A 72,089-nucleotide genomic window follows, 5' to 3' on the forward strand; every position below is an offset into this window, starting at 1 on the left:
GATGGAACGGATGGAATGGATGGAACAGATGGATCCGATGGAGTTGATGGAACCGATGGAGTGGACGGAACGAATGAGTGGATGCAATGGATGAGTGGATGGAACGGATAGAGTGGATGGAACAGATGTAGTGGATCGAACAGACGAAATGTATGGAATGGATGGAACAGATGGTGCGGATAGATCGGATGGTGTAGGTAGATGGAATGGTGTGGATGGAACGAATGAGGTGGATGGAGTGGATGCAACGGATGGAGTGGATGGAGTGGATAGAACGGAAGGAGTGATGGAACGGATGGAGTGGATGGAACAGATAGAGTGGATGGAATGGATTGAGTGGATGGAACGGATGGAGTGGATAGAACGGATGGATTGGATGGAACAGATGGAGTGGATGGAACGGACGGAGTGTACGGAACAAATGGAATGGATGGTGCGTATAAATCGGATACTGTGGATCGATCGGATGGTGTGGATGGAACATATGGAGTGGATGGAAATAATGATATGCATAGAGCAAATGGAACTGATAAAGTGGATGGAACAGATGGAATGGATGGAGTGGACGAACGGATGAGTGGACGGAATGGATGAATGGACGGAATGGATAGAATGGATGGAATGGATGGAGTGTGTGGAACGGATGGAGTTGATGGAATGGATAGAGTGGATGGAATGGATAGTAAGGATGAAGTAGATGGAACGCATGGAACTGATGGAATGCATGCAAGGATGAAAATGAATGGGTGGATGGAACACATCAAGTGGATGGAAATAATGGAACGCATGGAACAGATGGAATGGACGGAGTGGATGGAACAGATAGAGTACATGGAACAGATAGAGTGGATGAAACAAATAGAGTGGATGGAACAGACAGATTGGTGGAATGGATGGAATGGATGGTGAGGATGGAACGGATGAGAGGGATGCAACGGATGAGAGGGATGCAACAGATGAGAGGAAGTGAACGAATGGAGTAGATGGAATGGATGGAGTGAATGGAACAGATGGAGTGGATAGAACAGATGGAGGGGATAGGACAGAGGGAGTGGATGGAACAGATGGAGTGGATGGAACGGATGGAATTGATGGAGTCCATGAACGGATGGAATTGATGGAACGTGTGGATTTGATAGGACCAATGGAGTGGATGGAACAGATGGAATGGATGGAACGCATGGAGTCAATGAATGGATGGAATGGATGGAACATATGGGACGCATGGAGCAGATGGAACAAACTGAATGGATGGAACAAATAGAGTGGATTGAACAGATTGAATAGTTGGAAAGGATAGAGTGATACAACAGATGAACGAGCTGGAACGGACAAAATGGATATAACGGATGTAAAAGATAGAATGGATGAAATAGATGGAACGGATGGAGTGGATGGAGTGGATGGAACGGATGGAGTGATGGAACGGATGGAGTGGATGGAACAGATAGAATGGATGGAATGGATTGAGTGGATGGAACGGATGGAGTGGATAGAACGGATGGATTGGATGGAACAGATGGAGTGGATGGAACGGACGGAGTGTACGGAACAAATGGAATGGATGGTGCGTATAAATCGGATACTGTGGATTGAGCGGATGGTGTGGATGGAACATATGGAGTGGATGGAAATAATTATATGCATAGAGCAAATGGAACTGATAAAGTGGATGGAACAGATGGAATGGATGGAGTGGATGGAACGGATGAGTGGACGGAATGGATGAATGGACGGAATGGATAGAATGGATGGAATGGATGGAGTATGTGGAACGGATGGAGTTGACGGAATGGATAGAGTGGATGGAATGGATAGTAAGGATGAAGTAGATGGAACGCATGGAACTGATGGAATGCATGCAAGGATGAAAATGAATGGGTGGATGGAACACATCAAGTGGATGGAAATAATGGAACGCGTGGAACAGATGGAATGGACGGAGTGGATGGAACAGATAGAGTACATGGAACAGATAGAGTGGATGAAACAAATAGAGTGGATGGAACAGACAGATTGGTGGAATGGATGGAATGGATGGTGAGGATGGAACGGATGAGAGGGATGCAACAGATGAGAGGGATGCAACAGATGAGAGGAAGTGAACGGATGGAGTAGATGGAATGGATGGAGTGAATGGAACAGATGGGGTGGATAGAACAGATGGAGGGGATAGGACAGAGGGAGTAGATGGAACAGATGGAGTGGATGGAACGGATGGAATGCATGGAGTCCATGAACGGATGGAATTGATGGAACGTGTGGATTTGATAGGACCAATGGAGTGGATGGAACAGATGGAATGGATGGAACGCATGGAGTCGATGAATGGATGGAATGGATGGAACATATGGAACGCATGGAGCAGATGGAACAAACTGAATGGATGGAACAAATAGAGTGGATTGAACAAATTGAATAGTTGGAAAGGATAGAGTGATACAACAGATGAAAGAGCTGGAACGGACAAAATGGATGGAACGGATGTAACAGATAGAATGGATGAAATAGGTGGAACGGATGGAGTGGATGGAACGGATGAAATGGATGGAATGGATGTGATAGAAAGATGGATGTAATAGAAAGAACTGATGAAATAGATGGAACGGATGGAGTGGATGGAACAAATGAGTCAATGGAACAGACGAGTCGATGGAACGGATGGAGTTGGTGGAACGGTTGGAGTGGATGGAGTGATGGAGTGGTTAGAACGGATGGAGTTGATGGAGTAGATGGAGTGAATGGAACAGATGAAGTGGATGGAATGGATGAAATGGATGGAACGAACGGAGTGAATGGAACGGACGGAGTGGATGGAACTGACGGAGTGGATGGCACGGATGAAGTGATGGAGAGGATGGAGTGATGGAACGGATGTAGTGATAGAACGGATGAGTGATGGAACGGATGAAACGCATGGAACAGATCAATCGCATGGAACGAATCGAACGCATGGAACAGATCGAACGCATGGAACTGATGGAACACATGGAACTGATAGAATGCATGGAACTGATGAAACGCATGGAACTGATGGAACGCATGGACCGGATGCAGATGGAACAAACAGAATGAACAGAACAAATGGATTTGATAGGACCAATGGAGTGGATGGAACGGATGGAATGGATGGAACCCATGGAGTCAATGAATGGATGGAACGAATGGAATGCATGGAGCAGATTGAACAAACTGAATGGATGGAACAAATAGAGTGGATTGAACAGATTGAATAGTTGGAACAGATAGAATGATACAACAGATGAAAGAGATGGAATGAACAAAATGGATGGAACGGATGGAACAAATAGAATGGATGAAATAGATGGAACAGATGGAGTGGATGGAATGGATGAAATGGATGGAATGGATGTAATATAAAGAACTGATGAAACAGATGGAACGGATGGAGTGGATGGAACAAATGAGTCGATGGAACAGACGAGTCAATGGAACGGATGGAGTTGATGGAATGGTTGGAGTGGATGGAGTGATGGAGTGGTTAGAATGGATGGAGTTGATGGAGTAGATGGAGTGAATGGAACAGATGAAGTGGATGTAATGGATGAAGTGGATGGAACGGACGGAGTGGATGGAACTGACGGAGTGGATGGCACGGATGGAGTGATGGAACGGATGGAGTGATGGAACGGATGAGTGATGGAATAGAGTGCATGCATGGAACAGATCGATCGCATGGAACGGATCGAACGCATGGAACATATCGAATGGATTGAACACATGGAACTGATGGAACACATGGACCTGATGGAACACATGGAACTGATGGAACGCATGGACTGGATGGAATGGATAGACCGGATGGAATGTATAGACCGGATTGAATGGACGGAGTGGATGGACCAGATCGAGTGAATGGACCAGATCGAGTGGATGAACTGACGGAACGGATGGATGGGATGGAGGGGATGGAACGGATGAGAGGATGGAGAGGATGGAGCAGATGGAACGGATGGAGCAAATGGAACGGATGGAACAGATGGAGTACATGGTACGGATGGGATGCATGGTAGGATGGAGTGCATGGAACGGATGGAGTGCATGTAACAGACGGAGTGCATGTAACGGAGGGAGTGCATGTAACAGATGGTGCAGACGCTACGAATGGTGCGGACGCTATGGTCAGTGCGGACGCTATGGTTGGTGCTGACGCCTCGGGTGGTGCAGATGCTTCGGGTGGTGCGGACGCTGCAGATGGTGTGGACGCTGCAAATGCTATGGATGCTACAGATGCTTGGACGCTGCGGATGCTGCAGACGCTGTGGACGCTATGGATGGTGCGGATGCTACGGATGGCACAGATGCTACGGATGGTACGGACGATGCGGATGCCGCAGACGGTACGGATGCTGCGGCAGATGGTACATATATGTATCTCCTATATATGCTATGTACCTGTATCCTCATGTTATTTGTATCAAATGTTTACCCTATCCATCCTGTCGCTGTATATACGTATGCCGCAATGTACGCCCCTCTATCCTGTTCTCATACCTGGTTGCAGGCGCTTTACTGAAAACCACCATATCACACTACTTCATTTACTCTCTCCTATACACCATCACCCAACTAGAACACAGCTAAACCATGGTAAATTCGGGCTAGCTGTTCTCATACTAACATGACCCCATGATCACCTCATCATCCTAATAAAACACAGCTAGCTAAGCACATTCCGGCTATCTTAGGCATCTCCTCGGGCCTAACCCAGCCAGAACTCAGTCTGGTTGTCCACCCTCGAGACTGAACACATCTCAACACAGACTGAAGACAACTGATTCCCTCAGCACCACACCTCCCACTATCATGCAACAACCACACCACCTGCACACATACCTGGTGCGCCCACGCACCATACAACAACCTCTCTCTCTCTACTGACTTGAACTACGGTTCCCGAGGGCATACCAATATATATAAGGCGCTATATAAATGCCAAGTAACATAACATAACATAATATAACATAACATAATGTATCTGTGTCACACAGAAGGAGCATACACTGAGCATTATAATAGCTGGTTTCCATTATTACAATTGTCCCTCCTTTGTCTGCTGGTTTTATTGTTAGTGTTTTATCATCTGTGTTGTCTCTAATTAATATACGCTGATGTTTTTTTAATTTTGTGGTGTGTAGTCTTTTGGAAATTAATCTTCTCAAGATCCATAGTCATCTGTTTTTCGAAGAGATTGAGAGACATGTTATTGATCTGTGGATTAAATGTATTCTTGGGTTTTAATTCCAAATAGTCAAATGTGACAGATAGTTCCTCACGCGGGGGTTGAAGATGAAAAAATACCTTTAACCTAATTTTTCTGATTAGTCTATATAAATTAGTTTTCTCTTCTAGGAGGGTAGAGCTTTGGGTAGGTATAAAGGACAATCTTACGTTCTTCAACGCGTCAATTTGATTTTGGGTCAGGTGCTTGGAAGAGTTGTTGACTACTAACTGTTGGTTAGTTTGCTTCTTGACTGCAGGCTTCTTGACACCTCGTCTTGCTGCCTTCTTTTATTCTAAAAAAAGAGACAACAGGGGCAGTGGAAGAGGTGGAGGCAGTTTGTGAGGAGTGGAGGCCTGTTGTGGGTACTATATTAGATACTAAATTCTGACCTGACGGCCTTCCTTTTACATCAATGGGCTATAGGGATTCCATGTACTTCTTTGCCACTTAATGGTGTATCGCTACTTATGTCACTTCCCTCCTGTCTGGGGGCCCTGGGTTGTGGTTTATTTGTACATGTTGGTCTAATATGCTGATAGTGCTCTTGCCACGTGTAAACAATATCCTGTGTATAATCCAATGTGTCCCTAGGCAATTTCCGCACCTTATGTTGTTCAATGTCTTTCTTGTACCCTTCGAAAGAGGAATTGATATCTGCAAGGATGGTCTGTATTTCTTCTCTGCTCTTGAGGGTCGATAGTTGTTCAGTAAGGTCTTCTATCTCTGCATCTAGATGTGTCACTGATTTAGACAATTCCTCTATTGTTAACAAAATAAGATCTAATGAACATTTATTTAGGATCTGTTCCCATCTTTTTTACAAAATGAGGACTATCCTTACGCAGGGTTGGTCTAAGATAGACTCTCAGACCCATCGGTATCCTTTTGGCCCAATAGTATTGGGCCAGTGTTGTTGCATGTAGTTTTTGGGAAGAGTCCCTATGTATCACCCTTTCTAATTGAACTATAATGCAACTCCACGTGCGCGCTTCACGCAACACCGGCGGCAGCATTGGTTTTAATGGACAAAGAAAGGGTACAAAAAGTCAGTGGTGCACGCTGCATCCAGCATATTTTCCATTGGTCTAACAAAAAAGAGACTGTATGCAACCGACTCCCAAATTCCAGGATGGGGTTTTTAAACTAGCAAAAAGTATCAGGACACCCAGGCAGAAGGGTAAATACCAGGACAGTCCCAGCAAACCAGGACATCTGGTCACCATAATGATAAAGCAAACATGGTAAGTGTTATTATGTGTCTAGACTGTCCCACATTGGTGTAGCCAGTTTGGAAATGTTTTCTTATTGTGGCATAGAATTTTTTATGTCAAACCCAACAGGTGTATGTTCTTAAATTGGGTTACTGGCATATATTGGCAGAGCCAGCTTGGACTTGTTTTCTGATAGTATTATTTCTGACATTATGTGCAAAGCAAATATAAGTATGTTCTTATATGCGACTGCTGGCACATATAGGTGCAGCCAGCATGGAAACGTATGGGCACAGCCAGCAAGAGCATCTTATTACACTGGCATATATTAAGGCAAAGGAATCATGAAAATGTGTTGGGAGATGCGTCTGTACACTCCTGTTGACTTGCATCACTGGCGTAATGGGGGCCCGGACCTCCCTGCCACCTCCCTGCACCCCCCCCCAACACCAAATATCCTGGGAGGGGGCCCTCTTGGACTAATACAATTGTATTTTTTTTTAGTCACTCTGCCTTCATAAAGAAATTATTTCTCCTACAGCGCAACAGAAATGATTTTTTTATGAAGGCAGGGTGACTACAAAAATAAATTATTTCTTTTTTAAATCCGAGGGCTCAAACCTATAACATGGAAACCTCTAGGTTGGAGGCCTCCATGTCACGGGACGGGGAGCTCTATGACTTCAAAAAGAAATAGTTATTTTTGAAGTCACTCTCCCTTCATAAAGGAAGTATTTACATTGTGGTTTGGTCCTTAACGGAAATAATTTCTTTATGAAGTTGGGGTGACTTAAGAAAGAAACCATTTCTTTTTGAAGTGATAGGGCTCCCCTCAACCCCATGATGCGTGCGTGTGTGAGTGTATGGTGAAAGGGTGCACACTTAAAGGTATATATGGTGGCCTGCGTGAGTGTATGGTGAAAGGGTGCACAATTAAATGTATGGGTGGCTGGGTGTGCATGTCAAGTGTATGGTGAAAGGGTGCACACTTAATTGCATGCGTGGCTGCCTGGGTGTGTCTGTATGGTGAAAGGCTGCACACTTAAATGTATAGGTGGTTGCCTGTGTGAGTGTATGGTGCACTTAAATGTATAGGTAGCTGCCTGTGTGAGTGTATGGTGGAAGGCTGCACAATTAAATGTATGGGTGGCTGGGTGTGCATGTCAAGTGTATGGTGAAAGGGTGCACCCTTAAATGTATGGGTGGCTGCCTGGGTGTGCCTGAATGTGGAATGGGAGCACACCTAAATGTATAGGTGGCTGCCTATGTGTCGGTATGGTGAAAGGGTGCACACTTAAATGTGTGAGTGGCTGTCTGGGTGTGTGTGTATGGTGAAAGGGTGCACACTTCAATGTGTGAGTGGCTGCCTGGGTATGCCTGCATGGTGAAAGAGTACACACGTAAATATATGGGTGGCTGGGTGTGCATGTGTGTGTCTGGTGAATGGTGTGCGTGCTTGTGTTCAGGGGCACAACAAAACCTTAATTTCAGGGGGGTGGGAGGTGCTAACATTTCAAATGTTGGGAGAGGGGCTAACTTCACGGGTGGTCGGGAGGGGCACACTTGTTTTTGTGGAGCATCTAACTTCTTTATGCATTCTAAGGAGACTGTTCTAGTGCATCTTCAATGTTACAAGCAGTTAACTCTCCCCTTTAAGGTTGAAAGCACCCATGTATCGACTGTTGTGAGAATACGCGGTCTCCTGTCCCCTCTCTACCCTTCCAATCACTTCCTTGGCAAGCAAGTACTAAACCCACATCAATATTTCAATCACCTAAAGAATTATACATTTGAATGCAAGTACTAGCAGAGAAATGCTTTGCGTTAGTAATGGCTGGGGCTTTGTTAACAGCGAAACCCAGGTGCCATTTGACATCTGTGTCCTGTTATGTCCGGCAGCGGCTCTGTAGGTCAGCCAGGTTGAGTCAACATAGCCCAAAATTTCAATGGGGGTTTGTGGGAGGGCTGAAGTCCAGTCAGATCAATGGGGTTGCACCACTACTTGTGTTTAATCCCTTGGTTACTTATTGTAATCTTCATTACTCATAGTCCTATTCTTCCTTGTCCCCGTACCTGTGTATGAGGCACTTTGACTCATACACAAGTAATGGAATGAGGTAGAGGGACATGGAGGTAATGCCTGGATTAGGTACCTGTAATCTTCATTACTCCTAGTCCCAATCTTCCTCATCCCATTACTTACCTATGAGGCAAGTAGCCTCCTGCGCAAGCTCTGGGACAAGGAAAATGGATGTGGAGGTAATTCTGGGCCGAGAAGGTGATTTTGGGGGTTGTAGCAGGAATGGGAATGGGAGGGGATGTGTGGGGGAATGGTGTGGGACAGGATTGAGTGATAAATCGTAACAGTCATCCATGTCCAGGCTAAGAAGGCATGATATGTGGTATTAGTGGCTAGAGAGACATTTTGGTGCAGCCAGTCTAGTAATTTCTTAGTTTCCCTGGACTTTTTTTACCTGGGCATCTCTGATAAAGCAGGCCTGCTAATTGTACTTACCTGGCTACACTGGAATTTGGGTGCTGCCAGTCTAGCCGTTTCCTACTGCAGCATGAATATTTTTCTGGGCATCTGTGATAAAATAACCATTATACGTGTTATTGCTTTGACTGGCCTTTTGGTGCAACCAGTCTAGGTATGTCTAAATGTGGCCTGGCATGCTTTACTGGAATATGTTATTACGTATGTAGACTGGTCTACATTGTGCAGCCAGTTGGACATGTTTTCTTTGTGGTATGGCATTTTCAATAGCAAAGCATTATATTAATTAAAGAATGAATGTTCCTGTGCACTGTTGGTGACTTGCATGTATTGGATTTTTGGATTGGTGTTACCCTACAAAACAATTGCAAAAGCTCTGGCCTTTCAGACAATTTTTCTCAGAAAGTGTGCTGTATATTGTATTAAAACACATATTTATATATTTCTCCTACTGCAGAAATGGCGTACCACTGCAGCAGCACGTTTGTGCATATTGTGCTAGTGTGGTAATCTACGCCGGCCCAGAGTGTGGCAAGACCCGTGAATTGCTGCCAAGTTGGAGCGGGGGGCCTCAGCATGGCTCGCAGGGGGGGGCCAACATTCTGTGTTACACCACTGACTTGCAACTAAGGATTTTTTGGATTGAAGTTACTCTACAAAACCAATTGCAAACTGCCTGGCTTTTTACCCAATTTTTCACATAAAGTGTGCTGTGGTGCGCCATTTAAACCAATGATTAAAAAAATGTTCTTGGGGAGAACCCCCTTACGAGCTCCCATTGGTTGATTCAGACTCTCTCGCATATTTATGGCAAATACGTACGCCCCTACAATTAACAAATACTCCAGCTGCCACTTAGGGGACACTGACTGTTGCTGCCAGTGGCAAAGACAAACAGCAGAACACGTTTCAGACAGGCCTCTTAACTTGATGCTAGGATGTGCTTCATTACATGAAGAGAGTAACGACTAAAATGAGTTATTATCAGGCTCATACTGACCTATAGGGCATTAGGCCCCTGGCCGAACCAAAAACACAACATTTTGGTGTGGGCCAGTTTTTTGGGTCAAGTGGGCCACTTTTTCGGCCAATTTGGGACAGTTTGATGAGTTAATTCAATCTGCGGATAGTAGTTTTTACCAGTGTTGCTGAATAAGTATTGTTTAAAATACACAATTTGCACCACACTTTATCAAAAACTTCCTATTGGGTACTAGTCAGTGTTAATGTTAAATGTTAAAGGTATTTGTACCGCGCACCATCACCAACGGAGTTGGTCCACAGGCACTCTGGCGTATCTGCAAACGAGAAGGTGGGATGGGTTAGTGAGGTGAAGAGGGAGTAGGATAGTGAGAGGAGTGGTGTTCTGTTGGCAGCTTCAACTCGGTATACATCGGGTGCTGAACTTTGGTGCGAGTATCGGATTGATGTCAGTCCTTGTGTGCTGTTGGTGCGGCTTATGTGTTGTTGCAGTGTTGTGAAGTGCATGCAAGTTGTGCGAGAGATTATTGTGTGAGTTTTTTGAATGAGATAAGCATGCAGAGATGTTAAGCATTTTTGGTTAGGTGGTTATATGATATTTAACATGCTAACATTCACAGTTCTGTCCAAGTGTGGCACATGCTAACATTCACAATTCCGTCTAGATGCGGCGCAGGCCAGTGTTCACAGTTCCATCTAAGTGTGGGACGTGCTAACATTGAAGATCCATCTAAGTGTGGCACTTGCTAACCTTCACAATTCCATAATTCCACCTATATGTGGCACATGCTAACATTCACATTCACAATCCTGTCTAGATGCAGCGCAGCGCAGGCTAATGTTCACGATTCTAAGTGTGTCACAAAAGGAATTAATTGCCATTTGCAACTGTGGGCCACTTTTTCATTGGCGCCGAGACAATTTGATGGCTCATTCCCACACTGGTTTTTATTAAGGTGCAGCAGGTTTGGGACTATTTCCATTGTGCACTTTACTGAAAGCCCTATGAACCGTACTCCGTGTCAGCAATGGCGGCGGGTTGACGTCTTCTACGCTGCGTCTTTGAAAGCGCACTGTAGAAGAACGTCCCTGCAAAGGACGGCACCGCTTTGTGCGCATCGGAGCGTGACGAGGTCAAGGGAAAATTAACTGACTGGAACAACAAATACCAGTTATTAAGAGCAATTATGTCTTCTGAGAAGCTATAGGCAGCACTTATCCAGTTACTGGAACCCCACCTCCTGATACCAATATGAGGGTTTCAGGTGCGCCGGCAGCCAGGAGGAGTTTCAATCTGTAAAGCGGCACACAGCTTTGTTGTGCCTGTACGTGTGTGTCAGGTCCTCATGCGTCCGTCTATTTAGGAAACTCTGCAACGCTGCGAATCAACCAGCAAATCTCACGGAAAAGGGGACATTTCTCGTCAAATAAAATACTCGAAGCATTACTCCTCTGTGTCTGCTGCAGGCGTTTTGAATTAATTGGGTGTTCCGTTCCCGCGAATTCTGGCGGAAGGCATTGATTTGTAACCCGTTCCTGATTTCTTTTGCACTCCTGAACCCCACTCCAGTCACACTGTAACCCCCTAGGCCTGAGATGCACTCATCTGCCGGAGCGAGCTCTTCTCTATCTGTCAGCTTGAAGGCCTCATTGCTTCTTCGGGGGTATCCCCTACAGTAAATCAGCCGTGGGCAAACAAAAACAGAAATACCAGCGATGGTATAACAGAAAATCCACTTTGTCTTTTGTTTACGATTTGTTTAAACACCCTGCTATTCAGAGTGGAAAAGGTGTACAGTAGTTGCTCATCCAGTACATTTTTTACAAAGCTCAATGACCCTCTTATGTTAACCACTTTTTCACCTCTTCCAATGCCCCGGCTCAAAAAAGTGTTTTACCTGCATTGAAGGCAATCGCCCGTGCATCCCTCTTGTACAAGATAAAAAGGTTAAACTTTCTGGCACTTTTAACAGTTTTTACCTCACCTCTGCCTTTGCGGTGCAAATGCAGGATTTTTAATGTGTACTCGCACCTTGAAAGACAGTGGTCTTTACCTCCGGTGGTATTCATTAAGAATACCACCGGAGGTAAATAAGTTTGCCAACAGTGCCAGAATAGGGCCTCTTTATAGCCTTGGTGATAAGGATAAAAGAGGTAATATTTGTACATAGCTCCTGCTTTCCCCTTACCTGGCACTCTTGAAAGTCCTGAAATACTGAATGAAGACAATGCAATGTATGATTCCTAGAGCAGAAATGACAAAGTAAAGAATCAAGCGAACCTTAGAAGTGCAAAAGAAGAAGATTACACGTTAGAAAGTGCTGCAGAAATCAGAAGTATAATTAATGTACATACGCTGAAATGCAAAATAGTTCAAGTCATCTTATAGGCTAGCTCATAGAATGGAAGTAGTTCATAGAATGCAGGCGGAGCCGCCATTGTACAGAAACTGGACATTCGTATCATGAAATAAGAAAGTCAAAGAACCATAAAGAGAAAATGAAAGGCTGTGTCGCAGTAGAATAGGTTTTTGGAGCTGTGTTGGGAGGCTGTCTGGCCTGAAGTCAAGAACTGAGAAGTCGAGGTCAGCTACCTACGCTGAAGAGGAACATGTGTGCAGAGGATGAATCCTCTCACGTTAAGGTGCAAGAAAGAACATAGAAGATGCCAAGACTTAATTCATTAAAACATTTAAAAGCTTGCAGAATTAACAGAATCGCAGTCTCTTGTGAGTCGTGGCTGAAAATATGGCTTGAACTTGGAGTTCCAGACACAATAGTGAGTGCCCTCCCTCCTGTTGCATTCCTAGGTCAAGAATACTCTGCAAGGCCAAGTACAAAGAGAATTTCATGGCTGAGGCATGGGTGATGAGCGATGTTGGGCTAATTGGGTGGTAGGGCAGCTCCATGTCCTATCTACTTGCACCTGGGTCTTGGCTTATGTGCTGTTAATTGAATCGAATGTTCCAGACATGGCACAAGCATGCCAAACCCATTGTATTAGTCCATATAACGAAGGCCCTTATAGCTTGAGAAACCAATGAAATACTGTAACTGATTTTTCTTAAATGAACGTATGAAGAGGTGGTCATAAGTTGTCCACCTGATATCTGACAGCCAATAACAATCCTAGCTCCTATATGATTGTATATCTAGATGTGTCTCTTAACCAATCCCAAATCTTGATAGTTTTTTCACTATTGCCACGTAGCATGACATCATTCTGATGCACAAAGAAAGTATATAATTGTATTGCATGTGGAAATCGCTGAGAGAATGAATGTACGTCCATTGATGTTCGTTGTAAACTCCCTGTTTTAGACAATTGCTAATAAAACAGCAAGTTGCCATCTTCTTGAGTTTGTCCGGTTATTTGGACTCAGAATTATTCTGGTGTAATCACAACCAGTAACAGATGCACGTTTCCAAAGGCCATGAACTCACATGGTAGCGGTGCAGATGGTTTCAAACTGAACTAGTGTGACTTCAGAGTTTCAGACGATCGGGCATCCTCCGCCATTAGCTGGAAGATCGTGGAGTTTCCTGTGGAGAGCAGCCGATAGAAATAAACTTGTAAGAAAAACTGAGACAGGTGGGCAAGTCCATCGTTCAAGAAACCCTGCTGGGTTTCCATGGGTGCTCCGCGGATGGAAGGCGAAGTGGTTGGATTGGAGGAGGAGTCGATACCGCAGGCCTCAAGTTGATTAAACGGATGTAAGTAGGCTAATGGAAATGGCAATACAAAGGGGCGAGATTGTGATATTTTATGAAAATAAGTTGGGTAACAGGAATTTTGTATAGCTAAAGGAATGCCTAGGTGATCCTATTTCAAGGGAGATAGAAGAAGACATCTAAAATTCCATTCAGAATATTAAGAGAGACGATACCCACTGTCAGGATCGTGGAAGGTGATGTCTTAAACTCTGTACGGTGTAATATAATTGGAGGCGTACGAAGAATACCTCTTACTATAAATGTTATAGGGAAAAGAGAAGGTGATCATGTTTTCTTTTAAATGTGCACTGTTTTATTATTTTGATTATTATTTGATGTATGAAGTTTTGAAAAGTGATAAATTGTGAAATTTGGAATTGAATTTGTTTTGAGTTAAGTGTAGTAAATGATTGGCAAAGTCAGAAGACAGATAGGTTAAAAGTGGTGAGCAATAAAATTTGAGATAAGCAGGGATGTCATTTCACCAAAATGGCAGGGGTAGCGGAAGTGACATCACACCACCCTTGACCCGTGATGACATCGCAGGAAGTGATGTCATTTGACCCCACCCCAAAGTGATATCGCGGGAAGTGATGGAACATGACCTTTCAACCATTGACAAAACAGGAAGTGGCATCACATAGCATTGTAAACTACAAAAATATGGTTACAATATCACTATAATGTGATGTACATTTCATACTTGAATGGATCGCCATATGTATCATTAAGATCAGTCTTTATAGGCCCATATTACCAAATTACTGTGATTGCAAGCAGACGTCCATGACCAAATGATAATGATGTGTTATTATATAGCACTTACACTTAAGCACTTTACATAGAAGAAATATACACCCAATATCACCCAACCTGTGTTGGTACCCATTTATCGACCTCAGAAGGATGAAAGGCTCAGTTGAGGCGTTTGAGAACAGACTAAATCAGTGACTCACCCCCTGAAGTGTGCCTGAAATAAACCTTTAATGAGTCTAGCAATTATTGTATAGAATTCCAGAATGACACATTTTTTGGCATTCCTATTCTTTCTTATTTAGGTTCAGTGCTGAAAGTCTTAGACATGTGGCCCTCATGTTCTTATTTTTCTTCTTTTTTTAAGGGGCCTGAACAAGAAAGCCACTCCAGAATTAAAGAGCCACATGGTGCTGGCCACAGCCCAGGAGTTCGCATTGCAAAAATAAAATAAAAAATGTTTGAATTTGTTTTTTAGAGGTTGTAAGGGAGACCACAGAGATCGCAAGGGAGACTGCAGAGGTTGCACTTGAGACCTCTGGCGACCCCCAAATGATGTCCCTGGAGATAAGTTGAGATTCATTAAATATAAAAAGATAACAATCTGGTAAGTATTGACAGCTAATTGTGACTTGTCATTATGGAGGTCACTCCTCTTATGCACCTTTGTAAAACATTACCACAACATGCACCCAAGCTCAATCAGTACAGTGCAAAATGGATAAAGGGCGCAGTGTTACGCTCACCTGCTTCCCACAGGGGCGTCGATCGGACCCGGACAGCTGCGGTCTCCACCAACATGATGCGTAGTGCCAAGATGACTGTCTGGACTGGCCCGCCTAATCTCGTCTGCTTGATCCGTAGAAGTATTCTCCTGCAAGTGGAGAAAGGGATTTAGCCACCCGTGGATTTTAGTGATGGCCCCCTCCCACTGTTCTCGTTCCCCCCACTTGTCAGCTCCGATATCCCCTTTTAGTAACCTCACCTTATGTTTTTAAATGATGAGCTCTCCATCGTGCATGTCATGCAGGGGCGCGTAGATACCAGTTACTTCACTGGTTTGAAGGTACTGGAGGAGTTCCGGAGGAATATTGATACCGGGGTTTATAAAGTTCAAAGGGTTCAATATGTCCGATGTTCACTCTTGTTCCATTCCCTTTTTGAATTGCATCTGGTTCAAACGAATGTTGCCTGGAGGCAGCTGATGGCGTTCAGGTAAGAGTCTTTATTACCCAACACCGTCCGGTAAAAGTTGCATGAGTTTAACTTGTTGTTTTCTCTCCCTTTATAGGTGCGGCATATGAAGATGAGGCATATTAAAGGGTAATGCCTCTGGTGGTAAATCAGGTAAGCCTAAGGTGGTAAGAGATTGTATTTGTCGGCTCTCTTGGCTCACCTTGTTTCTTTTGCTTTCCCCCAGGTGCTGGATTTTGACGAAGAAAATGATGGAGGCAGCGCCGAGTCAAAAGATGATGTGGACTGGTGAGTATAACGCGGCGCTGCTGCTGGCGATGCGACACGTGCTGGAATAATGTCCTTTCCAGGCTCGAAGACGTGCTCGATCCGGAATCAGGTAAGGAATTAAAATAATGTCCATGATCTAACCTTTTCTTCCTTTTTCCCCTTTTTCTAGGAGATCCGGGTTCGAGGCGGGCGTGGCAGAAGACTGTATGCTGACTTGCAGGCACGGTGAGCGTTACGCTGCAGGATGCAGAATAACGCGAAGCGTGTGCTGCTGTTCGGGCGTGGTTTAAATAGCCTCCAAAGTAGTTCCAGGTAAGAAGTTCCCCAGAACCACACCCGAGTAAAAAATAGTCCCTGTAACAAAATAGTCCCATCCAGGCCTCACGTTGGCTTGGATTCATTTGCAGCATGGTCTGCATGAGGTAAGTAATGTCTATGAGCCTGGCGCCTATGGTGCCAGGACTGGTTTCTAAGATGAGCCTGGCACCTAGGGCGCCAGGACTGAACCCAAAGAGCCCCCAGCCGGGGCTGCTGGGGTTTTAACAAGTATCTGGATGCCTGCTCCCGGGGCTGATGGACTCGATATGGATGACCGGGGGTAGGCATCATGACAGCACTCCCCCCCAAGGCCCCTCCTAAAGTTGTTCTTCCCCTTGGTCCTGACTTGTCTGGGAAGTTCCGATGGAATTTTTTCACCAACCGAGGAGCATGAACGTGGTCACTAGGTTCCCATGACTTTTCTTGTAGTCTGTAACCTTTCCAGTCGATTAAATAAAAAAGTCTTGATTTAACCCTTTTAGAGTCCAGGATGTTTTTTACCTCAAATTCTGGTTCTCCATCTATCAAGATGGGGTCAGGTGGTTTGGTTAATCTTGTCCCGGGTTGAACTGGTTTTAGAAGTGAGACATGAAAGACAGGATGAATTCGCATATTAGAGGGTAATTCTAATTTTACGGCCACCGGGTTGATAATGGCCTTAATGGTGTAAGGTCCCAAATATCTAGGATTAAAAGTCTGAGTTCCTTTCAGAGGTATGTGTCTTGTAGCCAGCCAAACCTGATCTCCAATCTGATATGGTGGAGTCTCACTTCTATGTTGATCAGCATTTTTCTTGTATTTTTCTTTTGCCTGTTTCAAATGTTCTGTTGCCTCTTTAAAGGCTTGTGTAATAGTAGAGTGCAGATGGGTCACTGCCGGCATTTCTAAGTGCTGGGGTGAATCGAGTTCTGAGGTTCGAGGATGATGTCCATATATGTTATAAAAGGGGCTTTGTCCGGTTCCTGAATGTACAGAGTTATTGTATGCGTATTCAGAAATCCATAAAATATCCTTCCAATTACCTTCGGTTTGATGAAGCATACAACGTAGGTATTGTTCAAGAGTCTGGTTGGTCCTCTACGTCTGACCATCGGTTTGGGGATGGTGACTGGTTGATAACCTTACGTCGATTTGCGCCAATTGACAACATTTCCTCCAAAATTGCGAAATGAATTGACTACCTCGGTCAGAAATTAATACGGAAGGAAATCCATGTATTCAAACAATGTTTTCGAGAAATTCCTTGGCCAAAATTGAGGCGGAAGGTAATCCTTTCAAAGGAATAAAGTGGGCCATCTTGTAAAAAAGGTCCACAATAACTAGAATGGTGTTGAATCCATTACATGGCGGTAAATCTGTAATAAAGTCTAAAGACAAAGTGTGCCATGGTGTGGGTGGAATATCTAAAGGTTGTAAAAGACCAGCTGGTTTTTTCTTCTGACTTTTGTTTTGGGCGCAGATGCCACAAGACAGTAAAAATGACTTTACGTCTTTCCGCCAGGTGGGCCACCAGAATTGTCTTTTAATTTTAGCTTCAGTCTTTGCAATACCTGGGTGCCCTTCCATCAGAGCATCATGGTAATTGGAGACGACTAGTTCTTGTAGTTCCTTGTGTGGTAGAAATAGACGCCCTTGATAGTAAGGTAAGTCATTGATGACTGAATAATCTTGGCCCTTTTTCACCCAGTCCTGCAGGGCTGCTGAATCGAAAAGTTGGTGGATTTTTAAATGAATATCTTCTAAAGTCTGTAGAGTAGTTATGCCAAGAATTCTTTGTTCTGGAATTATAGGCACGGTTCTGGGTTCGAATATGCTTCTCCCATCCCTAATCATGATAAGGCATCTGCCTTACCATTCTTACAACCTGGTCGATAAGTGATCATGAAATCGAATTCGGCAAGGAATAATGCCCATCGAAGTTGACGCGATGATTGGGCCTTGGCTGTTTTTAAATACTGCAAGTTCCTGTGATCGGTGATTACACTAATGGTGTGCCTGGCACCGAGAAGATAATGCCGCCAAGCCTTGAAGGCAGATTTGATGGCTAACAACTCTTTATCGGTAACTGCATAATTTAACTCGGGGCCGAGAACTTTCTGGACCAAAAGGCTATTGGATGAAGTTGACTGGTTTCAGGATCCTTTTGGGACAGGACAGCCCCCATGGCTAAACTGGATGCATCGGTTTCAACTATGTATGGGAGCTCGGGGTGTGGATGCTTTAAGACAGGTGCCGACGTGAATTTCAATTTCAGCTCTTGGAAGGCCTTTTCAGCCTCTTCAGTCCACAAGAAGCGTTTGTTTTTCCGCAAAAGTGCTGTGACGGGGTGTACAACATGTGAGAAGTCAGGAATAAATCTGCGGTAGAAATTAGCAAATCCAAGCATGCTTTGTACCCCTTTAACTGAACTGGGTGATGGCCACTTGAGAATTACATCCACCTTTCGAGAGTCAATTGGGACTCCTTTTGGAGTTCCGATAAATCCAAGCGATTCAACTTCAGTAGCATGAAAAACACATTTTTCCAATTTTGCATATAACTGTGCTGGCATAGTTTCTCGAGGACTGCACGAACGTGCTTAACATGGTCTGATTCTGAGGAGGAGTACACTAGAATATCGTCTATGTATACGACAACACAGACGTCAATGAGTTCACAAAGGACATCGTTCATAAAATACTGGAAGGCTGCTGGTGCATTGCACAACCCGAAGGGCATCACCTGATATTCGAATAATCCGTACTTGGTGCGAAAGGCAGTCTTCCATTTGTCGCCTTTGTTTACACGTACCAGGTGATATGCCGCTCAGAGATCTAATTTAGTGTTGAAGGAAGCGTCCTTTACTTGGTCTAGTAATTCGGGATCAGAGGCAATGGGTATCGGTTCTTCACCGTGATCTGATTTAATGCGCGGTAGTCTATGCACGTTCTGAGGTCGCCTTCCTTTTTAAGCACGAAGAACAAAGCTGAGGATGCAGGGGACTTGGATGGACGAATGAAGCCATTAGCAAGGTATTGGTCCAAGTATTGTCGTAGGTGAAGGTTTTCGGGTTCCGTAAGGGCGTAGATCCTACTACATGGAGGTTGTGCGGTCGATTTGACAATTGTATGATCTGTGAGGTGGTAAGGTGTTTGCCTGTTCTTTTTGGAAAACATCCTGGAATTCTTGATATTCCTGGGGTAACTTCACGACTGGATTAGTGACTGTGGCCAGGCCTTTGTTCAAGGTTTTTTCCGGGTAACAGGTGTGTGCACAATCTGGGAAGGTTATCCTCTTCTCTCGCCAATCAATACAAGGATTATGTGTTTCCAACCAAGGTATCCCCAGTATTATTTGGAACTGCGGGGCTTTGATTAAATCAAACACAATAGTCTCTCGATGCCCATCCTGACCCAACAGTGTCATCTCTGCGGTGGGATGAGTTACAGGCCCAGAGGCAATTTCAGTTCCATCGACTGTGGTGATGACATCCGAAGTGGTCTTTTTGCAGAGAGGTAGATTCATCCTAGAAGCCAATTCGTGGTCCATATAGTTTCCCAGGGCCCCGCTATCAATGCATGCCCTTACTGCGTGCATACGCGATGGCTGCCTTGGATCAATAAGGACCTTTGGTATGATTAGGTGCGAGGTCTGAGTGTCCTTCTTCAAGCTCGGCAAGCCGACCACTACGCTTGTCGGGCGTGGTCGTTTCCCGAATCAGGCTCTGTTTGATTTCTATTAGCAACTCCGACTACTTTCTTGGATGGTTTTATAGGGCAATCCTGTAGAAAATGTGCTGAGGCCCCACAGTACAGACACAATTGCATCTGCCATCTCCTTTCTCTCTCCTTTTGAGTTAAGGGTCCCTTACCCCCCCTGATCTGCATCGGTTCTGATGCATCTGTTCCTTTGGGGGTAACATTGGGTTTAACCAATACCCGATTCTCAAACTTAGCTCGATCAGCCTTTCTATTTTGAAGTCGGTGGTCTAACTGGACCACTAAGTCTATATATTCTGCGCAATCCTGAGGTGGGTTCACAACTTGGGCCAAAACATCTTTGAGTTCACCCGAAGTCCACGATGAAATAATGTAATTCGTTTTACTTCTGGCCATCCGGTTTCCACCACCAACCTATTGAAGGTTGCGATATAGGTTAGTAGATCCTGGTTATCTTGTCGTAAGGATAAAAGTTCATTATAAGCCGGTCAAGTGGCACAGCGAGTAGAGCACTCGCTTGGGCATCCGTGCAGAGCCTGTTAACGCAGGTTCGAATCCCGGCGGGGCCAAACTTAGCCAAACATCCGTGCAGAGCCTGTTAACGCAGGTTCGAATCCCGGCGGGGCCAAACTTAGCCTTTCATCCTTCTGAAGTCGATAAATGAACACCACACACCATGGGTAATAATAAGCAGCGCTCAGATACCTGAGGGTTCGTAGCGCTATATAAATGCCTAATTATTATTTATTTTAGTATTATTATCCAAGGCCTGTCCCTGTGAATGTCTGGCGAATAGTCTTTCCATGCTCAATTGAAAACCTTGAAAATCCCGAAGAAGAGGGTCATCCTGGTTAACTAGTGGAATTGACCAATCCACTGCACTGCCACTAAGGTATGATAGTACAAAGGCTACTTTGGCTTGGTCGTTTGGAAAAGCTCCAGGTCTGCATAAAAAGTGCAAGCAGCATTGGTTCATAAACACGGCAAACTTTTTCGGGTCCCCAGCAAAACGTTCGGGTGGAGCTAAAGGAATGCTCCCTGGTAGAACCACTTGCACAGGATTGCTCGATCAAACGGGAGTTGGATTCCCCCCGAGTCCAGGTAGTGGTGTTTGCCCAGCTTGGTTTTGCAGCAATTGTCTAGCAAGATCATCAGTGCGCTCCTTTGACACAATCAGTTCTCTCCTGAGGGCATTAGTTTCTTGGCGCGCGGAATGCACTTCTGCCCTAAGTTCCCCTAACAATTGGGCTAGTTGGTCGGTTTCTGAGGTTTCCATTACGCCCGGGTGGGGATTTATAGATAGGCTTCGCGTTCTGTTACGGTCACCTGGTTCCCACAGGGGCATCGATCGGACCCGGACAGCTGCGGTCTCCACCAATGTGATGCGTAGTGCCGAGATGACTGTCTGGACTGGCCCGCCTAATCTCATCTGCTTGATCCATAGAAGTATTCTCCTGCAAGTGAAGAAAGGGATTTAGCCACCTGTAGATTTTAGTGATGGCCCCCTCCCACTGTTCTCGTTCTCCCACTTGTCACCTCCGATATCCCCTTTTAGTAACCTCACCTTATGTTTTTAAATGATGAGCTCTCCATCCTGCATGGCATGCAGGGGCGCATAGATACCAGTTCCTTCACTGGTTTGAAGGTACTGGAGGAGTTCCAGAGGTATATTGACTCAGGGGTTTATAAAGTTCAAAGAGTTCAATATGTCCGATGTTCACTCTTGTTCCATTCCCTTGTTGAATTGCAGCTGGTTCAAAAGAATGTTGCCTGGAGGCAGCTGATGGCGTTCAGGTAAGAGTCTGTATTACCCAACACTGTCCGGTAAAAGTTGTATGAGATTAACTTGTTGTTTTCTCTCCCTTTATAGGTGCGGCATATGAAGATGAGGCTATTAAAGGGTAATGCCTCCGGTGGTAAATCAGGTAAGCCTAGGGTGGTAAGAGATTGTATTTGTCAGATCTCTTGGCTCACCTTGTTGTTTCTTTTGTTTTCCCCCAGGTGCTGGAGTTCGACGAAGAAAATGATGGTGGCAGCGCCGAGTCGAAAGATGCTGTGGACTGGTGAGTATGACGCAACGCTGCTGCTGGCGATGCGACGCGTGCTGGAATAATGTCCTTTCCAGGCTCAGAGACGTGCTGGATCCGGAATCAGGTAAGGAATTAAAATAATATCCATGATCTAACCTTTTCTTCCTTTTTCCCCTTTTTCTAGGAGCTCTGGGTTCGAGGCGGGCGTGGCAGAAGACTGGATGCTGACTTGCAGGCACGGTGAGCGTTATGCTGCAGGATGCAGAATAATGCGAAGCGTGTGCTGCTGTTCGGCCGTGGTTTAAATAGCCTCCAAAGTAGTTCCAGGTAAGAAGTTCCCCAGAACCACACCCAACAAAAAAATAGTCCCTGTAACAAAATAGTCCCATCCAGGCCTCACGTTGGCTTGGATTAATTTGCAGCGTGGTCTGCATGAGGTAAGTAATGTCTACGAGCCTGGCGCCTATGGCGCCAGGACTGGTTACTAAGATAAGCCTGGCGCCTAAGGCGCCAGGACTGAACCCAAACAGCTCCCAGCCGGGGCTGCTGGGGTTTTAACAAGTATCTGGATGCCTGATGGACTCGATCCGGATGCCCGGGGGTAGGCATCATGACACGCAGCTGATAAAATGTTCATGCCATGGCCACAAGGGGATCATTGTCAAAGGCAGTATTAAAACACTTAACCACATATGTGCACGCTGTGTACACAGGAAAGAAATTAGAGAAAAGACTGGCAGTTTTAGAACTCTAGAAAATGTATCAAGAGGAGAAAGCGGACCCGCCACCATAGGCGTGGATGCTTAATCAGCATAAAGGGGAGGGTATTGAGCCCTTGGCTCCTCTACTCCACCTGAAACTAAGAATGTAGATGCAGAAGAGACAGGATTTTATCCTTTAAAAGAATTAAAAGCAGTGGTGGGGTAAATTATCACTGTATATGCACCCCCCGCTTATAGTTGTGATGACAGTCCAGAAGAGAGTAAAAATAAGGAAGACGCATGTAGGTTGATACGAGATAAAGATGAATGAGGCGAGAGATCAAATATATCAACAGATATAGACAAGGGAATTATGGAAAGGAGAGAAGGATAGGGCCGATTAGGTCACGCTTGTACAGAACAAATGGATGGGAGGACAGATATTACTCAAGTTAGATGGAAAAAGCAATGAAGAGGTTAGGCTAAAGAAAGACAAAGACGAGCAAGAAAAGAAGGACAAGGAACAAGAGAAGTGGTTTATGGAGGATGAACAAGGAAGGAAAAGCGGGGAATGACAGGAAATAATATATACAGAAGAACAAGAGAAAGACGAAAAGCGGGCAGAGGAACAAAGGACGTATTAAAGTTGGAAAAAAAGAAAAGTAAGAAAGGGATAGGAGAGAAAGTAAGAGGAAGAAGACACACAACGAGTGAAGGAAAAAAGATTATAGAGAAGAAGCAAGAAGAAGATACAGCAAGAAGAGATACGAGAGAGCGAAGGGAAGTGGAAGAAGGAATAAAACAGAACAGAAGGCAGAGAGATCTTGACACCAGTTTCATTCATAAAGAACAAATGAGACCGAGCGACGAAACACAGGGGCGATGGGAAACGATAAGAGACATTTTCCCAATGAGAGAAGTCGCTCAAGAAATGCCTAAAGCAGCACAAGAAGAGAAAAGATATGATGCAGAAGGAATTGGAGAGAGGATCGATAAGTTATATCAGCAAATAAGACAGAACAGCGAGTATGGGACTCAGGAGTGGCAGACGATCCCCAATACCAAAAACAAGGGATGAGGAGGAAAACATGTTCATTGATGAAAGCAGAGCATTGTCTCTAAGTAGATTATGTTTAGATATGGAAGAGGAGAATGATACTCACACCAGTTGGGGTGTAGCAATGTCAGACGAAGAAAGGGAGCCATGTCATAAGATAGAAGGGGAGGGTGCATGCCCCCCCTTGGGAAGTCAAAGTCTGGACAAAGAGGTAAGCTGGTCAGATCTGGAACACCCTAAGGAAAGAACACCAGATCCTGTACCATATCCTGAACTTTCCCGAAGACGATCGTATAGTGTGAGAGGAAAATCTCCACCCTATGTGAGTAGGTTAAGGTTGTTACCAGCACGAAGATGAACAGGGTGGGTAACCCTGCATTGAATAACTCAATAATAGGGTCCAGTTATGGAATGGGGTTCACACAATTCCCATTGTTAGAGAAGGGGGGGGGGTAGGACCGCAATGTATTCCATGGCCTCAGATGGATAAGGATAACTTAAAATGAAAGTTACCTAGTTTCACTTCAGGGGCTGGAAAATTGATTTACAATTAGAGAAAATGACCGGGGGAAATACGTTGGTCATAGGGGACATAAAAGTTCTATTGGCAGCTAGGCTTGGAGAGAGAGCTGACAGCATTTGGAAGCGAGCCGGATATGCAAGTGTGACAGCACAAAACACGGCGCATGATGGAGCGCCTTTTAATAATTGTAGGGCAGATGTTTCGAGGGCTCTCACGGTACAGAATCCTGATATGTCAAATATGGGTGCAATTATGACATGTAAAATCAAAGAAGATGAAGACCCTATTGCTTATATTCAGAATATTCAAGAGAGATGGCAGCTTGAGACGCGTGATCCTTGTGAAAAAACAGGGGAATTATTCCATCATATTTGTGTCAGGGATTGACAGATAAAGTACAGAGACAAATGAAAAAACGAGTAGTAATGGAAGCGAAGCGGTGGCCTGAGATACAGTTGACTATTGTGCATCATTGCCGATTGGTACAAGAGAAGAATAGAAAGAAAGATGACAACAGGAAGGTTGAGAAAGCCAAGTAGTTCAGAAGAAATTGTCAAAATTTGCCATAGAAGGGGCAGTATTGACAAGTGGAGAAGGAGGAGCAACGCAAGAAACAACGTATGCATCGCAGGTGAATAATGTGCACCCAGTGGATCAAGTGGGTATGGGTTTTCGCCACAAGGTAGAGGAGGAGGATTCAGAGGAAGAGGAAGTGGAATTCAGAACACCCAAGGTGGATTTCAAAATGCCCAGGGTGGAAGTTAGAACATTCAGGGGAGATATAATGGTGGGTTTGCCAGAGGGCCACCCCCATTGTGTTGGAATTGTGGGATAGTAGTAGGGCATATTGTGCGTGTATGTAGAAACCGAGGAAACGTGCAACAAAATGGACAAAACTCAAGAGCAGGGACAGGTCATCCACCACCATACAGCAAACAAACTCAAGAGGGCTGTGCCCAAGATCACACATCCTATCAGACACAGGTGCCACACACACAACAGGCACAAAAGCAGGGACCAGTGAAAATGCACCCACTGAAAGGGCAATCACAACAGGCATCTATGCAGACATAATGGGATGAAAACACAGGGCAAACACGAGCACCTAGGACAGGGGGTGTCACTATGGTAGGAGGGAATCCTTTTACATGGATAGTGATGAATTTGTATCCACAATAGGACAGCTCACTGGGTGACTTGATGTGTTCGGTACATGATGGCCTCAGCCATCTATCAGCATGTACTACCAGAGGACAGTTCCAAGGGAGCTGGGCAACCCTGTGATGTCGATCAAGGCAGACATTCCCATACCAGGGTGATTATATTAAGGCAAAGCAAATGGAAAAAGAGCCTGGATGGACAAACAAGATGCTTGTGTATCCTTCTGTGGGACAAGACAAAGTAATAATTGAAGAAATTAAGAGGATGAATTGCTTTGACAAAACTGAAAATACTGGAATACCTGGATGCGGGGACCGTTCATAGCTGTTAATCTATGGACGAGTGATTATGACCAAAGGATGGGAAGATGGAATGCTGTCCTGTGTAGCTCATCTATCAAGGAAGGAAACAGTGCACGAGGAGCAGAAAGTGAACAACGCGTGCCTAAAGTCATGGGCCAAGAACTCTAAACTGCTGACACGAATGGATGATGAATCAGGACCAGTGGGTGTAGTACCATTGACTAATGAAACAATGTGCTTTTGAAGCAAAGGTACAGTCCGAGTTGGAGAGAATAAAGGGTGCAAGAGCATAATTGATATCCCAGGAATGAGGAGAGAGACTGCTGTCCTAATGAATCGATATTGGGCCCTTGGATCCAGAGCATACATGAAGTTGCCCAGGAATTGGGGAGGAGTGTGTTCCATTGTACTGATCCATGTTCCAGCCTTGGTAATCCCCCAGAGCAGCCTGAATATCAAGGGATTTCCAAAAGCAGATGAGCACCTCAGAAAAAGAAGGTCACTTGCAGTCCAGCGGATGAAGTAAGAGAATTATGTCTCAGCTAAGTCAATAGAAGCTTACAATGAGATTCCGGATGAGTACAAGTTGTTCATCAAGACCGCTATGATAATGACATCTATATCTATGTTTGGACTCCAAGCAGTAGTGAATGCCAAGTTGTGGGAGATCACCAGATTGGAGCTGTTACAGACAATCAATGCCACTATAACAGGATTTAACAACATAAAGAAGAGTTGAGGGTCATAAGGTGAATGACACTCCAGAACAGGCATGTCCTCGACATGATTACAGCAATGGAAGAAGGTGTGTTCGCCAAGGTTGAGCCTTCTTGCTGTACTTCCATACCATCCCATGATGGTGACAACGGGACTCTGATGGATGCTATAACTATGTTGACAAAACTACACACTAAAATGGTGGAGGAGACAGGGGCTATTGGAGATGACAATTGGTTCTCATTCCTATTTGCATGGATTCTCAATTGGATGGCAAATGTGTTCAAGTTCCTTGAAGCAATATTGGTGATGATAATTTTCAGATTCTGTGTTATAAGGATAATAATTGGACAATTCTAGAAAACAGCAAAGAAATCAGTGGTAATGAAGATCATGATCGATCTGAATGATGAAACAGAAGACAACGCGCAGACTGAAAGTACCATTAGAAACATCATAAAAGCAAGTATTGTGGCACCTGAAGGAATGAAATTCCAGTACCCAAGAGATCATACGAATTATGTGGGATGTTGCATCTTCTGTACCCCAAGGGGAGAATGCAATTACATGACCTGCAGTGTGAACTAACAAATCAAAAAAACGAGCACCCTGAGGTGGGTGATGAAGTTATGGATACCAAACAAACCCTTTTTCAGGAGAAGATTCAAAGAAGCAGGAAAACCTGAGTAGGTGGTCGAGAACTCAACCAGAGGGAGGAATGTAGATGGGCAGATATACACATCCGCAGGAGATCCTACCCCCGTACCTCTTCTGTATTGGGGATATGAGACTGTGCCCTTTCTAACACCAGTCATTGTACCAATACTGCAGCAAGTATTTGGAAGACGGTATCCATTAAGACAACCATATCGAATGTACCCTCGAGTTGATGACAACCTGCAGGATGAGATCCCTGAAGGAATAAGAGAAAGAGCTAAGAAAATGGACTGGTGACATCATAAGAAAGTGTGCACAAATTCCCGAAATACTGAATGAAGACAATACAATGTATGAATCCTAGAGCAGAAATTACAAAATAAAGAATCAAGTGAACCTTTAAAGTGCAAAAGAAAAAGATTACACATTAGAAAGTTCTGCAGAAATCAGAATACATATGCTGAAACGAAAAACAGATCAAATCATCGTATAGGCTAGCTACAAGTAGTGAATGGAATGCAATTCAGATATGCCATTGCGCAGAAACTGGACATTGGTATCCTGAAATAAGTAAGCCAAAGAACCATGAAGGGAAAATGAAAGACTGTGTCGCAGTAAAATAGCAAGTTGTCGGAGTTGCGTTGGGAGGCTGCCTGGCCTGAAGTCAAGAACAGAGAAGTCAAGGTCAGCTACCTTCACTGAAGAGGAACATGTGAAGAGGAACATGTGTGTGGAGGATGAATCCTCTCATGTTAAGGTGCAAGCAAGAACATAGAAGATGCCAAGTCTTAATTCATTAAAACATTTCAAAGCTTGCAGAATGAACAGAATCGTGGTCTCTTGTCATGTGAGTCGAGGCTGAAAATAGGGCTTGAACTTGGAGTTCCAGACACGATAATGAGTGCTCTCACTCCCTTTGCATTCATAGGACAAGACTACTCTGCAAGGCCAAGTGCAAAGAAAATCCCATGGCAGAAGGCATGAGTGATGAGAGATGTTGGGCTAATTGGGTGGTAGGGCACCTCCATGTCCTATCAACTTGCACCTGGGTCTTTGCTTATGTGCTGCTAATTGAATCGAATGTTCCAGGCATGGGAAAAGTGTGCCAAACCAATTGTATTAGTCCATATAACATTGAGAAACAAATGAAACACTGTGTAACAGATCTTTTTCAAATTACATGTATGAAGAGGTAGTCGTAAGTTGTCCACCTGATATCTGACAGCCAATAACAAACCTAGCTCCTATATGATTGCATATCTAGATTTGTCCCTTAACCAATCCCAACCCTTGATAGGTTTTGCACTATTGCCAAGTAGCATGATGTCATTCTGACACACAAAGATAGTATATAATTGTATTTCATGTGGAAATAGCTGAGAGAGTGAGCCTCTGTCTCTTGATGTTCATTGTAAACTGCCTGTTTTAGACAATTTCTAATAAAACAGCAATTTGCCATCTTCCTGAGTCTGTCTGGTTATTTGGACTCAGAATTATTCTGGTGTGATCCCATCCAGTAACAGATGCATTTTTCCAATGGCCATAAACTCAAAACATCTCTAGATTCTGCCCAGCCCCCACTCTCCACTCCTCGATAGTAGATCTTTAGGCTTCAGTGTGACCCCACAGAAGGGGAATCCCCATCAAAATGCTACTCTACTCATAAAGGGAAACAATGACCAGGGTTGGCTCGCCTCTGGGAAGACATTGCTGCAGAACCCCAAGGTTGTTGAATTGAGAAATAGTAGGCTTGAAGTTCATTAATTTCCCCAGAAGTAGCATATCATTGGATCACAGGTAGAGCAAGACGTGATCAGACTTCTTATGAAGGGGGCCTCCCTACAACCACGCAGTTGTTGGGAAGTCCCAAGAAGCCCCATCCATCCAACAACACTCCCCTGAATAAGACATGCTAAATGCAGATGTTACTCCTGAAGGTGCTAGCGTGGCAGCACCGTTCCCATAATACCCTCACGACAAATGGGGCCAGAAAAGCAAAATCGTGGAGTTCATTTTCATGGAGCACACTGTGACAGAGTGTTATCTGTGACTTTGGAATTTCCTGAGGATTTTTAGATTTTTGTGTACTAAAATGATGCAGGGAGATCTGTCTCTGAAAGTGAGTGCTTCTAATCAGACCCTGCCCCCTTTCCCTGCTGAAGAATCCTAGTGCAAACATGTAACTCTTTTGGGTCTCTCTAGTGACATGCCCCAGCAGCTGCCTTGTAGTAATGCAACATGGCAGTACAAAGTGCCATGTGCATTCCTGACAACAAACTGTTGGAGCCTAAATCTCCATCAGCAAGAATCTGCTTTTATCCATGGGAAATTCTTAATGTAAATGAAGTCATATATTTGAGAGCTACCAGAACTTGGTTTCAGATGAACATCTAAATATAAGCCATGTCTGGGAATCCACAATTACACTACCCAAAAACATTTGGTGACATTTTATTGTCTGCTGGTTCCCGGTGACCTTCCTGTCAAGACATCTTGTGTATTCACTGTCTGGGACTGAGTTCAACCCAAAGCAGACCCTTTGGGCACCTCCCCAGAAAAAGCCTTTCGCTTTCCTGGGAAAGGTATGTCACCTTCCAGGAAGACAGGAACTACTGCCAGGGGGTACAGAGGAGGGGTCCAAATGCCAGGCGCTGCCAGGCTAAAGTAAATGACACTAGGGTGGTAATTAACAGATACTCTTTGATGTGGGCAGGCAGGAGAAGGCACTGAGTCAGTGTGGCCAGGAGAGATGCATCAGTCAACAGGAGGCTCCCATCATCTAGATATCTCACAGAGCTTCCAGACGTCCTGTATCCCACTGCCCACCACAAAGCACTCTGGGTATGACATCACCAGGCAGATGATTCTGAAACAGCAGACAGGATTGGAACCCTTACTGAAGTCTAGAAGGGAACCAATCCACTGTCGATGACCTATTTAAGCGGGTGAGACCACCCCACTGCGAAATCACATTTGGGTATCCAAAGAAGAAGAATTTCACCTAGATCCAGGGGCGCCGAGTACACGGGTGCTCTGGGGCCCGAGCCCTCTGACCCCACAGGAAAGGCAATTGTGTGAAAGTCTCCATATGTTACAAAAGGACTTTTTGTTTTCCCGGCATGGTCTAGTGGCAACAACATAAAAAGTCTACTCCTCTGCCTGGAACTTTGTTGGCAGTTGTAAAATCTGCTCCAAAGTCCCATTCCGCAGAGGTGAAGATATATGCGAAGTGTCGGCAGTAAGTGTTTAGGTGTTTGGAGGTTTGGCAAAGGCGGTGTGGAAGTTGCAAAAACCGTGCCTGTAATAATTACATCATATATACCAGGTAACCTGAACCTTACTCCTGCTTACAGTGGGTTGCCCGCTCCATCACCTGCACCTCGTTTGTTGTGAAGAACCGCTGTTAGTAGGCCGAGGGTTTGAACATTTTACTGCATGTTTCTCGATTGACTGTTTGGGCTAACGGTCCGTTGGCTCTCCTTAGACTCCCCCAGCACTTCGACAGCTATTGCCACTTCCACCTTTTTTTATTTGCACATTGGTTCTTAGAGTGCTGAGTGGCAGGAATGTGTTTACCATGAGTGAATACCAAAGGTGAGCAGAGCGGGGAGGTGTAATGGCCTTTACCCTGTACCCTCTACAGTAAGAACTGGCAAAATAAAGGACATTCAAAAGCGCTTAACCTTAGAATTGCAAAAGGCTTGTCAATCTACTGCTACTACGATGCCAGGAAAAGTAGTAAACAAACCTCATGACTATAATTTATGAAAAGGAAAGCCATATGGGAAAGAAGGTGCCCGCAACGGAGGTACTTTACAAGACCATACAGTTAATGCAAGCAAAATTAAAACTCTGGAGGTTAGTATTGCATTGGGAGAACAACCAAAAGCTATCACATTGGGAAAAATAACTGCCTACTTCGTACCAGAGCTTGAGGGCAGTAATACTGTCAATGTTGCTGAGGAGGTTGACCCCTCATTTGAGGGAAATGTGAATGGAAAAAACTCTGACTTTGGGGACATTGACAACAACTAATTCCTGACACTTTCTATACATTGCAGGGTGTTGCAGCAGCCAGCTTGGATACAGCCCCTTCAGCTGGAGGTCTGGAGGTGCAGAGATTTTGAGTACCCTTAATGATAAAATATTGCCTTTGAGACTGCTCTACCTAACTCCTATCGAGGGATCGGGGAACGCTTGTCAGCTTCCCCAAATGTATACCCTTAGTGAAGCAGGCCAGTCTGCAAAATATGACCATTAATAGTGATGCGACAGCATAAATGTTATCTATGCGCTGAAATCTCCCTGTGGCAAGTCTTATTTGGGCCAAACAATCCAGAAGGTCAAAGAGAGATGGACTGAACACAAGTCCAATATAAGGACAAACAACATGAGACCACCAGTCTATAGACACTTCAGGAGAATAGACACACAGTGGCGCAGATGAAATGTATGGTTTAAGAAATTGTACATCCACTCTCTAGAGGAGGGAAGATGAATAAGAGATTGGTACAAAGTAAAATATTTTGGATTCACCAACTGGACACGATCTCCCCATCTGGTATGAATAAGGACTATTACTTGGACCCGTTCCTTTGATGGGATCCTTGGTACATTCATGGTTGTGTTAAACACATTGAGATTAGGCAACACTAGCCTTCCCTTTTTTTTCCATACATGACACTAATCTCTATCCTAATATACAGTACTGTAGGCCGTGAATTCAATGATCCATTACCACCAGAACAGGGACCCAAAGTTTAATCCATATAATTCAGGGAATAGACTGTGCACCTTACAAGCCCAGAATTATATTCTTTACCTTCCATAATGTTGAAGTTCATTTTGCAATGCTTCCTTGGTCATGCTCCGTTTGTCCTCCTTTTCTCAATATGTCCTAAAATGTTCAAACTTAATGTCATGCTCAAATGTTCATGAGACATGTTTTAGACTGTGCACCTTATTAGGGTAGATCCTATATACTGAGCATTATTTGCAATAGCAAACCTATAAGTTGGACTGTACCTGGTTCAATGTAGGGACATTAGTGAACGGTGGAGTACACCCTTCCGGCATATGTATCTTATGTGTTTAGTAACCTAGAAGCTGGTTCCAGTTAAATATAAGGTTTGTTGTAAGAGCAATCCTGGGAGAACATCACATCACAAGGCCCAACCTTATAGTTTTTTCAAGTTTAACTCGATGTACGGACATCAGTGTCCAGCCTAGTATGCTGGTCTCTTTCTAGTCAGTCTATTTTATTCCTATCCTTTCACCCACCTCGATTTATGATATGGAAGGCTTTTTATACTCATCAATAGCCACGCAACTTGTATGCCCAACCTTATAGTCTGTCTAAATTTAACCACATGTACAGACATCAGTATCAAGCCTAGTACATTGATCTTATTCTATCCAGTCAACTCCATATCTATACTTATACCCATCTCCACTCATGTAATGAAAGGCTTTCTATACCCTAAAATAGCCAAGTAACTTGTTTGGTCATAGGATTTGATTAACATCCGGAACCACAGAGCTTATCAATATCACCAGTAGTGGCCTACAGATTGCATTGAGGAAAGTTTTTCATATATAGATTCATTTTTAAGAGTCATTTTATACAGCCATATACATAGGCATTCTTACCTACTCTATTGATATACTTACATTCTTTTACTGGCTTTACTTGCTATCATACATTTTTTAGCCTTAAAGGATTAATCAGATCCATTTTTTACATACATTTTCAGACTTCATTGTTTACATGTGTGACGTCATCCATGTCATCACACAATGACGTCACCATGCTCATCACGCCACAACAAATGGCGGCCATTTTGGAATCACATGATCGCTCATCTTTTCCAGAACTAATTACATACACATTATACATTTTAGACCTGGTACCCTACCCTAGAGGGAGAACTCAGTGAAAGACACCACCAGACTAACCCTCAAAACTCTACTCGTGCCCACAGGAAGGTAAGTGAGTCCACACAACTCATAGAATGTGTCCATTACCTTTGGATATGTTTTACAGCCCGTCTTATTTTCTATATACCTTCTTTCCAACAGAAGTCCATGATAGAGACAACATATATCATAGGGATTTCCTTTACCAAACACACCTAGTAGACAGGTAGGACTGGTTTCCCCACACATTTTTCTTTAGTTGTATTAAGTATGCAGATTTTTTGTTTATGTATTTACACCATTGTAATCAGGGACATTTTTTATTGACTAGGAACAGAAGCTGAGAAATTCGTTATTGCTTCTATAGGCTGTCAGAAGATTTGTTTATAAACCACAGGTAATAATTATTCCATTAAATCTAGACATTAATGGATGTATAGACGTTTGACAGGTCGGGCATACTGGTCATACTGTTTTCTTAATTGTTTAGAGAAATTGATTTAGAAGAATCCCCCCTGATGAAGAGAGAACCTCTCGAAACACGTTGGGACCTAACATTTTACTTTTAATGTTTTTGTTGATTTATATTGCTTTACAATTGCATTAAAAATACTTGTTTTGGCCAAAAATGTGAAAAAAGTGTTACATAGCTAGATATTGTCTCTAATTTCTCAAAAATGTTTAGTTTTGAATGCAGGAAAAACGTTGTTACCTATACGTTTACGACATTTGGCATTCAGCCCTAGATAGTGTGCAGGGGACGGGAGTTCCCCAGTTTGGGAACTTTTTCTTGTTCACATATTTAGACTATCCATGTGCCAGGATAGTATTTTCTCCCCTGCACCTAGACTCCTAACAAGTCCAACAAGCCTTATTCTTGAATTCCCATTGGATTCCAATCATTAGTATACCTCATCTTAAACACAAGGGTGTGCATAGTGCATCACTGGGCACATTAGTAGTGAGGGCACAGGTCCAGCAGATATAACCAAGACCTCTACAGGAGCGGTACATTTTGCCGGTAAAATTCTTTTGAAACTCTGCAGGGTTATGCTAGAAGTTCAAAAGCAGGGTAGGGCTATCTCATCCATAGACTGTCACCCACAAGGTTTGAGCCTATGTACTGGGGTCCCATCCAACCAGGAATTGTTGGTGCCTGGAGTCCCTAGTAACGTGCATAATGATGTCAGTACCTCACAGGATTGTCAAGTCCTCCAAGAAACTAATGTGGATTTAGCAATCTATATGACCAGGAAGGAAAGACGTCTGGCAAAGCGTACAAGGCAACGTGGGGTACTTTTGACAAGTAAAAGTCCCCCCCTGCCTAACCCACTCCCAATAGAGCATTACATTCGACATCTATAGTCACTGAGCAATAAAAACCCACGAAAGTGGAGAAGAAAGCTACTTGCAGGAGGAAGAGAGTACTGAGGACTGCTGGCACTTCAGCCAGTTGGCTAGTTGGGGATGGGGCAATGGCAGTACCTGAAGAAGGGGTAAAAGAACAATTCTCCCAAAGTGAAGAAGTGGGCAAATTAGAGAGGGTTGCCATGGAGGGTACATGCAGGGTACAGTAACTAGCCCAGTTTTATGCCGAGGCACCGATTGCCAGTAAGGCATCTGAAGTGGACCCACATATCTTCACGATTGAGTTCATTCACTGAGAAGCATACCAACAGATCAGATCTATTATCTTTATGTAAAAAAGTTCCTGCCCTGAGAGTTCTGTCCACGAGTGACTATAGTTTTAATGAACCTTTCGATGTTGATGGTGGAAACCTTTCCATAGTACATTGTGTTTCAACAGGAGTGCCACTTCTCATTCGTGGCCATCAGGCCTCCATTCTTAGTGCAGGCTATGTGGTAGACAGCACAGTTCACAATCGACCGCTGATCATTCCTGCTACTACCCAAGTTGCCCGGCGCAAAAATACAAATGGGACAGCCTTGGGGGACCCCAGGTATGTAAAGGGGTCAGAAGAACTGTCTGAAAATGCATTAAGAAGGAGTGGTTCAAAAAGTTCTTGTTGAAACAGCAGGCTGAATGCAAGTGAATCTGTAGGATATTTGAGCTGGAATACTAGGGGCTATAAACACGTGTTGTCTGACACAGGATCCTACTTGATTATGACATTATCCTCTTGCAAGAGACATGGCTTACCTCCCAAATATACATGGAGGACTTTTTTTTATTTCAAGAACTGGCCGAGAAAGGTATGAGAGGGCGCCCCTTTGGCGGCCTTATCATTGGAGAAAAACAAAAATTACTAGTAAACAGTAAGAGACTGATTGCTAATAATAAGACTGTTCTGGCCATTGCAGTCTTGTTGATAGGCAAAGGTGAACCGGTTGCTATGCTATTGATTAACGTGTATGTTCCCCCTGATATTTCCAATCTGGAGGAGATCCACGATTGCATTGATACCGTCTGTACATCATGGAGGTCTACTTGGGGTCAGGATCTTATTTTGTTAGGGGGTGACCTTATTGCGGGCTGTAGGGACCCTTACAAGGCTGCTATATACAAGAATGTGGTGACAGACAGTCTGATGGTAAAGAAGCGAGGCGAAGACCCCCTGCACTTGCACGTTCTGAACACTCACAAGGCATAGTAGGTTTGTCTTCTACTCCTCATTGTCTTCTCTTCTGTGTTGTATTTAATTATTTAACATTATTGTAATTACTTTATCTATCATCCCCTGTTCCCTCCCTGTTGCCCTGTGGGCACGTTGAAACAGTATTTGCTTCCTGTATAATCGTCTAACAAGTGAACAATAAATACAATAAATACATTGAAAAGGAGTGCAGTGGGTGGAATTTTTAAAGGAATGGGATTTAACCATGTTCAATGGAAGAACGACTGGGGATTGTACTGGTCAGTGTACTTGGCGCCTGGGGACAAAACAGGCCACTTTAGACCACTTTCTCACACAGGAATGGCTTCCATTTCGTTCTTGCCTTAACACTGAAAATGTCAGGGTTTCAGAAGAGAATGATTGGAGGAGGGGGTGGAGGGGTTGAGGTAAACCATGCTGGGAACCGGATAGGGTAGACCCATGGGAACATCCCAAAGGTTTCCAAGCAGGTCACCCAGCTCTACACATTGGATTTAGTAAAATGTCCAGGCTATGATGTAAATGCAATGGAAGAGTGTTTTAGGCAGTTACTGGTTAAAGCAGGGACGCAGGGGCAGAAAAACTCTACTATTATTAATCTGAAGCACCGAAACGCATTGGATATTCAAATTAGGAAGGCCAAACCCGAAATGAGGAGTATTAGAAAAGTTAGAGGCATAGAGGGTTTATATGGCGAAATGGAATCCAAAATAAGGAGGATAAAGCAGAAATATAGATCCTGGTTCAAATGCTGTTTAAAAAGATTGAGGTTTTCAATCAAAAATGCACAGTGGGAAAAAATGATTGCTGCTCTTCGAAATAAGGAAACCCGGACTATATGGCACGTGTTGACTATGGCCAAAGGGAATAAGCGGGAGCATACTGTAAACCCCATCAGCGAGGGAAGATGGATAGAACACCTTGTAACCAAGCGAGAGATAGCTTCTGGAGTGTGGTGGAAGGGGAAATACTGGCCATTGGAAATCAGCATGAAGGATATGCACTTGGCTATTACCCGCTTCGAAGGCTCTAGAGTGCCTGGACCTAATGGCCTGTCAAATGTCGTATTGAAGGCTGGTCCAGTGTCATGGGCTAAGGTCCTATAAATATTGTATGATAAAGTTTGTAGGGAAACAGAAGTTCCCGAGTCCTGGCAAAGGGCTGTTCTTTTACCAGTATACGAAAAAAGAGATAGCAAGGTAACGGAAAATTATAGATTGCTCTCTCCTTAATGTGTCCGGAAAACAGTTTGCCACTTTTCTACTGGCAGCACTCATGATTGGGTGCACGGGAATAACATATTGGACCCTTTGCAGACAGGTTTTCAGCCTGGTTCAGCCACATCTCATAATATCAGGCTGATGGATAGACTAATTCAGGAGGCCTCAGTGAGAGACAACCCAGTGTTGTATCTGATATATGTCGACTTCAGTGCAGCATTTGACTCTGATCCTGGCGAGCATGCTTAAGGCAATCGGACCTGGCAAATAACAAGAAGATTAAGTTTTATCAATTTTGGCATAAAAGAAACCCACTTTTCAAGTCTTGAAATCAAAAAACTACAATTATTTTTCAGAAAAAAAGAAAAAAGGAAAGGAATCTCTCCTGAGGAACCACGGCTAAAAGCTGTGGTGAAACACGTGTTGGGAGAATAAAAGTGTTTTCATGTAAACTTAGATGACTGGAATGTATGAAAATAATACATGAAAAATAAAACCATTCATGTATTAAATAACTAAGAGTCTATCGTATCACATCTGGTGCAGGAGTCGCACAAATTACAAGTGACAACATATGAAGTAAAATACCTGGACATTATTGTTTCAGCCACAATAGAGTCATTTGGAGTGCAGATCCGAGCTCAAAGAATATCATTGGCACAGTAGAATCGCCCTTGAAAGGACTATAAGCCAAAAAAGGTTGAAGTATCTAAACAAAACAGCATTTGACTCTGTCAACCACACTACACTGTGGCAGAAGTTGAGATTTCTGGGTTGCCCTGATTGGCTGTTATCCATCCGTATTAGCCTGCACACAAACACTGGTGCATATGTGCGTCTGGACAACACAGGGCCCATACCCGCCTTGGTGAGGACCAACAGGGGAGTGAAGCAAGGGTGTGTGCCTGCTCCCCTTTTGTTTAACCTCTACCTGACGGATCTGCCCTCTCGTCTGACCAAAGTAGGTTGCCCTGTAAGACTGGGAGGTAGATCCATTTCCATATACGCAGATGATGGGGGTTAAAGCCATATTCAATGATCTGTTGGAATATGCCTCTATAAATAACCTGGTGATAAATATGAGTAAAACCAAAGCCAGGGTGGTTACCGGTCAGAAAGTAAAACCGGTGGTCTTGGGTTCCCAGCTGGAAATCATTGAATATGTAGAAAAAGTACCCCTATTTGGGTCTAGAGCTGGCGGCAAACGGGGAGTAAGTACTTTAATATCTAGGAAGGGAAGAAAGGTAAACCTTGCCAATAGATTGCAGTTATAAATACAAACTGTGGGATACTCTATAGAAGCAATAATGAAACTATATAAGCAGAGCTTTACTCCCGCAATACTGTACGGGTTGGAGGCATTGGCCATGAGGGACTTGACTTGGCTTAACACCCTGGAGGGAGTTTTTTGGGTGGAGAGTTTTGAACCTAGCCCCCTCAACTCCCATGGCCTATCTGCGTTTGGAGCTGGGTTTGGTCTTGCTCAGTAGTCAAGTGTGGATACGAAGAAGGATTCTGTATATTCAATCTTGATCAGGACAAAAATGGCCAGTGTTGAGTATGTTAGTTTGTAATACAGATACTGAGCCTCTAGGTAAGAGAGGTAACAATAGTTTTGTGGAACCTAATGAAGAGTGCTTTGCTACTATGAAATGGTTTGCAGATTTTGAACTGGACACCAGTTTTGAAATTGTGAAGATTACTTACAAGAAAAAGGTCAAACAATGTGATGGATTCATTATTATGACCCTTTGAATGCTGTGCACAGTTATAAGCACGTGTCTAGCGTTACACATACTTACCTCAAACACAAATATACCTATTGCAGAGTTCCAGTCTGACTGTCTGAAATACAATGGTCTGGCTACGCATTAACTAATTGCCGTGGTTGGTGACTCAGTGTGTCTACACAAAAATGCATTTGAATCAGAGAATCTGTTGTATTTGTGGCCTACAGGGTAAACAAGGGACTGCTAGGCACGTCTTCACTGAGTGCATAAAGCTAGGCCCTGTTTAACTGTAATTGTAATGGGTTATTTATAAAAATGCTTAATAGCCAGAGGTTTCTAAGCACAGACCCAGGGATTGAACCGCATCGTCTTGCTTCGAAGACGAGCGCGTTGCCTATGAGCTATCCTCCCGAGATGCGTACCCTTGTTCTGTTTGTGAGCCAGTACGAATATATTAAGACTGAGGCATTTTGGAATGATTGTTTGAATACAGAGTCTGAATCAGTACACATTGCACTTCATAGACTGTGGCGCCAAATTAATATCCATTTAAAAAATGAATTGAATATATCAGCTGCTGAAAGAATGGTTTGTATTTTAAATGTTAGTGAATTTTAGTTGCCTTATTCCAGTGGCCATTTTAGTGCGAATCTATAAATGCACGTTTTATATAAACACTTTTGTATGTATATATTCATCAAATGTTTGTAATGTGATGTACGTGATTGGTTGTTGTGGTACTAATTTATTAACGTATTCATGTATTAATCTTGTTTTTTATTATATTTGTAAAAGTTCTTAAACTAAAACAAATAAAATAAAATAAAAGTATATGAATAAATCTCCAAGAAATGGGCAAACCTTTTTAACCTGAACCATCCCAGAGGAAGGTTTGGAGTGATCTACTAGCTGGATAAGGCCTGTAGGAGCTAGGACCACTGGTACAGAGGACCCTGCTCACTGGAGGTGACAGAACCCTGCAAGTGCTCTGTAAAACCTTCCTGTCTGGCAAGCGCAGAAGAAATGAATTACCCTGCCCTTTGAGGCCCTGTACGAGGGTCCTCCAGCACACAAAAGTCAAGAAACGGCTGTGGACCCTGTTTTCCAGCTTCCATCTTTTTTCGAGCCGGCTCGACTATCTCAAGGCATTGTTTGAGCCACTGCAAGCCGCTGCCTTTGAAACTCGCCACATTTCCTCAAGATGTTGAGCCATTGATTGGACCATTGTCTGACTGCTCCAGCCATTTTTGAGCTGATCGCCATTGAAGAACTACATCACATCATTGGATTCCTTCAATCCAACTCAACCACTTTAAGACACTGACTTCACCCATCGTCTGCCTGGTTTCTGCACCTGGCTTGAGTCGATCACCGCTACAAGAACACACCCCATTGTTGGACCACATTAAGCTGACAAAACTGTCTCAATTCACCGCTCCATTGGGATCCATCAAATCGAAACATCTTGATGCCAACTCGACTTATTTAAAACACCTAGAAGCCTGGCTCGATATTGTTGAGCCCCAGGAACAAGCATTTAAAAGGTTTTTCAATGTGTTCTGTCCCCCTTAAATCCATTCTAAGCACCCTAATTACTAGTAAGACCCCCCTCTCTAACCTTTCAAAAGATATCTTCAATGAACTGATATTGCTGCTGAAGTTATCGCCTGTGCACCCTGTGCAGGGGCGGACTGGAAAGGGGACATTTGCTGCCCAGTCTGTCTGGGCCGTTGTCCCCTCGGCTAGAACCGCACAATGAAAAAAAAATATATAATTGAAAAAGACAAATTTCTTCAGAATCCAGCCTGCCTCAAAGGAATCAAGTGCTACAAGGCCTGCTTGGCTTCTGTGTAGATGGGCGGAGGCCGTCGTCCTCATTTCAGCAATGTTGTAAACGTGCCTGGGTGGCTCTCAAGCATGGTCCTCAACAGAGAGTGAGTGAGAGGTAGAAGAGTCTACGCTGCAGGGGCATGTTTATACCGCCCAGCGACAATATACACATTTAAATGAGAGATTCTCTTATCCTGGAAAGTAATGTTGTCACCACTGCGCACCATACACTATTGGTCAGTTACAATCCACAGCAGCTTATCATGATTCCTACTTGCAAACAAAGTACGTTCTTAACTCATCAAAGTTTGTCCTCAGTTTCATTCTGTAAGAATGCTTCCCATATGTTCTCGTGAAATGCTCGATCAATAGTGGGATTATTACAAAAAGACTTTAATATCACCCACGGATGTTATAATAGGGTGGTTATAGAAATGACTGTTGGATTGTTTGTGGTGCTTATTTATGGGCACGGTTGAAAACACACACCGAAATATTTAACATTCAGGTATCAATTGTTACTGTTAGTTAAAGGGGTCATTCAGAGTTGAATGGATTTTTTAATGAAGTACCGCTTGAGAAAGCTGCCATCTGGTATTTCTGAAAATCTGCCCTATTCAAAGTTTAACCCCAGTTGAGGTGGTATTTCTGGAATACCTCCAGATCTGCTTTCTGAAATGCCACCTCTGCCGGTAGTGCATAAAATGTTTTTTTTACATTTCTTTCAGCCATTTTTGCCATCAATGTGAAAGAAGAAATGGATTATGTACAGTTGTGGCTCCTAACCACTACTGTGCATGTTCTATGCACAAAAGGGTAAAGTCTAACCCTTGTGTGCATTAAATGGGTAAAATGGTGAGTGGGGGTCAATCAGAGATGCCTACCTTTTCACAGCATTGCTATGGCCATTTGTAAAAACTTTGCACACTCTATTGAATGGAAGCTTGAACTTCCCTTCTATACAGTAAAATAAAGTTTACAAAAATTGGGGGTAATTGTATTGCTTACCTCCCCCTCCCAGGTGGAGGTAAAAACAGGTGGATGTTCTGCCGAAAGGATGCCTAAAAGGCCACCCCTGGTATTCGCATGGAACACCGCCAATGGTATTTGATCAAACAATTTCACCATTGTCCCCCAAGTCTGAATAACCCCTTAATTATGTGATTGATTTCTTTGTCTTGTCTAGACCGCTCTTATCTTATGTTACCAACAAGACACAAATGCAAGTCAACAACAGATTCAGCTATATAGATATGTTCACATGAACGCAGAGACATCCCTCCACCTATACTTTACAAGGTCACAAACACACTCAAACACATCACCTCAGTCACAGAAACTGAAACACACAAACACACATGCATGGGCACACATAACCATACACACACTCCACCTTACTTGAAAACACATATAAATATAATAGGTTGTTCATGCTCCTTCTCTATCACCAAATCTCGGGCAGATTCCCCTTGCAGTTCCCTCTGCTTCCTTGAATTGAAATATGCAGTTGACTTTTCAAGAAACTGCAGCTTGGGAGCCCAATAAAGCTAAGTTCCCTTGGTGTCTTTTGCTCTGCTTTGTCCAAATTCAGACGCTCTAGTCACAATTATCAGCAAGACCCCAGCTATGGCTTCTTGTCATCTCTGGAAGAGACTGGCTGGTAAATCACAGTGGTCTACTGTCTACATATGAGCCATGGCAATGGAATGTGGTGAGGGCCAAAAAATAGGCTTTGTGTGATGGGCAACTAAAGGGGGTGATTGGCAAAGAATTGGTGACTGGGCAATGAGGGCAAGGAGAGGGGGTGCATGCAAGAAAAGAGGATTGAGTAAAGGGATAAAGGATGAAAATAAAGGGAAACACGGATCTGTAAGTTAATTGTAAGCAAAAGGGGGGCATTGAGAATGTAGTGCAAGGGAAGGACAATAAGGGATGATGCATAAGGAAAATAATCAAAGGTACCCATTTGGAAAGGTCAGTAGGTTGATTGATGGTAAGGTATACTCATTTCATTAACATATTTCTCAATTAGGACTTGTATAATGTTCAGGTTGCTTCATCATGTAACTTGGTGTTTTTAAAGTATACACAATTGTACAGACTAAGATTACAACTTGGACCTTTTTCTGCCTTTCCTCTAACTCGCCCGGTGGCTTCCCATTCAGCTTCCCTATGCTTGCTTGGTGCAGGCAACCCGCTTTACCTCTTCAGAGGCATTCTTCCCTTCCTCTGCTTCCCCCAGAAGCTCAATGTTTACAGAGCTCTGGTTCTCTCCAGGCTTGACTATTGCAACAGCCTCTTCCTCAATCTGTTTAACTCTTCCCTTCAACTAATCCAGAATAGGGCTGCCAGACTTATCCTTGGCCTCAAGCCCAGGGACCGCACCTCTCCAGCCCTGAAATCTATTCACTGGCTCCTGAAGACTGTGAGGATAAAATTCAACACCCTCTGCATCATCCATAATGCTTTGTGGGGCCTGAGGCCTCATTACATCCAACTATCTCTTCCTAAAAACGTCCCCACTAGAGCACTTGCCTCAACTAGCTCCAACTCTCTGCAAAACAGATGTTTATCCAAGCAGAGAGTGGGGGCAGATCTATTTCCCCCGTAGGTGCCTCCCTCTGGAATGGCCTCACTGACCCTCTCAGACTTGAACCGGATCTCCTTAAGTTCCGGAATCTCCTCAAGACTTTCCTTTTCTCTTCTTCCTTGCCCCTCCGCCTCCGCTGCTAAATGTCCCATCTGCCTGTGACCTGTGGCCTGGTACCTCCTGAGCCTTACAGGGTGCCACGCCCTCACATGACCAGACCACCCCTGCTCTTACTCTCCCTCCCGGCCCCATACCACACTTGCCTTCTTGGCCCCCCTCAGTTAATTGGTTGGCTTCTCCCCCTGTAGCATCCCAGCCACTCAAATTCACTTGGTTGTGGACTCCCCTTACTCGTCTTCCCAATGGCCCTTCCCACCTGACCTCCCTGACAATCCCCTTCTCATGAGCCCATCCACCCATCTCCTGCACGTCTCCACCACCCTTACCGCTTGCACTTCTTGTTACTGCACTTGCATGATCTGAATGTTGCACGGCCTACAAGGATCACTATTCTCCCCCTTCCCGTTTCCCACCCCTCCTCCTGCCTTGCTGCGCCCCGAAACAATTGTGTATAGGTGTATAACAAATGAACACTACATATATAAATAAAATATATATACTTGGGAATGTGTTGGAGGGGGAGAGGTTGGTATTGAGTTTACTTGTTCTGGAAGTTGGGGCCACTGCTTTGTGGGCTTGTGCTACTGCAGTATGTGCAAGAAAATTACACATACCCCCCAGGCTAAATGTTGTCAGTTCGCCCCTGTGCGCCATGTCCTCAAACCCAGAGTGCCCTTTTCATTTGAAAGATTGTAGTTTCTGTATTTTCCCTTGCATGGGTGGGTCATTAGTGATTACATTAGCTGTGTGTATTTAATAGCTCAATTAAAGTATCCAATTCTCATTGACACTTGATTGGACAATTCTTTTTATGTTGGTATCAGAGTACTGTTGTTGTCTGGATGTATCTTTGCTAGCGCACACCCCTCTTGAAGAGTATGGCCTGCCCTCAGCTCTTGTCACCTTAATGAAGCGAAGGAGGTGTACCTGTCAGGCTGTGCCTGTTTCACTTTTATGATTGTGATCACTGCTGCTTTAGTGGTAGTGTGGGGCTGAGTAGGAGTTGTATCCGTTGCTCCTCTCTGTACTCTAGTAGAGCAGTAGCCATTTCGTCTCATACAGCCCCATGTAAATGCTCTCTGTGCAGGTGAGCAGCGAGTTGGCCTGCATGAAACTCCCACCGGCGGATACCTATGGACAGCTCTGCTGAGCCAAGTTAAATGCTTGGTTGTCTCGGCCAGCAGTAAACCTGGTTACTACCAGCCCTGTCAGCTCACTGGGAGGTAACTATGGTTACCTCCAGGCACAGACTACGTTTAGCGTGGGCTGTGGTCACATGCCACGACGCTACACAGACTTCTGCCTATTTACGTGATGTAGAAATTCAACCAAGCAGTTTACCTTTTGATTATCTATGAGAGATTGATATCAGTGCTGCGGTCGCACAAACCCCTTTGGAATACTGTGGCGCATGTTTTTTTGTTGTTTGTTTTAGCATGTTGCTAAAGCGAACCTTTTGCTGCCTCATCGGTCACCGTAGCAGACAGCTGATGTTCGAAGTTAGGAAGGGAAGGTCTATATGGAGGAATGCCACTGCAAATAGCCAGCATCATAAAATACAGTTTCGATTGTTTCATGTCCAGAAGGGGTGCCAAGATACGCAGCGCAAGGGACTGTTCACTCAGACAGTGCACACGCGTATTTTCTGCTACAGAAAAGGGAATTCACACCCAAATGTAAAGGGTAATAGATTGCAAGTGAGTTTTTGTGTTGACGACAGCCAGAATTCTGCGTGTAATTCCCAGCAGGACTGTGGCATAGCGAATAGGCTTCTTATCTTGCAGTGTCTAACGTGTTAGTGGCTGCCCACCAATATGGCCGAGCAGGCAAGCACATAATGAAAGACGGAACATTAAGAGGGCACATTCATTCATGGGTGTTGAACGATCAAGTGACGAATGCTGGTAAACATTCCCTCAAGTGGGAATTTCACCTGAGATGTTCAGTGCTGGAGCTGAGGCTTGGCTGATTGGGGTGTTGGTGCCAGTGGTGGAAATGGAAAGTAATTGGTGGGGGATCCTACAAATGCCATGGTGGGGGCGGAATTTGTGGGGGAGGTGCCCGAGGAGGCAGGGTTTAGCGGGGCGGAGCTGGCAATTGACCTCCGATCAGGGCTGGACTGGGAACTAAAAGAGGCCCTGGAAATAATTACTGGGGACCAAAAGAGGCCCTGGAAATAAAGTTCAAAGTGGCCCTATATGACACATTTTCAGCAAGCCCAATGCTTTTCCTCTGAGAAAATTTGGAAATACCACAGAAAAGAGGCCCAGGGTGCAGAGGCCCACCGGGAAATCTCCAGAGTTCCCTAAAGGCCAGTCCACCCCTGCCTCCGATCAAAGGAAATGTTTAAAATAATAGTTTAAAACGGTACTATTTCTTTCATGCCGCTTCTTTTCCAAACTATGGGCCTTATTATGACCCAGGCGGTAAGTTACCGCCTGGGCCGTGACTTTACCACCATGGCGTAAACTACGTTTACGCCATGGTGGTTGGCGGACTTACCGCCCCATTCCGACCTAGGCGGGGCGGTAAGTCCCCAATCCCCATTTACCCTTCCCCATTCCCATTTTTGCCCCATAGGGCATAATGGGAGTGGGGAAGGCGTTAATTACGCCACCGTAAATTACGGTGGCGTAATTAACTCCATGGTCCCTTAGCGCCATGGATTTTAACACCTGCTAAAAGCAGGTGTTAAAAGCACCATGGCGGTAGGGGACCTCGTAATTGGCGGTAAGGGGTCGGCGCAGCTAACGCTGGCGTTAACCCCTTACCGCCAGGGTCGTAATGAGGCCCTATATATCAATTCCACTTTAAACCACTTCCATGGCACTGGTGATGTGTTACTTCACTAGGCGGATAATAGTTTTGGCCAGTGTTTCTGAGTAAATATGCTTTAAAATGCATAATTTGCATTCCATTTTATGAAAAAAACTCCTCCTTTGGTACTATTCAAACAGGGTGATTTCTGTTCGCCATAAGCAACGTTTTCTTTTACTTGAACCACACCTGGCACAGCTCCTGCAGCTCCCTTCTGAAACCAGTTGGGTAGCTGCATTGTGTGTGATAGTTTCAATGTCAATAGGGGGATTTATTTATTCATGCAATGTTTATTAGATACCTGTAGTTGCTGAGGACCATAACTTCCTCTTGTGACCCCTTGGGGTTTGCTCGCGGGTGCTTTTTTTTTTTCCCCCGCACTGACTCTGCCCGGTTTCTAAGATCCGGCTACACATCTGGTGCCGGATCTCGGATCCGGCGAGAGCCGGCCCAATCGCCAGCGCTGGTTGGCTCAACAACGAGCCGCAATGTCTTGGCGTACGCGTACATGGTGACACATCTGCAAGATCATTGTGTGGCGTAAACGTGCTGACATTCAGTTTGAAAGTGTTGAAAGCTCTGTTCTCAAACTCTACGCTCAAACAACCTGTATGCACACCAAGCCACTCGCATGCAGCAGTGAATACTATGCGTGCATTTATATTTGATTTATAAGGTGCCACATATGAATCTCAGTCCCTTCAAGGTGCTAGAATAACCTTGCCAACAGGCAACAGACATTATGCTACATCTCTACAATCAATCTATACATTGCAGTCGTGGCCAATGCAACCTAGAGACACTGGCACGCAGAGCTCCCCTCTGATTAGAAATGCCCCAGGGCTCTCATCACATGACCCTTAGATAGAGGCCTGCACGCAGAGCTGGGGGTACTTCCGGTATGCACACTCAAGCACAACAGTCAAGCTAACCTGCACTTGCCCTCTCTCCCCACTAACCTAACCCGCTGTCTTCTCATTCAGCTACGCCAGAGCGCTTGGAGACCATGCAAATGGCGGCAGCGTGTGGTATGAATCCCAATAGCATCACTAGGGTGGGTCTACAGCATGGAATGTTGAATGGTAGGATGAGGCACTGATTGGGGCATTCAGGTCTGCGGCATAGGCTCTGACGCCGCCCCTGGTAAGTGAAGCTGGCATCAAGCTATGAAAGCAATGTCTTCCTGCAGCGGGTGTATCACCCAGGTGCATGACAATAGCTGACGTCAGGACAGGTGCGGAGGGCAGGGTGGCTGCTGGCATGAGTCTTAAAAGCGTGTTGGCAAGTAGTCTTCCCATTTCCACTCAATGCCAGCTACCCGCTCCTTATTCAAGCAACAGGTGCATTTGGTTGGCATAGTCTTTGCTGGTTTACAGGAGTGCAAGGCCTTTTTTCTGCTTTGATGGCAACTATATACTTTTGAGTGAAACATACTCACTCTGGCATAATGTCCTTAGAAAGTATCCCATGTTTTCTATATATGCACATGGTGGTCCCCACTTGGGCTGTGGTGGCGGCGGAGTGCCATGCTATTGTGTATGTGGTTTAGCACTTGGGGAACTAAATATCATTTTAGCATTACCAAGTCGATATCCTGTTTTCCACTCTTGAAACCAGGCAGTGCCCCATCTAAATCCTTTTGCCATTTGGCCTTCAGTTTGATCATTTGGAGCAAACAGAAGATTCCTTAATCTAACATTAAGAACTATAGCACTGTACCAGCAGCCACGGGAAACAGACCGCGCTGGAACAGAATCCAGGGCCCAACAGGAGCCACTGTAGGAACAGGACTTATCCACACGACAAATCTTTACCAGGACCCCACAGGGGGCGCTGTACCAGTATCAAGAGCCTTGATAAGGACCTACGGGTCGAAACACGTGTCGGTTGACCGCATGGGGACATAAGAGCCCCAGATGTACCTTAAGAAATGTGTACCTAAACTCAAAACAAACAAACCCTTTAACGAATAAACGCCAAAAAACACATTAAACTACGTGGAAAATGTATTTCTTGAAACTGACAAGTGCAAGATATCCGGGAAAAAAAATCCTTTTTTTATTAAGAACTATATGCATCTGCCCACCACTGCTTATAGGATGGGATGAATGGCAACTGTCAAAAACAGCCATTCGTTAACTCATAATGCAATATTTATAAAAAGTCATTATATTCCCAAAGATTACCCAGCCTCAACATTGCATTTTTTGCAGTTGAGAGACAACCTCAACATACATGTGAGCTCATTTTTCTAAATTCCTCTCTTGTAGGAGGGCAGAGCTGAATGTTGTCAGCAGTGCCATAACTTTGCAATGAAGGAAAAGAGCAATAAGACAACATGGTCTTTGTGTTTCTTGTGGTCCTCTTCCTTGTCGTGAAATGGCTTTCTACACAAGTGAAAGCACCCGGCGCCACAGACCACCTGCCTCAATGAAATGATGCAAATGCGCATGTCAAGCAGTTTTAACGTCTCTGAACGATTAATGCATATACACCTCTGGCATCTATTACGTGCCATGCAAGTGTAAATCTTTCCTTAGATAGAGGGTTGCCTCCCAATTTCAAATGTCCACATTTGAAGTCAAATAAATGGTGTCATTAACGTGCAGAAGCGATGTGACCTAGTAGTTTGGGCTGGACTGACCCTTTGAGGGTGGGACCAATCCCGATATATATATGGTCTTCCCTTTCTTTAATGGCTTGGCAGGTGAAGAACGATGGTCTGTAGGGTTGCCCAGAGCAATTACCAGAGGTTTAAGATTCATTCTAAACCTTCCAGCCATCACCTCTTTGTTTTTGTTTTGTCATTTGGACCATATGCCCAGATGTGGGTCCCGTGCCTGCAGGGCCTAGAGACCCAAGCTACTCCTCACTGATGAGGCCGTACAAGGCCAAGACATGTCTGGGGATGCTTGTGGTCTCATGCAGAAGGGATGTCACCTAGCAGTTCGGGCTGGACTGCTCCTTTTGGGCTGGGACCAAGCCTAATTTGCATATGGTCTTTCCCCTTCTGTAATGGCTGGGCAGGCTGTAAAACGAGGGTCTTGGGGGTTGCCCAGAGCAATTGCCAGAGGTTTAAGATTCATTCTAAACCTTCCTGCCATCACCTCTTTGTTTTTGCATTAGCGCAACCTACATTTTATTGAAGAAGACCATTAAGTAAGACATGGTGAACTGACCGACAGATGTTTCTTCACTGTAGCACTCGCCGCAAGGCTATCGTCAGTAAGGTTTTTGTTCCGCGAGGCGTCCCACTTTTATTTAGATTGCTACCCTTACCTTAAGGAATCCTTGAAGTCTGGCCTATTCCCTCAGGTGTATTTTAGTACTGGTCAAGCTGGTTCAGGGATGACTCAAACCTCCTGAATTTGTGGGTGGTTGGAGCATCTAGAAGTCATCAGTCAGGATCCTGAAAGGCAGTGTAGTTTGCTGCCATCCTCCTCAGGGTCGGTGGTCGAAGTGAGTGGGAGCGCTTGGGAGCGATGCTCTTCTATGTTTTTGTATTATGTGTTACTGTTCCTATACTTTTATTTGAAAAAGAAACCATTCCGGAAAGATTTTGTTTTAAAATAAAAGTGTAGGAAGAAGTTGCAACTTGCACTTTCAGTGCACTGCACTGAACGTTCCCTTAACAGCTCTCATATTGTACGAGGGAGGGGGCATGGCAATAGAGGTTGTGGGTAGCGGGGGCAGGCCAGTAGGGAACATAGTTTGACTTCTTCTTTTCGTACACTACGACCACTGCCCATGGTCCTATAAAATATCACACTGCCCTATTGGGCAACCCAGCAGGGCAATTGACAATGTTAAATCTTTTTTCTATTTCCAGCCGCCTTGCCCTGGAAAAAGAAAGCACATGTTTACACTTCTTAGGGTGGCGCACGGGGAGGGAAGCTATGGGCAGCAGTGTGGTGTGCGTGAATATGGGAAATGCAGTGATTTCAGGTGGGTTTATCGGCCACCCAAAATTGATCAGGAATATTCGCAGATCACAGCACTTTTGATTCCCTGACCTATGCAAATTCACAAGTCAGTCTCTGGTTCACCCATAAATAGTCTGTTTGTCACAACTACGATTTTCAATTGAATTCAATTCTCACGGCTGTTCTTACAGCGGGGAACCAGTAGCAGGAATTACAAAGGGGTGCCAAATAAGACAGGAGGGGAACCGCATCAAAGCAGATTCATGAAATATCCTGTATGCCGCAAGGTTGTTGAGAAGTGCTTTGTGGTCGACAGTGTCCGTGGTAGAGGAGATACAGCGCAGGACCGAGGGGCAGGTAATTCATTTGCCAAGAACATGTAAATGTTTAGGATTTTCGCGCTCTGAAACACTTGTGTACGAGCGCGATATAAATAAAATATCAATTCAATTCAATTCATGGTGGTGGCAGTCTAAGCACTACCAGTTGGACAGAAGCCAGAGTGGTACTCCTTTAGATTGTTGACTTTGGATATCCTTTTGTGTGAATGAAGAGTGTTTCTCGATGATCTTTCTAACGAAGAAAAGGTGTGTGATGAAAAAATAGTCTAGTTTGAGTTTCGAGTTCTTCAATTAAGGGAGATTTTGGCCAGTCTTTCAGTATGTCAAAGAGGATGCCTTGGAAGATGGAGGCATTGATGATGTGTGGGGTGGGCGTGAGTGCGTCTTCTGTGATGTATTTCAGAATGAATCTGGGGAGGATGTAGGGTGTAGCTTTGCCGATTGTGCATGCTCAGATAATGTGCTCTGTGGCCAGATGGGAATGATTCCAGTTAAGTCCACGGCTGTCTTGGACAGGGCAAGAAGGCGTTTGGGAGGGGTTCATTGGGGCATGTACCAGAATTCCTGCTCGTTCATCCTAGGAGTCACCCTGCTGTCTCCCACAAACCCTAAATCTCTTCTCACACGGGCCAACATGACATTCCCCCTGCCACCAATCACCAGGTTTTAAGCAGAAGCTGATTCTGGCCATGGAAGTGAGGTTCACGCTGACTGATTCGTGTGTTTTTAGAATTGTGCTATCTTTCTTGCTGTTATAGTTGCCTCCATATAGCAAATTCTCTGCCAGTGAGTTCTCACCAGAACCTGGAAAAAGAGAGCTTCACGCTGGTTTAGACATAGCTTAAGTAGTGAGAGTGTGTCAACTGTGTCCTTGAGAGTGAGATTGGAGATTGTATTGGTTGGCTACAGTTGGATGTAACTGCTGGAGATGTGTGGGGAAGCCGGCTATATATGTTCCTGTAACATGTCTAGTCCAAAGGCAGCGCTGGTAACCAGTAGATATTTTGGACTAAAGAATGCTCGGTCAACCAGGTCAAGCGTTCTCTGACAAGTTGTTTTAATTTCATGGGCCCTCATTAGGACCCTGGCGGAAAGGGGTTTACGCCGGCGTAAACCATGGCGTACCTTTCCGCCTGACTACGAGTTCCCGTAGCGCCATGGTGATTTTTACGCCTGCTTTTTGCAGGCGGAAAAATCCATGGCGCTACGGGACTTGTTAATTACGCCACCGTAATTTACGGTGGCGTAATTAACGCCTTCCCCACTCCCATTATACCCTATGGGGCAAAAATGGGAATGGGGAAGGGTAAATGGGGATTGGGGACTTACCGCCCCGCCAAGGTCGGAATGGGGCGGTAAGTCCGCCAACCCCCATGGCGGAGTTGGCAGCTTAGCGCCATGGACCATGGTGCAAATTGCACCATGGTCCTCCGCCAGGGTTGTAATGAGGGCCATGGAGTCTAATATGTTTAAGAGTTCCTCGTTGGTTTTCTTATGGTCTTGTGTTCAGAGTGAATTGAGTTCTCAGCTAAAGGTGGTGATAAAGTGGGCGACAGTTTCTGTTGCATATGTTGTGGTGCTGATTGGTTCCAAATTGTTTGTGCCCAGTGGTTTCTGCCCCACCAATGTTTTCTGGGCAAGCTGTGGTGAGCAGGATTAAAGTGCGTGTTGCCACACGTGAGCATTGATTACGGCAAACCCAATGGGTTTGGCCATTGAGAACCTTACACAGGATGTCCTTTAAGCTGCCTCCCTTGCAGCCCAGGAGGAGGCAAGCTTCTGTGTTCCACGTTGCAGGATTGTAGTGCAGTCTTATGATCCCAATCAAACACTGGGAATCTTATTTACAAAGAATGTTGTATCTGAAAAAAAGTAGTTGAAAAGACATGACTCGTGGAAGTGTGCAGGTCACTGAATTCACAAAACTGACCTTATTTTCTAGGGGGCCTGTTCTAGCACAAAGAAGATGCAAACTGCCCCCATGGTTAATACAAATGTATTTAAATGCTGCCACTGCATAAATGGGTTGGGTGAGCAAGATTCAGCATGACAGGCCTGAAAAGGTCCTTTCCAAATAAATTATTACAAAAAAGAACACATCTTTTTACTCCCACTGAAGGGATACACATGGTTGCAAGACTGACAATGTTCATGCTACTGATGCCCTGAGTAAATCAAACATTTATAGAAGGGTCAGAAATCGGGCTTTAAGTGAGCCAAGGCTAGCCAGAGCTCAGCCCCAGCAATCTCGAAATATTGTCCTTGAGCCGGGGCTCTGCCAGGCTCTATCAACTTGAACACAAACGAGAGGATGACCCACAATTCAGTCTGGACAGGGGTCCAAAGAGTCAGCATAACATGCAATTTGTCATGAACAAGGAACCACATATATTTAACAAACAGAAAAAAATTTAAAACAATGAATGGTTAGAAAAGAAATCACAAACATACAAGAGAGTACACATTTCATAAATATTCAAAAACATCCATTCAACTTTACAATCGTGCGGGGCAATAACAATTCTAGGGGACTGAATTGTCACCAAGCTAACAGGTACAAAGAAAAAATAACTCAAAACAACTCTAGTAAACCCGTCACCACACAATACTCAACCAAAAATAATTTAATTTTTTATAAGAAAATCTATACATTTTTCCAAAAGCACCACTGTAAATGTAGATGAGGTGCAACATGTATACATCAGTTTCCGTATTATACATTTGTAAACAGAGAAGAGAAACACATGGCGACTCACCAACACATTAGGTCACATATTGCGCAAAACCTACATGATTAATATTATTTTGTATCAGAAGAAAGTCAATTTAAGTCTCGGCTACAGGTGTCAAAACAATTCCGCTCAGCCTTCATCAGGACTTATAATTCAATTCTTCAGGTGTTTCGTATGTATCCAGGGAATGGCTGTGTAAACCATATACTGCACAATAGGTGTTGTAATCTCAACTGCTTCTCCACCTGTATCACTATATACTATGTGTGAATGGGGAAACAAATGCCAAACCCATTGGTCATTAACAGGTCTTTGTGCTTCAAACCGCTATCCCATTGGTGTAGATTTCAGTGCACACACACTGTGTTCGTTAGCAAAGAAAAAGATCTAATCATGCGGAGACAACATAATTCCAGCAGGCAATCCATTCAATTGACACTTGCTGGACTGTCCTACTGAAAATGGTTCCCCAGTGGAGCACAGAAGGGTCACAAACAGGGCTTTAAGTAGGGAGGGGCTAGCCAGAGCTCAGCACTGGCAGTCTCCCAATATTGTCCTTGATCCGTGGCTCTGCCAGGGCTCTATCAACTGATGTCCTCAAGCAGACTTCTTCACCAAAAGTATGTAAATAGAAGGTTGAGTAGCAATACTGCTCTTTGCCGGTAAATATCACTGTCAGCCATGTTTAGAATCATAAGGTGCATTAAAGATGACCTAGGATGTGTTGCTGTTACCCATTTAGCGTGGGACATTTCAACATGGCTAATCTTCTGCAGATCCCCTATCCATATGCCTGGTTCTCCACGGACAGAAGGGTGCAGGAACCTATAAGGAACGGTAAATTTTGGCGCACCACTTTATCTGAAACATAATCATTTACGTGAAGGGATATAATTAGTTTATGTATACAATATTTGTAATCTTTCGAGGGGACTCCATGGAGTTGGGAAAGAACAATGGCGTCAATTTGTTGTAATTGTACCAGGCTTCAGTGGAGATCTCTGCGAGCGGCCGAGTGCCCTACGAGAGACAGCTCACAGAACGTGGGCGTGGCCTGAACATAGACCAGAGTAGGGGGCCGAACACGCAAAATGAGAAGGAACAAGGGAAAATGTGGGCATTACGAGCAACAGCCTGCAGGCAGTCCATCACACGCCCACAAATGCGCATAACTAAGCATATTCATGGATCGGTCCTCACAACTTCTCATAAAGGAAATGGCCACGCAATGCACTCGATCTATCCGCCACCCGAAGACAGGCGTACAGACACTTGCGCATGGGAATCTCCACACAGAGGTAAGATTGGGAGTCAGATTTAGGGGTGCGTGCCCGCATTTGAGGTTCCGATCTCACTTGGGGGTGCTCGTAAGCAGTGTAGCGGGGTGCAGGAATGGCTCACGGCGGTTCGCACCATTGTGCACCTGAAAATGACGAGTTTTGCGCTACGTGGCCTGCATGTTGGGGGTGTGCAGGGAATAGTTATGGGGGACCCCACGCAACCCCTCCTGGGGTGCTGGCCTGGTTGAAGGGTTCATAGTCAGTTTTTGTAGGGTGCATTATTTTGCGCGCAGGGAGTGCACACAGTTCTGTTTTCATGGCTAGAATGGCTTTGCATGTAGGCGTGTCGTGGGAATTCCCAGCCGCAAATTACGCTTAGGGTTACTTTCCTTGGACAATTGCATGAATATGCATGAATATGCACGCCACACATATTTTCTTATGCGCGACGGGCTGCGCTGAGTCTTTCTCGGCGCACAGGGTTTGCGGGATCTATGCACCCATTTCCATGAATCGGGTCCATTGTATTAAAATAATGCCATTTCAATGATTTTAATCAGAGCTTTGTTTCAAATGAACTGCAAGATCGCATGCTTTAAATACATAGGCCCCACCTCTTTTCAAGGTTAATTTGCTACTTAAGATTTTCAGCTGCACCAGACCCTTTTTGGGCCCTGCCCCCAAATATTGCATCATGACCCTTTGGAGCCCCCCTTGATGTATAATCCCACTTAAAGCCCTGATAAGAAATGACCCCCCTGAGCATTGCATATCCACTTACTCCTTAGACAGGGGATGCAGAGAAGCGACTGACCCTGTCATTTAGAGAATCTGACTCCCATAATGGTGTCCATTACCCGCATGCATTAAATGGCTGCTGCAAAACGGCTCCTGTCTCCATACCATCATTTGGTTTACAAATCAAGTTTATCTTTGCCCCAAAGCGAGAGGAATGGTTGGCTCCACCCGGCACAGATAAGCATGTCGCATTGCACCCACGACGCAGGAGACGGGCCTTTGCTCCTGGAAAGGGGACTTCTTTAAATCGGGCTTTATTGCGCGTATTCGGTTGGTGTTCTTGTTGAAGGGTGGTTTGCGGCGTACTTGCGTTTGATGTGAAGGCGCGCCCATTGTATAAAGTCGTTGTGTTGAATGGGGACAATACATCGGTTTAATGTTAGTGCTTTGAGCTGACTTGCAGATGAGTAGCGCCCGGGGTCTGGATTTCAGTTATGTTTTTATGAAGCTACACAACAGCCCCTTCCATAAATTACACCATTGAAGAGGTTCTAGGCGGCGGAGTTCGCCTTTTCTGTGCTGCCTGCCTCCGCCATCTTCTCTTCTACCACAGCGGAGGAGCCTGCCGTCCAAACATTTGAAGGGGAACGGTCAAGACTCATTAACTTAACATCGCCTACTTTCAGAATGACAGGGTACAATTAACACGCTTACCTTTTTAGTGCCGTTGGCTGACTTTAAACGTTGCTCGGGGGAAAGTCCTGTTCAGCGACATTTTTTGACGTAAGGTTCGTTTCATGTAACGTTGCTCCCAGCGGTGGCAAAAGTTGAATGGCGGCTCGTGGCCTCTCGTTCCCCCTCTGAGACCACCTTGGGGAAGACACGTGACCAGGGATGTCAGTGGGTTCGGTGAAGGCCGGTGCACAAAATTAGTGCGGCCCCATTGCTGTTTTTTGCACTGCGCCAGTGGCAACGGAAACAGGGGACACGAAAACCATCCATTTGAGTTTATTTGTGAAGGGCATATGTTTACGAGGCCCTCTGCGTGCAGCTGGGCTAACGTAACAATCTTGCTGTTGGTCCATTGCACTTACCATAAAAAAAGATGTGAAAAGTAAACATGGAGACGGAACACACGGAAAATCTCGCAAAGATCATTTCATGGTCGCCCAACATATGTCATCAGTATCTAAGGTCATGAACCATGAGCCTCCCTTGCACACTGAAGTCTGATGACATATGTGCACTTTGCTGCTAATGTGAGCAGCAGCATCACAATAGCCCCAGGCAGAACCCATCCCTATTTGACATGTCACTTGTTTTGGCTTTCTCTAATGTGCTATATTCACAAAGGTGCAGCTGGAAAGTAGGGTTTATCAATATGGGTCAGGCAGACGAGATGCTCCAGGCGCATAGTCTTATTTAGAGTCAACTTGATTGTTTTATGTTTCTGATGGCTATCGTTTTGTGCACACTCAATGGTTTGAGGTCACTGTGGCCTAGATGTTCCCGTATCCAGGTCCATTAGTTGGCATTATGTCTTATTTTTATGTATAGCACTTCATGTCTGACTCCTCCTGCTTCTAAGCGCTGTAAAAATAGGTGTTATGACAACCAAATGTAATAGTACTTAATGTATTTACCTGAGAAAGATAAGGTGCTGGTTCTGCCATGCTGAAATGTCAACGTGAAGAGTGTTTGCTGGAGGTGAGCTTTTAACTCACTGAGCTTTCCAATTGCAACAGTATGCTGTTTAATTTACTGTGCAGTTAAAAGAAACATGTATTGGGATTCCAACCCACTGCCCCCTCCAGTCCCATGTAAAACAAAATATAACACTTGAAAACTGCAATGTGTGGGACAGTTCAATGCATGCCTCTCTTACTAAAACTACAAATCAGATACACAGATTGAAATACTCTTTTCTTTATGTGTTCCTAAGAGGGGCCTTTTAAGCAGCAATGCTGTACAGTCTTCCAAAGGCTTCTTTCCATCTCTGCCTGAGGAAGTTATGACAAAAGGCAGAAACTAATCAAATGCATGACTTTATTAGCCTAATTAATCTCTCTCTCTCTCTCTCGCTCTCTCTCCTCTCACAAAAACACGTGAAAGTAGGATAGTCCATTTCACCCAAGTCACACATTCCACAACGCCACCTAGCAGTCATCACTGGAAGTCCAACTAAACAACAACCGCAAGAGGCGTGAGGGAACAGACCCACAAGCAATCCAAAACACCTTTAGTAGCCAAACAACACAATGCTTGTGGTCGACCGTATCTGTTAAGGGTGAAAGACTCTTCTAGCCCAACAGTCCAGAGGAAAAAGTAAATCTATACAAGTCAGATTCAAAATATTACATATTTTATTATTATCACATAGTTTTCTAAAGAAACGCACATTCATTTTTATACATTTCATAGATAAAAAAATATCTAGTTGTGACAGTACCAGGAAACAGGTAGTTCAACTGGAATAAACAATGGATAATTCCTAAGATTTGTTCACTAAAGTGTCATGCGCTGTGCAAATCGATTACTCAAGCACACCATTCATACTCAATACATTGCAGTCATACCAGCTTGTAAAATATCATAAAACCCAACATGTTTCTTTCCTATGATGATTAGGATTGTGAATCCAGGGAAATTCTTCAGGAGGTACCTGTTTCAACAAGAAAAACCCACTGTTCAACTTTCAAAGTGTGACTCACACATCAATTGTGGAAAAGTACACTGAGTAACACAATTTATATTCAGTACTTTGTCTTTAAGCGTCAGCGTCACCTTTATCTTGGCTAGGGAGGAGAGTCTTCCCCTATAACAGAGTAAACATTGGCAATCAATACCCATATGCCATTAGAGGTTCAGGCTCATAACATCAAACTCTTTTAAGAGAGAAATGGAAGTGTATCTGAATTACACATACATTAAGAGAATCTGTGTGCAGAGTGAATAGGATACTTTAAAAAAAATGTGGGGAACATCCACTGGAAGTTCACCTTGAGTTCTGAGTCATAACAGTAAGGCATTGTGGGTATGGACTATACTAAACTGATGTTCTCTAATAAGGGTGGAGCCAGGTATCTAGTCATCCTGCCAGCCTTGCAAAATGTCTGTCTTGGGTTGATTAAGCTATGTATAAACCAGCACTGCCCTCTAAGACAAAGACAATTTCCTGGAGAAAAGTTTTGCATTTGGGTTCATTTGCATACCCACAATGCCTTACTGTTGTGGCTTCAACTGAACACCCTGTACCACAAAAATCACCGCACAGATTTGCACCAAATAAGATACAACTTGGACACAAAGGCGCTCATTTTCGTTGTGTTGTAACATGATTGAAAGGCATAAAAGCATTGAGTAAGACGTTTACGCTGTTCAATCACGCCCCTCCACATTTCTATGCATTTGTATGGCTGCTCCATTCCTCTCCACTATACAAAGGCTCTATAGTTTGGATCTGCATGGATTTTTATGCCAGCAGAAATGCTGGAGATCCATTTGGGGTCCGCCAGCTTTATGCACCAGGTTAAAGCAGGTGAACCCCATAGGAATCCATTGTACATCCTGGTTGCCATCCATGCATGGCAGGCAGCTTGTACAATTACAATTAAGCACTGACCGACATGCATGCATGTCAGACAGTTTATATTTGTAATTGTGAACACTGCTTACCATGCCAGGCAGCGTTTTCTCACTTTGCACGGCAGAGTGTTAAATGGCAGGGCAAACGTGTACACCGCCGATCTGCCCTTCAAATGTACACTCTGCTGTGCAAATGATGGGAAATTTGGCAAAGGGAACCTGGCTATGACTGAGTGCAAAGTAAAGGGAGAGGGTCAGGGAGATAAAATGGCTGAAACAGTAATGGCAGAATTACTGCCAAAATCCGCTACAGAGTGGTAATTCCACTAATTTCCAGTGAAATTACTGTTACCGCCACAAGTATTTTGGGGGAATTACCAAACAGTAATTCCATTAAAGCATCAGAGGAATGAGCAGCATCTCATCCTGAAAACGGGAAGCTGAAGGGCAGCCATTTTGAAAAATCAAAAAATCCAAACCCGAAGGAAAGCTAAACTCTGTTGAGAGACAAACTGATAGGCAAAGTGCCAGAAATGAGGCTGCACAACCCTAAATTCACAGAGGCAGAGCTCACCAAACTCACAGAAGAAGTCGTGGCACATGCAGACTAGCTGTATATGGTGAGTAATCAGAAAGCCACACTTAAGCTCAAGGCCGTCATCTGGACAGAGGTGCATGACAAGGTGGTGGGGCAGTTGGAACAGTACCCAGGGACATCAAAGATGCCAATAGCGCTGGATTTACCTGAACACCTGGCACACCACAGCAGAGAAACAGCTGCAACAGGAGGAGTCACCATCAAGCCACCAAACCTGACCCTCTGGGAGTAGAAGATCAGTAGCATCCTCAACCTGGCAACACTGGAGGGTGTTGGATCCACTGAGTGTGGAGCTGACAGCCAACCTAAAACTGATAAATACATGATAATGCAATTTGCAACATGAGAACCAACACAGAATTGCAAGGCCTCCTCTGCTCACCAAACTGCTGACCCTGGGGCTGGCAATAAACATGCACAATGGCGTAAATCAATGAGAAGGGCACCTGGCAGTTCACACCCTGGACCACTTGATGTGCAGAGATAGGACACTCCTCAAAGTACTACAAGTGGAACGTAAAGAGTGCATCATGCAAGGACATCATTTCACCAAAATGTCAAGGGTAGCGCAAGTGACAACACACAATCCTTGACTTCTGATGACATCACATGAAGTGATGTCATTTGACCTCACCCCGAAGTGACATCACGGGAAGCAATGGAACACAAGCTTTCACCCTTGACAAAACAGGAAGTGGCATCACCTAGCAACTGTTCCTAAGTACACTACGAAAAATATGGTTACTATATCAGTGTAATGTGATATGCATTTCATACAAGAATGGATCACCATATGCAGCGTTAATATCAGTGTGTATAGGCCCATATTACCCAATTACTGTGAATGCAAGCAGACGTTCAAGGCCAAATGATAATGATGTGTTATTATATAGCGCTTTATATAGAACAAATATACATGCAATATTACCCAGCCTGTGTTGGTACTCATTTATCAACCTCAGAAGGATGAAAGGCTGAATTGGCCTTGCTGGAATTTTAACCTGCAAATCATTAACACATCACAGCAGCGAGCACTCAACCTATTGAGCTATCTTACTGGCTATAGCTATCTTACCGGCTATAGTAAAAAAAGTAATTGCATGCCTGAAAGTTCTCAAAGTCAGAAAGCAAATTATATTCTGTAGTGGATGCCATTAAACTGGTAACTGAGATTTAACAGCAGGCCAGTTAATCTGCAGGTCTGGTGCAAAGTTGGCCAAATGTCAAGCCTGCATGGATCTACTTTTCAGGCTTCAGAGGTTGGCAAAATACATACCATTGGGAGGGTTCATAACATTGTATTATAGAATTTAGAATAGTGCAGGGAAAGCAGCGCACTCACACGCCATGCCGTACTCTGGGCACTTGTTACCTCATACATGCAAACAAACATCCTGAACAGCATGCCCTGGAGATAGGAAAGATAGACACATTACAACAAAGCATTAATTGTGGCACAAAGAAATCAAAGGCCACTTTATGTGCTACGGTCAAACATTTCTACACTGTAAACAAGCTTTTAGGCACAAGGATTTTGTCATGTGACCGAGGACACTGAGATTGAATGTCTAGTGATGATCGTTACAGAGACAACGGCAGAAAAAAAACATGCTATAATTGCAACTTGCAAAAAGCAGAATACATAGTCCGAAGTTGATGCTTATTCTACTCTAAATGCTTTTTGGACGTTTTGTCTGAATTGTGAATTTGAGGTGTTTAAGAAAAGACTAAATCAGGGACTCACTCCATGAAGTGTGCCTGAAATAAAACTTTAATGAGTCTAGCAATTATTGTATAGAATTCCAGAGAGACCAATGATTTGTTATTCCTATTTTTCTTATTTAGGGTCACTGCTCAAAGTGTTACACTTGTGGAAGCACCTGTTTTTTTTAAAAGACCTGAACAAGCAAGCAAGCCTCTCCAGAAATAAAGGAGCTTCAATAAAATAAGGGGTAGTAAGGTAGACCACATGGGTAGCAAGGGAGACCTCAGGGGTCACAGCTGCGAACCCTGGCATGCCCCAAATGATTTCCCTGGCCTCATGTATTCTGAATCGGTCAGCATTTCTCCAGTTCATAGACATTCAGCATCACTCATCCCTCTCACACGCAGGCATCCTCAAGCATGAAATGCAATGGACATGTGTACCATGGACAAATGCACAGACATATGTGGGACACGTCACTTATCCACACCCCAGCAACTACCATCAAGGTCTATGGAAATGCCTTAGCCATCAGTGAAGGTCCACTCCATGAAACGTCACACCAAGCCTCACCACTCTGTCCACTACACAATTTCTTTACTTTCACAGCACCCAGTACATGCAGGTAGTCAAGAGGCACCCACCAGTTGCAGGAAACCAAGCTATGAAGTCCTAGGGGTCCCATGTGAAATATCCACACCCTACCCGACAAGAACTCTAATGGGTTGGAAAAAAACATTCAATCCGCAACAAACACTCTTCACATTAGATGCCCAGAGTTTATACACATCGATTCCTCACAGTGAAGGATATGATGCCCTTGAATGGGTGCTATCACGAGAGGAATATTTACAGTCTGATAGAATGTTCACACTGGAACCAGCCAAAATCATCCTACATAACAATTACTTCCGCTTCCATAAGAACTACTACCTACAACTACCCGGAACCTCAGTCGGGTAATCTATGGCCCCAACATATGCCAACTTATTCATGTATGCATTTGAAACCCACCATGTTTACAACAGCAGGAGTGGATGACAAAATTGGCCACGTGGAAAAGAGATATCCATGAAGTTTTTGGGATTTGGGAGGGTCCAATAGAGGAACTAAAGAGGTTCTTAATCTATTTGAATGGACAACACCCATGAAAAATTTACCTTGGAATTAGGCACTCTGTGTTTACACTTCCTCGATGTTGTGATTACTCCTAGCAACAACAAACTAATTACATATATCTATCAAAAAACAACAGATGTAAACAACACACTTCACTATGCAAGTTATCATCCCACATATCTTAAAAATCATTTGCCCCTGAGCCAACATATGAGAACGAGGAGCATAATTTCCAAAGATTCTGCCTACAGTGAAGCAGCAGAGAATGTGACTGACAAATTCAGAGCAAGAGGCTATCCTGACCCCAAACATGAGAAAGCCAAAAATAGGATTGACACCCAGACTAGAAAAACTCTTCTTGAACCGAAGAGACGTCAAAGGGAGCCCCCTTTTATTCACTTAATGAAATGTTCCAAACAAAGCGGTCATATTAACCGCATCCTTAAAAAGAATTGGAAAATTACGAGGTTAGACCCACAACTCACTAAATTATTTCCAAAACCACCAATGATAGCCTTGACTAGAGCTAGACACTTCAGAGATAACCTAATCAAGTCAGAAAGAACTTATCCACAATCTCATCCTTTCATGTCCAAACCAAAATACGGGACTTTCCCATGTCTAGACTGAAGCCATTGTAATAACAAACAAAAGGTCGATCATATGAGACATCCACACACAGGCCAGAAAATGGACCTTAAAAATGATGCCACCTGTGACTCGAAATATGTGATATATGGCTTAATCTGTCCCTGTGGACAATTCTACATAGGGCAGACCATTAGAAAAATGAAAGAAAGAATAACAGCACATAAATCTAACATGATGACCAAAAACAGACATAAGATAGCCCAACACAAGTATGTAGTTCTGGAAGTAGTGAAGTCACCAACTAGAGGGGGTAACACAAATATGCTCTTAATGAAAAGAGAAATGTTTTTGATCTACATATTGGATTCACTAGCACCCACAGGAATGAATGAGAAGTTTCCGTTATAAGCGTTTCTGTAATTTGACTTCAATAGATCTGAATAGATAGGAGATCTTGTAACTGACAACCTGTGAAATTCTTCTAGATCACACATTATGTATTGCATGAACTGAATCTATAGACCAACACTTCCTGAAATGTCACAATCTCTAGAATTGTTAATTTGTAGTCCTCTGTATGAACACTACATATGTGTTTAATGATTTGGCACACGATGTTGAAACATATTCACAGTATGTATAAGGTGGTATTGTATGCTAATGTGGAAGTCATTGTGAGTGAACTGTTGATTGAACTAACATTGTTACTGTACTGTCCTTAGTATGTGTTCTGAGTATAAAGAGAGATGCTATACCACAATATAAAAATTGCAGTCACATAACGCTAGGCTCTGACATGAGTGTTGTTTACATCAGTACAATTGTGATACCAAGGTGCGAGACACGGACATACAGTGAAGAATGGTGAAAATCTGTACCATCAGTGATAGACTTGCCTAACATCTCTGAATCTGTAAATGCAACTATCTGTTAATGCAAAGAATGTACTAAAGATCTAGCCACAGCATTTTGTAGTGAGGTTAGAACCCTATATTAATTATGTATTAGTCCTATTGATATCTGTGGAGAAGCATCTAAAAACAACATACATATCATCACCTTTGGACTACATAAGATGTCCCATCATTATTGACAGAATGCCATACACTTATTTTCGGTAGAACAAATGCGAAGGCACATAACATATAAGATGATACATTTCGGTTTAAATGTATGCATAGATTACTTCAATATTCATGATTCAATAGATGGACTATAGATTAATAAAGGACAGCATGTTTTTCACTTCAGGATGACCAGGAGCCATAAGCTCTTGTCTAGCACTGCATTAGCCACCTACTTGCTGACAACCATCAACCGAAGTTGTACAGGCATTGCACGAGCTACCTACCAACAGTTTGATACACGAACATTGAACTACGTCATCACTCACATGTGGACGTAATGGACGTCTATACAAATACGTCCATTTTGAAAATTCAGTGTTTTCACTCTGATGTGCAAAACGGCCTGGAACCACTGGTAAGGACTGATCCTTATAATTGACAAACATGTATGCTCACCAGATCAGCCACACTTAGTCTTTTAGATAGAACCACAGGATTATTGATACACTCTACATTCTCCCTTTTCCTATTTTTATCTGTAGATATTACATACAGATTTCATTTAAGAAGGCTTATTCCATACTTTGAGTGACCCACCGGATTATAAGGTGAGCTTCTCTGGGGTTTTATCCAATACAATTGAAATGATAGTAAGGGAACTTAGTGGACTTACTTTACTTTTCTCCCGCACACAATCTTTTTTAGATACTGTGACGTGACCGGGAGGTACCACTGTTTTATTGCTCCACTGTGTGAGATTCCTTACGCTTTTACATCAATCCACCCTCCATACTAATTGAGAAATGTGGAGGTAGGCACTTTTCTTCTCTGGTAGGTATGCCTAAATATTATTGACTGAGATTTACACGAGTAACATACGCATACATTTATTTCTTGCTATATTCCTAGAACAGTTGAACTTGAAATCTCCACTTACCATGAAATGAACAAGGGAATACAATTTAGAAGACTAGATGGTCACCGGATGTAAACTTGATGCCATCCTGTATTCATTAAGGTGAAGTTATTCTACAACATACATTGATTTTGTAATGATTCATTCAAACTGATTATTACACAACTGACCTTAGCATTTTTCTACATACTTTATAGATGAAATATGAATGTCGAAGCCTGAAGATTGATTAAAGGGTATCACGTAATATTATCCCCTCAATTAAAATCATTTCACTGAATATTGCAGCGAATAATGCACCTCACACTCATGTTATCGTCATCTGAATACCGTTATTTAATTCTTTCACACACGCAAGCATTCTTTCATTTCAATCTCGCAGTTTGTTTTCCATGCACATTGAAACTGTCTCGGTGTAGCTTGCCCAAAGTCTATTTTCATCTGACCATGTGACTGAAGACCATGTTTTTGAGCTCTTCATAGTATTTAATACTATTAAACGAAGAAATCTTGGCACCCTCAGTGACTTTCGTTCCACCTCATGCAGGAGCTCAGCTTGCTTCTCACATTATTGTATCTTCTCGAGTACATGCCAAGGCTCTCGGCGGCCCTAACTCTTGACACTGGGCCAGGCAAGCCTTTCTCGAATCTTCCTTCACCGTCAGATATTCTTATTCTGCTGTGCCACATTTCCAGGTGTTTCATTCACAGGGTCCAACTTTGCTAAAATACATTGTGGAACATCCAGATTCTATACATTCCTATGTATATACATTGGCGCATCACCTGCATCTGTTCACTACGTAGCCAGCCTTATGATTACTTTGTCTACTTGTGCTACTGCGTCTGTACAATTGTAAAATGGTTTTGCATTTTCTTCAGTGCTTTCTCCACACGTGCAATCTCCATTTTGCTCCTGAAATGTTTCTCACTTCACTACTTCATCATCAGATTCTAAAGGGTCTACCTTCTTTCTTCTTTCGCATCTCTTCTGGATGCGTCACGTTTGCTTCATGTGATGTCATCAATCCTCTCTTTCATTCATTTTCACACTTCTTCCGTAATTTCCTTCAGGAGACGTATTTCTTCACAGATACATGTAAGATTTTCTCAATGGATACCTTGTTTCAAGGGGTTTTCATGATATAGGCACCATTATTGGCTTTGTGCATGTTACAATTTGCGGTTGGCAACATATAGGCAGAATAAGGACAGAACTTCCAGTAGAGGTACGTGGCTCCTCCTCTAGACTCCCCCCTGTGGGCAATTCATCGACCACTCTCTCACCAGTTTCTGCATCCAGACATCCTCTTCTGAAGAAGTGCTTCTTTGGAGTCCATGGGGGTCATTCCGAGTTGGTGGTAGGGGCTTAACGGCACCGTTAAGGTTGGCGGTGCCGTTAAGCCCCTACCGCCCTATTCTGCGGTCCCTTAGCGGGTCCCAGCAGGAACGTCTGGTTTGACCAGCCGTTCATAGCAGGACCCGTTAAGGGACCTTAGAGCTAATAACAGGACCGCAATTTGCATGCGCGTCATTAGCGCCTTCCCCATTCCCATTGAGCCCTATGGGGCCTCAAATGGGAATGGGGAATGGTTTACTGAATGGGGACTTACCGGGTCCTCCAAGGTCGGAATGACCCAGTAAGTCCCCATTCAGTGAGACCGGACCCGGGTTTGGAGGCAGCCATGGCGCTAATAGCGCCATGGCTGCTTCCAAACTCGTAATGACCCCCCCCCATATCTTTATTACCCCCTTGAAGTATACTGCTGATTTCACATGTTCACCAACACTCCAGTTCATAAGACTGCATTGTCCATTCCATCTGCAGTAAATACATCTTCCCACATACTTTTTGTGGTTCCATGGATACAGAAATGTTGTTCCCTCGCATGCATGAATACTAGCCTTAACATAGCCTCTGATTTCTTCATCTGTCAGCTCTTTGGGTCCAAACCCAGATTCAACATCAATCATGAATTTCATTCCTACTGCTTTCCTTGCAGTCTTTTTGCACTGTGTGATTATTATTCTAACCACACAGAATCCGAACGTGATCATCACCAACAGGGGTCCAAGGAACTTAAAGATATTCGCCATCCATTGTGGAACCCATGAGAGATTGATGCACACCAGCTGTCATCAGCAATGTCTCAATCTTCCATCTTGACGTGCAAGTTTGTCCACATCGTTATGGCCTCTGTCAAGGTGCCGTTCTCATCATCGTGAGAAGGTATGAATGTGCAACATGATTCTCTGATTTTGGCACAAACACCTCCATCCATAGCTGTAATCATGTCCAAGACATATCTATTCTGGAGTGTCATCAGTCTTATGGCTCTCAGCTCTTCATTGAATCCCTTTATGGTAGTGTTGATCGTCTGCAGGTTTTCTGTAACCATTGGGCATTTGCCATCATCTGGATTCCTGGCATAAAGATTATGGCAAGCACTCCTGAAGTCTGACTGAACAACCTGTGTTCATATGGAATAGAATTGAAGGCTTCTATCGATTTGGCTGAGAAATAGTTCTCCCTCTTGGTTTGGACAAGGAGTCCAACAGATCTCTTCTTTCTCAAGTGAGCTTCTGCTTTTGGGAACTCGCCAATGTTCAAATCACTCTTTGGAATCACTAATGCTGGAACATGAACAATCACCATAGAACACAGTCCTCCCCAATCTCTGGGCAGCTTCTTGTAGGCCCTGGATCTGCAGGCCCAGTAGTGGTCCATTTATACTACTGGCCCATCCTTCATTCCTGGTACATCGAAAGATTTGTCCACATTGTTGGTGCTCTCCAACCTTTCTTGTGCCATTGGTTCTAAAACAATTATTTGCAGATAGTGCCAAAGGCACTATCTGCAACAGACCTCCTTTATCTTTGACCCATGTCAGCAGCTTTGCAACCCTCGGCCATAGAGGTTTTCATTCCTTTTCCACACGCTCTAAGACTAGTTTATGATGTCCAGTTACTGCCACAGCTCTGCATATGACTATGCCTTCTTCCCAGCCACCTGGAGAAAGTACTGTTCCCCAGATCTGCATCTGGCCTCTTTCCTTGCATCTTCGCATTTCTTCATCAGTGTTTCCTTGGCAATTGAGCTTTCTATTTATTTTTCATCTGATTCCTGCTCCCTTCATGCCAGGCTGTTCGTATCTTATCACATGATCTCTGGTGTGTGGTCTCTCCCTTGCCTTTAAATCTTGCATGTAACCATCTTCTCCTGGAGCTGTCCATTCTGTCACCCATACCAAAGATGTTGTTCGACCCTGGAATTGACCTCTTGTATGGCAGAGTGCAAGGCGTGTCAGGCAATGAGCCGTTTGAACATCTACTTCTATAGCTAAATTTCCCCATAGCTCAAGGTAGGAAGCACAAACATAGCAATCTTCCTCAGAGGTTCTCCTTCCTACCTTCTCATATGTTGATACCACATGTTGTTCCCCAAATGTGCTGTACCGTCTAGATAATCATTTAACTCATAATCATCTTCCCTTGCACTTCTCACAAAGGAATACATGCAAAATGCCCATGAAGTACATCAGACATCATCCTTCCTGCAAGGGGGTCATAGGAACACTTGTCAGAGAAATGAGTGACTTCACATGTGCCCTTGGTGTAGGAACAATCGCATATGGCTTCGGCCTCCTTACAACATTTAACTCTGCATAGGTCATTGAAGTGGGGGGGATCATAGTGATTTCTGCTTTTCTGGAACCAACAAAGTAAGCAGCATGAATGAGCAAAAATAGAAAAATAATGACAGATGCTGTGCACACATTAATTATGCACCAATACATAAAACCCCACCATTGGTGTCTTTCCACACGTCGTTGAGTCTGCTCACTTTCTGGAAATCCAATATGTTCAATAGACCACATTAGGCCTGTGTATTATTTTTAAGGAAGGAACAATAACCTTTTTAATCAGGCAGCTTCGTTAAGTGCTCAGGTAGATGCAAAATGTGCTCAATTATTGCTGAGAGCAATCTCCTTATTACTGGACCATTTTTCAGAAGGTGCAAGAACACACAAATGTCAGTATTTCTCCCCACAAGTGCAGGATATGCCCGAAGAATAAAAATAAAAACAATAAACAAGAGCCGGTGAATGTCGACATCCCTGTCCAAAGAGAAATTCAGTGAGAAACTAATCTGGGAACTGCTCCCTCTTTCAGTCGTCGAAAATGAAATCAAGATCTGGCATTTTTCATCACATCAGTACTTTCTAAAGACCGTTTTTTCAAAATATTCATGTGGCTTAAGAACAGTTACTTCTTGCACTCATGCTAAAATATCTATAAAGAGTGTCCGGGAAAAGTAACAGTCCATATGCAAACTTGCACCTGTTAAATCAATCCTTGCGTCCTTCTTCCTCATCATCGATTGAGTCTACATGTGCTGAACTGCTTCATCTAAACTTGCTTCCGAATCGGGTGGGGGTGTTCTGGTCTCACCAGCATATGGTTTGATGTCGCCGAGGTAAATCCATGCGCGTCGTTCTTGGATTTTTACTGCAGATGGAGTAATATTCTGCACAATAAATGGACCACTAAATCGGGGCTCATACCACTTCCTAGTGAAGTTGCTGTTCAGCACGGGATCTCCAATAAAAAGTTTAGGTAATTATTTGTATCCAGTTGCTGAATGGTCTTCATCTGTGTCCTGAGACCGACCCCCCTTACGCGGTTCCATGTGTTAAAATTGCAGAAAAATGGGCGCTTACACAAATAATCGCGGCAGAAAGGCTGTGGTTTTGCCGCCACAATCCATGTAAAGGATGCAGGGGACACCCCTGCAACCCAGAGACCCATTATACCATTTAAGGGGAGCAGAGGACACCCCCACAACTCCCGCTCTCCTTAAATGGTATATTGGGACACACCTTTACCGGGTCAAACCGCTGCATTTTTGCCACGATTTTTTGTATTGGCGACATTTTTGCCACAATTTTATTTCTGGATACCCCTTATGCTTGATTTGATCTGAAATGAGAGAGATACTAGCATTCATACATGTTAAATATGCATGTAGCTAATTTCCTAACAATTCTGCTGTCTTCTGGACATCACTCCTAATCCTCGATGGAGGGGTCAGAGGTGTTCTCATTTGCCTCCCTGTTACTAGTTCATGGAGTGTGAAGGGGTGGTCCGACCCAGGCTGATTCCTTAATGCATACAATGCAAGGGGCAGGAAGTACAGCCATCTTTTCTTCAGTGACAATTTAAGTTTAGCAATTTCTCTTTGAGAAGACTGTTGAGTCTCTCATATATCCCGTTCGCTAGCGGGTGATAAGCAGAAGAAAATGTGTGTTTTATGTTCAATAACAAGCTAATCCGTTCAAATATTTCATTAACAAAATGAGGCCCATTGTCGGATCTCAGTACTTCACATATTCGCCATCTAGGAAAGACTTCTCGGACTAAGAACTTCACAGCGCAAGTGGCATCAGGGTGTGTACATGGACCTGCTTCGATCTATCTCGAAAAGGGACTCACCACCACTATCATATACCTGTATCCACTAAATACTTGCAGCATGTCAACATAATCGATATGTAAAGGCTGAAAAGGACCATTCGGTTAAGGAATCACTCCTCTAATTGTACGCAAAGTGTGCCCAGCAGTAAAACTTTGACATACGATGCAATTAACTACATAAAATAAACGTGTTCTAACGGGTTAGGGATGAACCAGTCCTCCGCAATAGCTGCTGCAAGGCTTTCCATATTTACATGTGCAGGGTAGTGTAACTATTATAACCCTTCGCATAATAATGCTACTGACATTACTGGCTCCCCAGTGCTATCTTGCTGCCATAATGCTTCAGACAGGGATGAGGAGCACCCCCTTCATTTCCATTGTTCTTGCTCTTCTTGAGGAGCACTGCCTTGAATTTCCATTAACTGTGTTTTCGGCAAAGGATTAAAACCTTATTGCATTATTACATCCATAATTCCCCCCTTTCTTATATGAGGAGTATCAAAATTTGAAATATTTGAAGAAGTTGCAATCCTTTTGGCTTCTTCGTCTGCGGCTTTCGTTTCCGCGTGAGATACAATCAGCTCTCTTAGTATTTGTTGTGCATTTAACTATTGCAATGGCTTCAGGAGCTCTAGTGCCTTAATAAGCCTGTCCAATAATGCAGCGTGTTGTACTGGAGTGCTATCCGCTAATAGGTAGCCCCTCCTTTTCCAACGTGCTAGCCCTGCGTGCATGGTTGACGTCACATAGGCGGAGTCAAGCGCGATAATAAGCGCCACCGATTCTGCTGCTTGTGCAGAAAAATGAAATGGCAGCCTTATGCTTGCCACCACTTAGAATTCTACATTAGCTCTGTGCTTTACCACAGCGCAGCCTGAAAGCCTGTCCCCATCAGTCTGGTCAATTTTTGACAACCAGTCAATAAAGAGAACCTCTCCCCTGCTAGAGCATTCTCCTTCTTCCTTGAGATCTCGTCATAAAACTGCTCATTGCTAGAGCAATCATGTACTTGCTCTGTCACAGGTGCAGCTACAAACGTGGCAGGGTTCACCATTTCACACTTGACTATTTTGATCGCTGGATTTGATATAACTACCTCTTATGCAGAAGTCCTCTGAGATGTCAGTGTACCCTTAGGTTTCTCCAAAACAGAAAACAAAGCATGATCAGCAAATAAATTCATGGAACACCCCATCACGATACTTGTAGACTTCTCAATAGCGAACACGGCTGCTGCCAGCGATGATCGCAAGGAAAGTGTCCTCTCATAACTGGATATAGAATCCCAATATACTATACCAGAGGTTTATACCCAAGTGTGGTCCTCTGTGTAAGCACTGCTTTCATAACTGTCCCATGAAATGTGAAAAACAGATAGAACTCCTCAGAATGATTGGGGATTCCTAAAACTGGGGCTGTACAGATTGCTTTCTTCAACTCCTAAAACCTTTCCTCCATTTCCTCAGTCCATTCTATTTTCTCATTGTTCACTTGGACTTTTTTTAAAGCCTTTAAAAGGGGTCTCGTTTATGAACTATACTTGAATATCCATGCTCTAACATAGTTACACAATCCTAGAAATTGCTGCATTTGCTTTATCGTGTGCGGTTTTGGTGTTTTCATAATCGCCGCAGCTCTTTCAGGTGTAACTTTCTTTCCCTCATGCAAGATTAACTGGCATATGTACAACACCTCCTCCTAAAAATATTGCAATTTCTCCTTGCCTACCTTGTATTCCTTGTCTCCTAAAATAGTCATTAGCCGAATCAAGTCTTGTCTGCACTCATCTTCTGTCATGCTACAAACTAAAATATCATCTACGCACTGCAGCACAACACTTGGCAAATCAATATTGTTTAGGTCCATCTGCGGGACCCTATTAAAGATTGATGGAGACTCACAGTACCCTTGAGGCAAACATGTGTGTTTTTCAGCTTAGTCTGACGAACTGTAAATTAAGTGAGGCCTTAAGAATCCTTATGCCACGGGATTGAGAAAAACGCATTTGTCAAGTCAATCACCGTGAAATATTGCACCTCTGTAGGAATACTACATAAATTCGTTGCAGGATTCTGAACTAAAGGAAACTCTGCCTCTACAATTTGGTTAATTGGTCTCATGTCCTGAATTAAACACCATGACCCGCCTTT

This window comes from Ambystoma mexicanum, chromosome 6p (assembly GCF_040938575.1).
Source record: "Ambystoma mexicanum isolate Mex_15411 chromosome 6p, UKY_AmexF1_1, whole genome shotgun sequence".
Lineage (NCBI taxonomy): Eukaryota > Metazoa > Chordata > Amphibia > Caudata > Ambystomatidae > Ambystoma > Ambystoma mexicanum.